Source organism: Heterodontus francisci, unplaced genomic scaffold, assembly GCF_036365525.1.
Source record: "Heterodontus francisci isolate sHetFra1 unplaced genomic scaffold, sHetFra1.hap1 HAP1_SCAFFOLD_72, whole genome shotgun sequence".
Classification (NCBI taxonomy): domain Eukaryota; kingdom Metazoa; phylum Chordata; class Chondrichthyes; order Heterodontiformes; family Heterodontidae; genus Heterodontus; species Heterodontus francisci.
This window is the reverse complement of record NW_027140794.1, coordinates 7,675,853-7,745,267: the sequence shown is the minus strand read 5'-3', so window position 1 is coordinate 7,745,267 and position 69,415 is coordinate 7,675,853.

The window sequence follows — 69,415 nt, the reverse complement described above, 5'->3', positions numbered from 1 at the left end:
TGGGTGTCAGTGTGTGTCTTTGTGACTTGGTGTCAGTGTATGTCTTTGTTACTTGGTGTAAGTGTGTGTCTGTGATACTGGGTATCAGTGTATTTCTTTGTTGCTTGGTGTCAGTGTATGTCTGTGTTACTTGGTGTAAGTGTGTGTCTGTGTATCAGTGTATGTCTTTGTGACTTGGTGTCAGTGTATGTCTTTGTTACTGGGTGTCAGTGTGTGTCTTTGTGACTTGGTGTCAGTGTTTGGCTGTGTTACTGGGAGTCAGTGTTTGTCTGTGTTACTGGGGGTCAGTGTGTGTTTCTAACTGGCTGTCAGTGTGTGTCTGTGTTACTGGGTATCAGTGTATGTCTTTGTTACTTGGTGTCAGTGTATGTTTGTGTTACTTGGTGTAAGTGTATGTCTTTGTTACTTGGTGTAAGTGTGTGTCTGTGTTACTTGGTGTAAGTGTGTGTCAATGTTCCTAGGGAATCATTGTATGTCTTTGTTACTTGGTGTCAGTGTATGTCTGTCTTACTTGGAGAAAGTGTGTGTCTGTGTTACTGGGTATCAGTGTATGTCTTTGTTACTTGGTGTAAGTGTGTGTCTGTGTTACTGGGTATCAGTGTATGTCTTTGTTACTTGGTGTCAGTGTATGTCTGTGTTACTTGGTGTAAGTGTGTGTCTGTGTTACTGGGTATCAGTGTATGTCTTTGTGACTTGGTGTCAGTGTATGTCTTTGTTACTTGGTGTAAGTGTGTGTCTGTGATACTCGGTATCAGTGTATGTCTGTGTTACTTGGTGTAAGTGTGTGTCTGTGTATCAGTGTATGTCTTTGTGACTTGGTGTCAGTGTATGTCTTTGTTACTGGGTGTCAGTGTGTGCCTTTGTGACTTTGTGTCAGTGTTTTTCTGTGTTACTGGGGGTCAGTGTGTGTCTGTGTTACTGGGGGTCAGTGTGTGTTTCTAACTGGCTGTCAGTGTGTGTCTGTGTTACTGGGTATCAGTGTCTGTCTTTGTTACTTGGTGTAAGTGTGTGTCTGTGTTACTGGGTATCAGTGTATGTCTTTGTTACTTGGTGTCAGTGTATGTCTTTGTTACTTGGTGTAAGTGTGTGTCATTGTTACTTGGTGTAAGTGTATGTCTTTGTTACTTGGTGTCAGTGTTTGTCTTTGTTACTTGATGTCAGTGCATGTCTGTGTTAATTGGTGTAAGTGTGTGTCTGTGTTACTGGGTATCAGTGTATGTCTTTGTTACTTGGTGTCAGTGTATGTCTGTTTTTCTTGGTGTTACTGGGTGCTCTGAGGGAATCATTGTATGTCTTTGTTACTTGGTGTAAGTGTGTGTCTGTGTTACTGGGTATCAGTGTATGTCTTTGTTACTTGGTGTCAGTGTATGTCTTTGTTACTTGGTGTCAGTGTTTGTCTTTGTTACTTGATGTCAGTGCATGTCTTTGTTACTTGGTGTCCGTGTGTGTCTGTGTTACTGGGTGTCAGTGCATGTCTTTGTTACTTGGTGTCAGTGTATATCTGTGTTACTTGGTGTAAGTGTTTGTCTTTGTTACTTGGTGTAATTGTATGTCTTTGTTAATTGGTCTCAGTGTATGTCTGTGTTACTTGGTGTAAGTGTATGTCTTTGTTACTTGGTGTAAGTGTGTGTCTGTGTTACTTGGTGTAAGTGTGTGTCTGTGTTCCTAGGTATCAGTGTATGTCTTTGTTACTTGGTGTCTGTGTATGTCTGTGTTACTTGGTGTAAGAGTGTGTCTGTGTTACTGGGTATCAGTGTAGGTCTTTGTTACTTGGTGTCAGTGTGTGTCTGTGTTACTGGGTATCAGTGTATGTCTTTGTGACTTGGTATCAGTGTATGTCTTTGTTACTGGGTGTCAGTGTGTGTCTGTGTTACTGGGTATCAGTGTATGTCTTTGTGACTTGGTATCAGTGTATGTCTTTGTTACTGGGTGTCAGTGTGTTCCTGTGTTACTGGGTATCAGTGTATGTCTTTGTGACTTGGTATCAGTGTATGCCTTTTTTACTGGGTGTCAGTGTGTGTCTGTGTTCCTTGGTATCAGTGTATTTCTTTGTGACTTGGTGTCAGTGTATGTCTTTGATACTGGGTGTCAGTGTGTGTCTTTGTGACTTGGTGTCAGTGTATGTCTTTGTTACTTGGAGTAAGTGTGTGTCTGTGATACTGGGTATCAGTGTATTTCTTTGTTGCTTGGTGTCAGTGTATGTCTGTGTTACTTGGTGTAAGTGTGTGTCTGTGTATCAGTGTATGTCTTTGTGACTTGGTGTCAGTGTATGTCTTTGTTACTGGGTGTCAGTGTGTGTCTTTGTGACTTGGTGTCAGTGTTTGTCTGTGTTACTGGGGGTCAGTGTTTGTCTGTGTTACTGGGGGTCAGTGTGTGTTTCTAACTGGCTGTCAGTGTGTGTCTGTGTTACTGGGTATCAGTGTATGTCTTTGTTACTTGGTGTTAGTGTATGTTTGTGTTACTTGGTCTAAGTGTATGTCTTTGTTACTTGGTGTAAGTGTGTGTCTGTGTTACTTGGTGTAAGTGTGTGTCAATGTTCCTAGGGAATCATTGTATGTCTTTGTTACTTGGTGTCAGTGTATGTCTGCGTTACTTGGAGTAAGTGTGTGTCTGTGTTACTGGGTATCAGTGTATGTCTTTGTTACTTGGTGTCAGTGTATGTCTTTGTTACTTGGTGCCTGTGTATATCTGTGTTACTGGGTGTAAGTGTGTGTCTGTGTTACTTGGTGTAAATGTATGTCTTTGTTACTTGGTGTAAGTGTGTATCTGTGTTACTTGGTGCAAGTGTGTGTCTGTGTACCTGGGTATCAGTGTATGTCTTTGTTACTTGGTGTCAGTGTATGTCTTTGTTACTTGGTGACTGTGTATATCTGTGTTACTTGGTGTAAGTGTGTTTCTATGTTACTTGCTGTAAGTGTGTGTCTTTGTTACTTGGTGTCCGTGTGTGTCTGTGTTACTGGTTGTCAGTGCATGTCTTTGTTACTTGGTGTCAGTGTATATCTGTGTTACTTGGTGTAAGTGTTTGTCTTTGTTACTTGGTGTAATTGTATGTCTTTGGTAATTGGTCTCAGTGTATGTCTATGTTACTTGGTGTAAGTGTATGTCTTTGTTACTTGGTGTAAGTGTGTGTCTGTGTTACTTGGTGTAAGTGTGTGTCTGTGTTCCTAGGTATCAGTGTATGTCTTTGTTACTTGGTGTCTGTGTATGTCTGTGTTACTTGGTGTAAGAGTGTGTCTGTGTTACTGGGTATCAGTGTAGGTCTTTGTTACTTGGTGTCAGTGTGTGTCTGTGTTACTGGGTATCAGTGTATGTCTTTGTGACTTGGTATCAGTGTATGTCTTTGTTACTGGGTGTCAGTGTGTGTCTGTGTTACTTGGTATCAGTGTATGTCTTTGTGACTTGGTATCAGTGTATGTCTTTGTTACTGGGTGTCAGTGTGTTTCTGTGTTACTGGGTGTCAGTGTATGTCTTTGTGACTTGGTATCAGTGTATGCCTTTTTTACTGGGTGTCTGTGTGTGTCTGTGTTCCTGGGTATCAGTGTATTTCTTTGTGACTTGGTGTCAGTGTATGTCTTTGTTACTGGGTGTAAGTGTGTGTCTGTGATACTGGGTATCAGTGTATTTCTTTGTTGCTTGGTGTCAGTGTATGTCTGTGTTACTTGGTGTAAGTGTGTGTCTGTGTATCAGTGTATGTCTTTGTGACTTGGTGTCAGTGTATGTCTTTGTTACTGGGTGTCAGTGTGTGTCTTTGTGACATGGTGTCAGTGTTTGTCTGTGTTACTGGGGGTCAGTGGTTGTCTGTGTTACTGGGGGTCAGTGTGTGTTTCTAACTGGCTGTCAGTGTGTGTCTGTGTTACTGGGTATCAGTGTATGTCTTTGTTACTTGGTGTCAGTGTATGTTTGTATTACTTGGTGTAAGTGTATGTCTTTGTTACTTGGTGTAAGTGTGTGTCTGTGTTACTTGGTGTAAGTGTGTGTCAATGTTCCTAGGGAATCATTGTATGTCTTTGTTACTTGGTGTCAGTGTATGTCTGTGTTACTTGGAGTAAGTGAGTGTCTGTGTTACTGGGTATCAGTGTATGTCTTTGTTACTTGGTGTTAGTGTATGTCTTTGTTACTTGGTGCCTGTGTATATCTGTGTTACTTGGTGTAAGTGTTTGTCTGTGTTACTTGGTGTAAATGTATGTCTTTGTTACTTGGTGTAAGTGTGTGTCTGTGTTACTTGGTGCAAGTGTGTGTCTGTGTACCTGGGTATCAGTGTATGTCTGTGTTACCTGGGCTAAGTGTGTGTCTGTGTTACTGGGTATCAGTGTATGTCTTTGTGACTTGGTATCAGTGTATGCCTTTTTTACTGGGTGTCTGTGTGTGTCTGTGTTCCTGGGTATCAGTGTATTTCTTTGTGACTTGGTGTCAGTGTATGTCTTTGTTACTGGGTGTAAGTGTGTGTCTGTGATACTGGGTATCAGTGTATTTCTTTGTTGCTTGGTGTCAGTGTATGTCTGTGTTACTTGGTGTAAGTGTGTGTCTGTGTATCAGTGTATGTCTTTGTGACTTGGTGTCAGTGTATGTCTTTGTTACTGGGTGTCAGTGTGTGTCTTTGTGACATGGTGTCAGTGTTTGTCTGTGTTACTGGGGGTCAGTGGTTGTCTGTGTTACTGGGGGTCAGTGTGTGTTTCTAACTGGCTGTCAGTGTGTGTCTGTGTTACTGGGTATCAGTGTATGTCTTTGTTACTTGGTGTCAGTGTATGTTTGTATTACTTGGTGTAAGTGTATGTCTTTGTTACTTGGTGTAAGTGTGTGTCTGTGCTACTTGGTGTAAGTGTGTGTCAATGTTCCTAGCGAATCATTGTATGTCTTTGTTACTTGGTGTCAGTGTATGTCTGTGTTACTTGGAGTAAGTGAGTGTCTGTGTTACTGGGTATCAGTGTATGTCTTTGTTACTTGGTGTTAGTGTATGTCTTTGTTACTTGGTGCCTGTGTATATCTGTGTTACTTGGTGTAAGTGTTTGTCTGTGTTACTTGGTGTAAATGTATGTCTTTGTTACTTGGTGTAAGTGTGTGTCTGTGTTACTTGGTGCAAGTGTGTGTCTGTGTACCTGGGTATCAGTGTATGTCTGTGTTACCTGGGCTAAGTGTGTGTCTGTGTTACTGGGTATCAGTGTATGTCTTTGTTACTTGGTGTCAGTGTATGTCTGTGTTACTTGGTGTAAGTGTATGTCTCTGTTACTTGGTGTAAGTGTGTGTCTGTGTTACTTGGTGTAAGTGTGCGTCTGTGTTCCTGGGTATCATTGTATGTCTGTGTTACTTGGTGTAAGTGTGTGTCTGTGTTACTGGGTATCAGTGTATGTCTTTGTTACTTGGTGTCAGTGTATGTCTGTGTTACTTGGTGTAAGTGTATGTCTCTGTTACTTGGTGTAAGTGTGTGTTGGTGTTACTTGGTGTAAGTGTGTGTCTGTGTTACTGGGTATCAGTGTATGTCTTTGTGACTTGGTGTCAGTGTATGTCTTTGTTACTGGGTGTCAGTGTGTGTCTTTGTGAATTGGTGTCAGTGTATGTCTTTGTTACTTGGTGTCAGTGTATGTCAAGATAATTGGTGTAAGTGTATGTCTTTGATACTTGGTGTAATTGTCTGTCTTTGTTACTTAGTGTAAGTGTATGTCTTTGTTACTTGGTGTCAGTGTATGTCTTTGTTACTTGGTGTCATTGTATGTCTGCGTTACTTGGTGTAAGTGTGTGTCTTTGTTACTGGGTATCCGTGTATGTCTTTGTTACTTGGTGTCTGTGTTTGTCTTTGTTACTTGATGTCAGTGTATGTCTGTGTTACTTGGTGTCAGTGTGTGTCTGTGTTACTGGGTATCAGTGTATGTCTTTGTTACTTCGTGTCAGTGTATGTCTGTTTTACTTGGTGTAAGTGTGTGTCTGTGTTACTGGGTGTCAGTGTGTTTCTGTGTTACTTGCTGTAAGTGTGTGTCTTTGTTACTTGGTGTCATTGTATGTCTGCGTTACTAGGTGTAAGTGTGTGTCTTTGTTACTGGGTATCAGTGTATGTCTTTGTTACTTGGTGTCTGTGTTTGTCTTTGTTACTTGATGTCAGTGTATGTCTGTGTTACTTGGTGTAAGTGTGTGTCTGTGTTACTGGGTAACAGTGTATGTCTTTGTTACTTGGTGTCAGTGTGTGTCTTTGTGACTTGATGTCAGTGTATGTCTGTGTTACTTGGTGTAAGTGTGTGTCTGTGTTACTGGGTATCAGTGTATTTCTTTGTTGCTTGGTGTCAGTGTATGTCTGTGTTACTTGGTGTAAGTGTGTGTCTGTGTATCAGTGTATGTCTTTGTGACTTGGTGTCAGTGTATGTCTTTGTTACTGGGTGTCAGTGTGTGTCTTTGTGACTTGGTGTCAGTGTTTGTCTGTGTTACTGGGGGTCAGTGTTTGTCTGTGTTACTGGGGGTCAGTGTGTGTTTCTAACTGGCTGTCAGTGTGTGTCTGTGTTACTGGGTATCAGTGTATGTCTTTGTTACTTGGTGCCTGTGTATATCTGTGTTACTGGGTGTAAGTGTGTGTCTGTGTTACTTGGTGTAAATGTATGTCTTTGTTACTTGGTGTAAGTGTGTATCTGTGTTACTTGGTGCAAGTGTGTGTCTGTGTACCTGGGTATCAGTGTATGTCTTTGTTACTTGGTGTCAGTGTATGTCTTTGTTACTTGGTGCCTGTGTATATCTGTGTTACTTGGTGTAAGTGTGTTTCTATGTTACTTGCTGTAAGTGTGTGTCTTTGTTACTTGGTGTCCGTGTGTGTCTGTGTTACTGGGTGTCAGTGCATGTCTTTGTTACTTGGTGTCAGTGTATATCTGTGTTAGTTGGTGTAAGTGTTTGTCTTTGTTACTTGGTGTAATTGTATGTCTTTGTTAATTGGTCTCAGTGTATGTCTGTGTTACTTGGTGTAAGTGTATGTCTTTGTTACTTGGTGTAAGTGTGTGTCTGTGTTACTTGGTGTAAGTGTGTGTCTGTGTTCCTAGGTATCAGTGTATGTCTTTGTTACTTGGTGTCTGTTTATGTCTGTGTTACTTGGTGTAAGAGTGTGTCTGTGTTACTGGGTATCAGTGTAGGTCTTTGTTACTTGGTGTCAGTGTGTGTCTGTGTTACTGGGTATCAGTGTATGTCTTTGTGACTTGGTATCAGTGTATGTCTTTGTTACAGGGTGTCAGTGTGTGTCTGTGTTACTGGGTATCAGTGTATGTCTTTGTGACTTGGTATCAGTGTATGTCTTTGTTACTGGGTGTCAGTGTGTTTCTGTGTTACTGGGTATCAGTGTATGTCTTTGTGACTTGGTATCAGTGTATGCCTTTTTTACTGGGTGTCAGTGTGTGTCTGTGTTCCTGGGTATCAGTGTATTTCTTTGTGACTTGGTGTCAGTGTATGTCTTTGTTACTGGGTGTCAGTGTGTGTCTTTGTGACTTGGTGTCAGTGTATGTCTTTGTTACTTGGTGTAAGTGTGTGTCTGTGATACTGGGTATCAGTGTATTTCTTTGTTGCTTGGTGTCAGTGTATGTCTGTGTTACTTGGTGTAAGTGTGTGTCTGTGTATCAGTGTATGTCTTTGTGACTTGGTGTCAGTGTATGTCTTTGTTACTGGGTGTCAGTGTGTGTCTTTGTGACTTGGTGTCAGTGTTTGTCTGTGTTACTGGGGGTCAGTGTTTGTCTGTGTTACTGGGGGTCAGTGTGTGTTTCTAACTGGCTGTCAGTGTGTGTCTGTGTTACTGGGTATCAGTGTATGTCTTTGTTACTTGGTGTCAGTGTATGTTTGTATTACTTGGTGTAAGTGTATGTCTTTGTTACTTGGTGTAAGTGTGTGTCTGTGTTACTTGGTGTAAGTGTGTGTCAATGTTCCTAGGGAATCATTGTATGTCTTTGTTACTTGGTGTCAGTGTATGTCTGTGTTACTTGGAGTAAGTGAGTGTCTGTGTTACTGGGTATCAGTGTATGTCTTTGTTACTTGGTGTTAGTGTATGTCTTTGTTACTTGGTGCCTGTGTATATCTGTGTTACTTGGTGTAAGTGTGTGTCTGTGTTACTTGGTGTAAATGTATGTCTTTGTTACTTGGTGTAAGTGTGTGTCTGTTTTACTTGGTGCAAGTGTGTGTCTGTGTACCTGGGTATCAGTGTATGTCTGTGTTACCTGGGCTAAGTGTGTGTCTGTGTTACTGGGTATCAGTGTATGTCTTTGTTACTTGGTGTCAGTGTATGTTTGTATTACTTGGTGTAAGTGTATGTCTTTGTTACTTGGTGTAAGTGTGTGTCTGTGTTACTTGGTGTAAGTGTGTGTCAATGTTCCTAGGGAATCATTGTATGTCTTTGTTACTTGGTGTCAGTGTATGTCTGTGTTACTTGGAGTAAGTGAGTGTCTGTGTTACTGGGTATCAGTGTATGTCTTTGTTACTTGGTGTTAGTGTATGTCTTTGTTACTTGGTGCCTGTGTATATCTGTGTTACCTGGTGTAAGTGTGTGTCTGTGTTACTTGGTGTAAATGTATGTCTTTGTTACTTGGTGTAAGTGTGTGTCTGTGTTACTTGGTGCAAGTGTGTGTCTGTGTACCTGGGTATCAGTGTATGTCTATGTTACCTGGGCTAAGTGTGTGTCTGTGTTACTGGGTATCAGTGTATGTCTTTGTTACTTGGTGTCAGTGTATGTCTGTGTTACTTGGTGTAAGTGTATGTCTCTGTTACTTGGTGTAAGTGTGTGTCTGTGTTACTTGGTGTAAGTGTGCGTCTGTGTTCCTGGGTATCATTGTATGTCTGTGTTACTTGGTGTAAGTGTGTGTCTGTGTTACTGGGTATCAGTGTATGTCTTTGTTACTTGGTGTCAGTGTATGTCTGTGTTACTTGGTGTAAGTGTATGTCTCTGTTACTTGGTGTAAGTGTGTGTTGGTGTTACTTGGTGTAAGTGTGTGTCTGTGTTACTGGGTATCAGTGTATGTCTTTGTGACTTGGTGTCAGTGTATGTCTTTGTTACTGGGTGTCAGTGTGTGTCTTTGTGACTTGGTGTCAGTGTATGTCTTTGTTACTTGGTGTAAGTGTGTGTCTGTGTTACTGGGTATCAGTGTATGTCTTTGTTACTTGGTGTCAGTGTATGTCAAGATAATTGGTGTAAGTGTATGTCTTTGATACTTGGTGTAATTGTCTGTCTTTGTTACTTAGTGTAAGTGTATGTCTTTGTTACTTGGTGTCAGTGTATGTCTTTGTTACTTGGTGTCATTGTATGTCTGCGTTACTTGGTGTAAGTGTGTGTCTTTGTTACTGGGTATCAGTGTATGTCTTTGTTACTTGGTGTCTGTGTTTGTCTTTGTTACTTGATGTCAGTGTATGTCTGTGTTACTTGGTGTCAGTGTGTGTCTGTGTTACTGGGTATCAGTGTATGTCTTTGTTACTTCGTGTCAGTGTATGTCTGTTTTACTTGGTGTAAGTGTGTGTCTGTGTTACTGGGTGTCAGTGTGTTTCTGTGTTACTTGCTGTAAGTGTGTGTCTTTGTTACTTGGTGTCATTGTATGTCTGCGTTACTAGGTGTAAGTGTGTGTCTTTGTTACTGGGTATCAGTGTATGTCTTTGTTACTTGGTGTCTGTGTTTGTCTTTGTTACTTGATGTCAGTGTATGTCTGTGTTACTTGGTGTAAGTGTGTGTCTGTGTTACTGGGTAACAATGTATGTCTTTGTTACTTGGTGTCAGTGTATGTCTGTTAAACTTGGTGTAAGTGTGTGTCTGTGTTACTGGGTGTCAGTGTGTTTCTGTGTTACTTGCTGTAAGTGTGTGTCTTTGTTACTTGGTGTCCGTGTGTGTCTTTGTTACTTGGTGTCAGTGTATATCTGTGTTACTTGGTGTAAGTGTTTGTCTTTGTTACTTGGTGTAATTGTATGTCTTTGTTAATTGGTCTCAGTGTATGTCTGTGTTACTTGGTGTAAGTGTATGTCTTTGTTACTTGGTGTAAGTGTGTGTCTGTGTGACTTGGTGTAAGTGTGTGTCTGTGTTCCTGGGTATCAGTGTATGTCTTGGTTACTTGGTGTCTGTGTATGCCTGTGTTATTTGGTGTAAGTGTGTGTCTGTGTTACTGGGTATCAGTGTATGTCTTTGTCAATTGGTGTCAGTGTGTGTCTGTGTTACTGGGAATCAGTGTATGTCTTCGTGACTTGGTATCAGTGTATGTCTTTGTTACTGGGTGTCAGTGTGTCTCTGTGTTACTGGGTATCAGTGTATGTCTTTGTGACTTGGTATCAGTGTATGTCTTTGTTACTGGGTGTCAGTGTGTTTCTGTGTTACTGGGTATCAGTGTATGTCTTTGTGACTTGGTATCAGTGTATGCCTTTTTTCCTGGGTGTCAGTGTGTGTCTGTGTTCCTGGGTATCAGTGTATTTCTTTGTGACTTGGTGTCAGTGTATGTCTTTGTTACTTGGTGTCTGTGTTTGTCTTTGTTACTTGATGTCAGTGTATGTCTGTGTTACTTGGTGTAAGTGTGTGTCTGTGTTACTGGGTAACAGTGTATGTCTTTGTTACTTGGTGTCAGTGTATGTCTGTTTAACTTGGTGTAAGTGTGTGTCTGTGTTACTGGGTGTCAGTGTGTTTCTGTGTTACTTGCATGTAAGTGTGTGTCTTTGTTACTTGGTGTCCGTGTGTGTCTTTGTTACTTGGTGTCAGTGTATATCTGTGTTACTTGGTGTAAGTGTTTGTCTTTGTTACTTGGTGTAATTGTATGTCGTTGTTAATTGGTCTCAGTGTATGTCTGTGTTACTTGGTGTAAGTGTATGTCTTTGTTACTTGGTGTAAGTGTGTGTCTGTGTGACTTGGTGTAAGTGTGTGTCTGTGTTCCTGGGTATCAGTGTATGTCTTGGTTACTTGGTGTCTGTGTATGCCTGTGTTATTTGGTGTAAGTGTGTGTCTGTGTTACTGGGTATCAGTGTATGTCTTTGTCAATTGGTGTCAGTGTGTGTCTGTGTTACTGGGAATCAGTGTATGTCTTTGTGACTTGGTATCAGTGTATGTCTTTGTTACTGGGTGTCAGTGTGTCTCTGTGTTACTGGGTATCAGTGTATGTCTTTGTGACTTGGTATCAGTGTATGTCTTTGTTACTGGGTGTCAGTGTGAGTCTTTGTGACTTGGTGTCAGTGTATGTCTTTGTTACTTGGTGTAAGTGTGTGTCTGTGATACTGGGTATCAGTGTATTTCTTTGTTACTTGGTGTCAGTCTATGTCTGTGTTACTTGGTGTAAGTGTGTGTCTGTGTATCAGTGTTTGTCTTTGTGACTTGGTGTCAGTGTATGTCTTTGTTACTGGGTGTCAGTGTGTGTCTTTGTGACTTGGCGTCAGTGTTTGTCTGTGTTACTGGGGGTCAGTGTGCGTCTGTGTTACTGGGGGTCTGTGTGTGTTTCTAACTGGCTGTCAGTGTGTGTCTGTGTTACTGGGTATCAGTGTATGTCTTTGTTACTTGGTGTCAGTGTATGTTTGTGTTACTTGGTGTAAGTGTATGTCTTTGTTACTTGGTGTAAGTGTGTGTCTGTGTTACTTGGTGTAAGTGTGTGTCTGTGTTCCTAAGTATCAGTGTATGTCTTTGTTACTTGGTGTCTGTGTATGTCTATGTTACTTGGTGTAAGAGTGTGTCTGTGTTACTGGGTATCAGTGTAGGTCTTTGTTACTTGGTGTCAGTGTGTGTCTGTGATACTGGGTATCAGTGTATTTCTTTGTTACTTGGTGTCAGTGTATGTCTGTGTTACTTGGTGTAAGTGTGTGTCTGTGTATCAGTGTATGTCTTTGTAACTTGGTGTCAGTGTATGTCTTTGTTACTGGGTGTCAGTGTGTGCCTTTGTGACTTTGTGTCAGTGTGTGTCTGTGTTACTGGGGGTCAGTGTGTGTCTGTGTTACTGGGGGTCAGTGTGTGTTTCTAACTGGCTGTGAGTGTGTGTCTGTGTTACTGGGTATCAGTGTCTGTCTTTGTTACTTGGTGTAAGTGTGTGTCTGTGTTACTGGGTATCAGTGTATGTCTTTGTTACTTGGTGTCAGTGTATGTCTTTGTTACTTGGTGTAAGTGTGTGTCTTTGTTACTTGGTGTAAGTGTGTGTCTGTGTTACTGGGTATCAGTGTATGTCTTTGTTACTTGGTGTCAGTGTATGTCTGTTTTACTTGTTGTTACTGGGTGTCAGTGTGTTTCTGTGTTACTTGCTGTAAGTGTGTGTCTTTGTTACTTGGTGTCCGTGTGTGTCTGTGTTACTGGGTGTCAGTGCATGTCTTTGTTACTTGGTGTCAGTGTATATCTGTGTTACTTGGTGTAAGTGTTTGTCTTTGTTACTTGGTGCATTTGTATGACTTTGTTAATTGGTCTCAGTGTATGTCTGTGTTACTTGGTGTAAGTGTATGTCTTTGTTACTTGGTGTAAGTGTGTGTCTGTGTTACTTGCTGTAAGTGTGTGTCTGTGTTCCTAGGTATCAGTGTATGTCTTTGTTACTTGGTGTCTGTGTATGTCTGTGTTACTTGGTGTAAGTGTGTGTCTGTGTTACTGGGTATCAGTGTAGGTCTTTGTTACTTGGTGTCTGTGTGTGTCTGTGTTTCTGGGTATCAGTGTATGTCTTTGTGACTTGGTATCAGTGTATGTCTTTGTTACTGGGTGTCAGTGTGTGTCTGTGTTACTGGGTATCAGTGTATGTCTTTGTGACTTGCTATCAGTATATGTCTTTGTTACTGGGTGTCAGTGTGTTTCTGTGTTACTGGGTATCAGTGTATGTCTTTGTGACTTGGTATCAGTGTATGCCTTTTTTACTGGATGTCAGTGTGTGTCTGTGTTACTGGGTATCAGTGTATGTCTTTGTGACTTGGTGTCAGTGTATGTCTTTGTTACAGGGTGTCAGTGTGTGTCTTTGTGACTTGGTGTCAGTGTATGTCTTTGTTACTTGGTGCAAGTGTGTGTCTGTGATACTGAATATCAGTGTATTTCTTTGTTACTTGGTGTCAGTCTATGTCTGTGTTACTTGGTGTAAGTGTGTGTCTGTGTATCAGTGTTTGTCTTTGTGACTTGGTGTCAGTGTATGTCTTTGTTACTGGGTGTCAGTGTGTGTCTTTGTGACTTGGCGTCAGTGTTTGTCTGTGTTACTGGGGGTCAGTGTGTGTCTGTGTTACTGGGGGTCAGTGCGTGTTTCTAACTGGCTGTCAGTGTGTGTCTGTGTTACTGGGTATCAGTGTATGTCTTTGTTACTTGGTGTCAGTGTATGTTTGTGTTACTTGGTGTAAGTGTATGTCTTTGTTACTTGGTGTAAGTGTGTGTCTGTGTTACTTGGTGTAAGTGTGTGTCTGTGTTCCTAAGTATCAGTGTATGTCTTTGTTACTTGGTGTCTGTGTATGTCTGTGTTACTTGGTGTAAGAGTGTGTCTGTGTTACTGGGTATCAGTGTAGGTCTTTGTTACTTGGTGTCAGTGTGTGTCTGTGTTACTGGGTATCAGTGTATGTCTTTGTGACTTGGTATCAGTGTATGTCTTTGTTACTGGGTGTCAGTGTGTGTCTGTGTTACTGGGTATCAGTGTATGTCTTTGTGACTGGGTATCAGTGTATGTCTTTGTTACTGGGTGTCAGTGTGTTTCTGTGTTACTGGGTATCAGTGTCTGTCTTTGTTACTTGGTGTAAGTGTGTGTCTGTGTTACTGGGTATCAGTGTATGTCTTTGTTACTTGGTGTCAGTGTATGTCTTTGTTACTTGGTGTAAGTGTGTGTCTTTGTTACTTGGTGTAAGTGTGTGTCTGTGTTACTGGGTATCAGTGTATGTCTTTGTTACTTGGTGTCAGTGTATGTCTGTTTTACTTGTTGTTACTGGGTGTCAGTGTGTTTCTGTGTTACTTGCTGTAAGTGTGTTTCTTTGTTACTTGGTGTCCGTGTGTGTCTGTGTTCCTGGGTGTCAGTGCATGTCTTTGTTACTTGGTGTCAGTGTATATCTGTGTTACTTGGTGTAAGTGTTTGTCTTTGTTACTTGGTGCAATTGTATGTCTTTGTTAATTGGTCTCAGTGTATGTCTGTGTTACTTGGTGTAAGTGTATGTCTTTGTTACTTGGTGTAAGTGTGTGTCTGTGTTACTTGGTGTAAGTGTGTGTCTGTGTTGTTAGGTATCAGTGTATGTCTTTGTTACTTGGTGTCTGTGTATGTCTGTGTTACTTGGTGTAAGTGTGTGTCTGTGTTACTGGGTATCAGTGTAGGTCTTTGTTACTTGGTGTCAGTGTGTGTCTGTGTTACTGCGTATCAGTGTATGACTTTGTGACTTGGTATCAGTGTATGTCTTTGTTACTGGGTGTCAGTGTGTGTCTGTGTTACTGGGTATCAGTGTATGTATTTGTGACTTGGTATCAGTGTATGTCTTTTTTACTGGGTGTCAGTGTGTTTCTGTGTTACTGGGTATCAGTGTATGTCTTTGTGACTTGGTATCAGTGTATGCCTTTTTTACTGGGTGTCAGTGTGTGTCTGCGTTCCTGGGTATCAGTGTATTTCTTTGTGACTTGGTGTCAGTGTATGTCTTTGTTACTGGGTGTCAGTGTGTGTCTTTGTGACTTGGTGTCAGTGTATGTCTTTGTTACTTGGTGTAAGTGTGTGTCTGTGATACTGGGTATCAGTGTATTTCTTTGTTACTTGGTGTCAGTGTATGTCTGTGTTACTTGGTGTAAGTGTGTGTCTGTGTATCAGTGTATGTCTTTGTGACTTGGTGTCAGTGTATGTCTTTGTTACTGGGTGTCAGTGTGTGTCTTTGTGACTTGGTGTCAGTGTTTGTCTGTGTTACTGGGGGTCAGTGTGTGTCTGTGTTACTGGGGGTCAGTGTGTGTTTCTAACTGGCTGTCAGTGTGTGTCTGTGTTACTGGGTATCAGTGTATGTCTTTGTCACTTGGTGTCAGTGTATGTTTGTGTTACTTGGTGTAAGTGTATGTCTTTGTTACTTGTTGTAAGTGTGTGTCTGTGTTACTTGGTGTAAGTGTGTGTCTGTGTTCCTAGGTATCAGTGTATGTCTTTGTTACTTTGTGTCTGTGTATGTCTGTGTTACTTGGTGTAAGAGTGTGTCTGTGTTACTGGGTATCAGTGTAGGTCTTTGTTACTTGGTGTCAGTGTGTGTCTGTGTTACTGGGTATTAGTGTATGTCTTTGTGACTTGGTATCAGTGTATGTCTTTGTTACTGGGTGTCAGTGTGTGTCTGTGTTACTGGGTATCAGTGTATGTCTTTGTGACTTGGTATCTGTGTATGTCTTTGTTACTGGGTGTCAGTGTGTTTCTGTGTTACTGGGTATCAGTGTATGTCTTTGTGACTTGGTATCAGTGTATGCCTTTTTACTTGGTGTCAGTGTGTGTCTGTGTTCCTGGGTATCAGTGTATTTCTTTGTGACTTGGTGTCAGTGTATGTCTTTGTTACTGGGTGTCAGTGTGTGTCTTTGTGACCTGGTGTCAGTGTATGTCTTTGTTACTTGGTGTAAGTGTGTGTCTGTGATACTGGGTATCAGTGTATTTCTTTGTTGCTTGGTGTCAGTGTATGTCTGTGTTACTTGGTGTAAGTGTGTGTCTGTGTATCAGTGTATGTCTTTGTGACTTGGTGTCAGTGTATGTCTTTGTTACTGGGTGTCAGTGTGTGTCTTTGTGACTTGGTGTCAGTGTTTGTCTGTGTTACTGGGGGTCAGTGTTTGTCTGTGTTACTGGGGGTCAGTGTGTGTTTCTAACTGGCTGTCAGTGTGTGTCTGTGTTACTGGGTATCAGTGTATGTCTTTGTTACTTGGTGTCAGTGTATGTTTGTGTTACTTGGTGTAAGTGTATGTCTTTGTTACTTGATGTAAGTGTGTGTCTGTGTTACTTGGTGTAAGTGTGTGTCAATGTTCCTAGGGAATCATTGTATGTCTTTGTTACTTGGTGTCAGTGTATGTCTGTGTTACTTGGAGTAAGTGTGTGTCTGTGTTACTGGGTATCAGTGTATGTCTTTGTTACTTGGTGTCAGTGTATGTCTTTGTTACTTGGTGCCTGTGCATATCTGTGTTACTTGGTGTAAGTGTGTGTCTGTGTTACTTGGTGTAAATGTATGTCTTTGTTACTTGGTGTAAGTGTGTGTCTGTGTTACTTGGTGCAAGTGTGTGTCTGTGTACCTGAGAATCAGTGTCTGTCTGTGTTACCTGGGCTAAGTGTGTGTCTGTGTTACTGGGTATCAGTGTATGTCTTTGTTACTTGGTGTCAGTGTATGTCTGTGTTACTTGGTGTAAGTGTATGTCTCTGTTACTTGGTGTAAGTGTGTGTCTGTGTTACTTGGTGTAAGTGTGCGTCTGTGTTCCTGGGTGTCAGTGTATGTCTGTGTTACTTGGTGTAAGTGTGTGTCTGTGTTCCTGGGTATCAGTGTATGTCTTTGTTACTTGGTGTCAGTGTATGTCTGTGTTACTTGGTGTAAGTGTGTGTCTGTGTTACTGGATGTCAGTGTGTGTCTGTGTTACTTGGTGTAAGTGTGTGTCTTTGTTACTTGGTGCCCGTGTGTGTCTGTGTTACTGAGTGTCAGTGTATGTCTTTGTTACTGGGTATCAGTGTCTGACTTTGTTACTTGGTGTAAGTGTGTGTCTGTGTTACTGGGTATCAGTGTATGTCTTTGTTAGTTGGTGTCAGTGTATGTCTGTGTTACTTGGTGTAAGTGTGTGTCTGTGTTACTGGGTATCAGTGTATGTCTTTGTGACTTGGTGTCAGTGTATGTCTTTGTTACTGGGTGTCAGTGTGTGTCTTTGTGACTTGGTGTCAGTGTATGTCTTTGTTACTTGGTGTAAGTGTGTGTCTGTGTTACTGGGTATCAGTGTATGTCTTTGTTACTTGGTGTCAGTGTATGTCAAGATAATTGGTGTAAGTGTATGTCTTTGTTACTTGGTGTAATTGTCTGTCTTTGTTACTTAGTGTAAGTGTATGTCTTTGTTACTTGGTGTCAGTGTATGTCTTTGTTACTTGGTGTCATTGTATATCTGCGTTACTTGGTGTAAGTGTGTGTCTTTGAACTGGGTATCAGTGTATGTCTTTGTTACTTGGTGTCTGTGTTTGTCTTTGTTACTTGATGTCAGTGTATGTCTGTGTTACTTGTTGTAAGTTTGTGTCTGTGTTACTGGGTATCAGTGTATGTCTTTGTTACTTGGTGTCAGTGTATGTCTGTTTTACTTGGTGTAAGTGTGTGTCTGTGTTACTGGGTGTCAGTGTGTTTCTGTGTTACTTGCTGTAAGTGTGTGTCTTTGTTACTTGGTGTCCGTGTGTGTCTTTGTTACTTGGTGTCAGTGTATATCTGTGTTACTTGGTGTAAGTGTTTATCTTTGTTACTTGGTGTAATTGTATGTCTTTGTTAATTGGTCTCAGTGTATGTCTTTGTTACTTGGTGTAAGTGTATGTCTTTGTTACTTTGTGTAAGTGTGTGTCTGTGTGACTTGGTGTAAGTGTGTGTCTGTGTTCCTAGGTATCAGTGTATGTCTTGGTTACTTGGTGTCTGTGTATGTCTGTGTTACTTGGTGTAAGTGTGTGTCTGTGTTACTGGGTATCAGTGTACGTCTTTGTCAATTGGTGTCAGAGTGTGTCTGTGTTACTGGGTATCTGTGTATGTCTTTGTGACTTGGTATCAGTGTAAGCCTTTTTTAGTGGATGTCAGTGTGTGTCTGTGTTCCTGGGTATCAGTGTATTTCTTTGTGACTTGGTGTCAGTGTATGTCTTTGTTACTGGGTGTCAGTGTGAGTCTTTGTGACTTGGTGTCAGTGTATGTCTTTGTTACTTGGTGTAAGTGTGTGTCTGTGTTACTGGGTATCAGTGTATGTCTTTGTTACTTGGTGTCAGTGTATGTCAAGATAATTGGTGTAAGTGTATGTCTTTGTTACTTGGGGTAATTGTCTGTCTTTGTTACTTAGTGTAAGTGTATGTCTTTGTTACTTGGTGTCAGTGTATGTCTTTGTTACTTGGTGTCATTGTATGTCTGCGTTACTAGGTGTAAGTGTGTGTCTTTGTTACTGGGTATCAGTGTATGTCATTGTTACTTGGTGTCTATGTTTGTCTTTGTTACTTGATGTCAGTGTATGTCTGTGTTACTTGGTGTAAGTGTGTGTCTGTGTTACTGGGTATCAGTGTATGTCTTTGTTACTTGGTGTCAGTGTGTTTCTGTGTTACTTGCTGTAAGTGTGTGTCTTTGTTACTTGGTGTCCGTGTGTGTCTTTGTTACTTGGTGTCAGAGTATATCTGTGTTACTTGGTGTAAGTGTTTGTCTTTGTTACTTGGTGTAATTGTATGTCTTTGTTAATTGGTCTCAGTGTATGTCTTTGTTACTTGGTGTAAGTGTATGTCTTTGTTACTTGGTGTAAGTGTGTGTCTGTGTGACTTGGTGTAAGTGTGTGTCTGTGTTCCTAGGTATCACTGTATGTCTTGGTTACTTGGTGTCTGTGTATGTCTTTGTCAATTGGTGTCAGTGTGTGTCTGTGTTACTGGGTATCAGTGTATGTCTTTGTGACTTGGTATCAGTGCATGTCTTTGTTACTGGGTGTCAGTGTGTCTCTGTGTTACTGGGTATCAGTGTATGTCTTTGTGTCTTGGTATCAGTGTATGTCTTTGTTACTGGGTGTCAGTGTGTTTCTGTGTTACTGGGTATCAGTGTATTTCTTTGTGACTTGGTGTCAGTGTATGTCTTTGTTACTGGGTGTCAGTGTGAGTCTTTGTGACTTGGTGTAAGTGTGTGTCTGTGTTACTTGGTGTAAGTGTGTGTCTGTGTATCAGTGTATGTCTTTGTGACTTGGTGTCAGTGTATGTCTTTGTTACTGGGTGTCAGTGTGAGTCTTTGTGACTTGGTATCAGTGTATTTCTTTGTTACTTGGTGTCAGTGTATGTCTGTGTTACTTGGTGTAAGTGTGTGTCTGTGTATCAGTGTATGTCTTTGTGACTTGGTGTCAGTGTATGTCTTTGTTACTGGGTGTCAGTGTGTGCCTTTGTGACTTTGTGTCAGTGTGTGTCTGTGTTACTGGGAGTCAGTGTGTGTCTGTGTTACTGGGGGTCAGTGTGTGTTTCTAACTGGCTGTCAGTGTATGTCTGTGTTACTGGGTATCAGTGTCTGTCTTTGTTACTTGGTGTAAGTGTGTGTCTGTGTTACTGGGTATCAGTGTATGTCTTTGTTACTTGGTGTCAGTGTATGTCTTTGTTACTTGGTGTAAGTGTGTGTCTTTGTTACTTGGTGTAAGTGTGTGTCTGTGTTACTGGGTATCAGTGTATGTCTTTGTTACCTGGTGTCAGTGTATGTCTGTTTTACTTGTTGTTCCTGGGTGTCAGTGTGTTTCTCTGTTACTTGCTGTAAGTGTGTGTCTTTGTTACTTGGTGTCCGTGTGTGTCTGTGTTACTGGGTGTCAGTGCATGTCTTTGTTACTTGGTGTCAGTGTATATCTGTGTTACTTGGTGTAAGTGTTTGTCTTTGTTACTTGGTGTAATTGTATGTCTTTGTTAATTGGTCTCAGTGTATGTCTGTGTTACTTGGTGTAAGTGTATGTCTTTGTTACTTGGTGTAAGTGTGTGTCTGTGTTACTTGGTGTAAGTGTGTGTCTGTGTTCCTAGGTATCAGTGTATGTCTTTGTTACTTGGTGTCTGTGTATGTCTGTGTTACTTGGTGTAAGTGTGTGTCTGTGTTACTGGGTATCAGTGTAGGTCTTTGTTACCTGGTGTCAGTGTGTTTCTGTGTTACTGGGTATCAGTGTATGTCTTTGTGACTTGGTATCAGTGTATGCCTTTTTTACTGGGTGTCAGTGTGTGTCTGTGTTCCTGGGTATCAGTGTATTTCTTTGTGACTTGGTGTCAGTGTATGTCTTTGTTACTGGGTGTCAGTGTGTGTCTTTGTGACTTGGTGTCAGTGTATGTCTTTGTTACTTGGTGTCAGTGTGTGTCTGTGTTCCTGGGTATCAGTGTATTTCTTTGTGACTTGGTGTCAGTGTATGTCTTTGTTACTGGGTGTCAGTGTGAGTCTTTGTGACTTGGTGTCAGTGTATGTCTTTGTTACTTGGTGTAAGTGTGTGTCTGTGTTACTGGGTATCAGTGTATGTCTTTGTTACCTGGTGTCAGTGTATGTCAAGATAATTGGTGTAAGTGTATGTCTTTGTTACTTGGTGTAATTGTCTGTCTTTGTTACTTAGTGTAAGTGTATGTCTTTGTTATTTGGTGTCAGTGTATGTCTTTGTTACTTGGTGTCATTGTATGTCTGCGTTACTAGGTGTAAGTGTGTGTCTTTGTTACTGGGTATCAGTGTATGTCATTGTTACTTGGTGTCTGTGTTTGTCTTTGTTACTTGATGTCAGTGTATGTCTGTGTTACTTGGTGTAAGTGTGTGTCTGTGTTACTGGGTATCAGTGTATGTCTTTGTTACTTGGTGTCAGTGTATGTCTGTTTTACTTGGTGTAACTGTGTGTCTGTGTTACTGGGTGTCAGTGTGTTTCTGTGTTCCTTGCTGTAAGTGTGTGTCTTTGTTACTTGGTGTCCGTGTGTGTCTTTGTTACTTGGTGTCAGTGTATATCTGTGTTACTTGGTGTAAGTGTTTGTCTTTGTTACTTGGTGTAATTGTATGTCTTTGTTAATTGGTCTCAGTGTATGTCTGTGTTACTTGGTGTAAGTGTATGTCTTTGTTACTTGGTGTAAGTGTGTGTCTCTGTGACTTGGTGTAAGTGTGTGTCTGTGTTCCTAGGTATCAGTGTATGTCTTGGTTTCTTGGTGTCTGTGTATGTCTGTGTTACTTGGTGTAAGTGTGTGTCTGTGTTACTGGGTATCAGTGTATGTCTTTGTCAATTGGTGTCAGTGTGTCTCTGTGTTACTGGGTATCAGTGTATGTCTTTGTGACTTGGTATCAGTGCATGTCTTTGTTACTGGGTGTCAGTGTGTCTCTGTGCTACTGGGTATCAGTGTATGTCTTTGTGACTTGGTATCAGTGTATGCCTTTTTTACTGGGTGTCAGTGTGTGTCTGTGTTCCCGGGTATTAGTGTATTTCTTTGTGAGTTGGTGTCAGTGTATGTCTTTTTTACTGGGTGTCAGTGTGAGTCTTTGTGACTTGGTGTCAGTGTATGTCTTTGTTACTTGGTGTAAGTGTGTGTCTGTGATACTGGGTATCAGTGTATTTCTTTGTTACTTGGTGTCAGTGTATGTCTGTGTTACTTGGTGTAAGTGTGTGTCTGTGTATCAGTGTATGTCTTTGTGACTTGGTGTCAGTGTATGTCTTTGTTACTGGGTGTCAGTGTGTGCCTTTGTGACTTTGTGTCAGTGTGTGTCTGTGTTACTGGGGGTCAGTGTTTGTCTGTGTTACTGGGGGTCAGTGTGTGTTTCTAACTGGCTGTCAGTGTGTGTCTGTGTTACTGGGTATCAGTGTCTGTCTTTGTTACTTGGTGTAAGTGTGTGTCTGTGTTACTGGGTATCAGTGTATGTCTTTGTTACTTGGTGTCAGTGTATGTCTTTGTTACTTGGTGTAAGTGTGTGTCTTTGTTACTTGGTGCAAGTGTGTGTCTGTGTTACTGGGTATCAGTGTATGTCTTTGTTACTTGGTGTCAGTGTATGTCTGTTTTACTTGTTGTTACTGGGTGTCAGTGTGTTTCTGTGTTACTGGGTGTCAGTGCATGTCTTTGTTACTTGGTGTCAGTGTATATCTGTGTTACTTGGTGTAAGTGTTTGTCTTTGTTACTTGGTGTAATTGTATGACTTTGTTAATTGGTCTCAGTGTATGTCTTTGTTACTTGGTGTAAGTGTGTGTCTGTGTTACTTGGTGTAAGTGTGTGTCTGTGTTACTGGGTATCAGTGTAGGTCTTTGTTACTTGGTGTCAGTGTGTGTCTGTGTTACTGGGTATCAGTGTATGTCTTTGTGACTTGGTATCAGTGTATGTCTTTGTTACTGGGTGTCAGTGTGTGTCTGTGTTACTGGGTATCAGTGTATTTCTTTGTGGCTTGGTGTCAGTGTATGTCTTTGTTACTGGGTGTCAGTGTGTGTCTTTGTGACTTGGTGTCAGTGTATGTCTTTGTTACTTGGTGTAAGTGTGTGTCTGTGATACTGGGTATCAGTGTATTTCTTTGTTACTTGGTGTCAGTGTATGTCTGTGTTACTTGGTGTAAGTGTGTGTCTGTGTATCAGTGTATGTCTTTGTGACTTGGTGTCAGTGTAAGTCTTTGTTACTGGGTGTCAGTGTGTGTCTTTGTGACTTGGTGTCAGTGTTTGTCTGTGTTACTGGGGGTCAGTGTGTGTCTGTGTTACTGGGGGTCAGTGTGTGTTTCTAACTGGCTGTCAGTGTGTGTCTGTGTTACTGGGTATCAGTGTCTGTCTTTGTTACTTGGTGTCAGTGTATGTTTGTGTTACTTGGTGTAAGTGTATGTCTTTGTTACTTGGTGTAAGTGTGTGTCTGTGTTACTTGGTGTAAGCGTATGTCAATGTTCCTAGGGAATCATTGTATGTCTTTGTTACTTGGTGTCAGTGTATGTCTGTGTTACTTGGAGTAAGTGTGTGTCTGTGTTACTGGGTATCAGTGTATGTCTTTGTTACTTGGTGTCAGTGTATGTCTTTGTTACTTGGTGCCTGTGTATATCTGTGTTACTTGGTGTAAGTGTGTGTCTGTGTTACTTGGTGTAAATGTATTTCTTTGTTACTTGGTGTAAGTGTGTGTCTGTGTTACTTGGTGCAAGTGTGTGTCTCTGTTCCTGGGTATCAGTGTCTGTCTGTGTTACCTGGGCTAAGTGTGTGTCTGTGTTACTGGGTATCAGTGTATGTCTTTGTTACTTGGTGTCAGTGTATGTCTGTGTTACTTGGTGTAAGTGTATGTCTCTGTTACTTGGTGTAAGTGTGTGTCTGTGTTACTTGGTGTAAGTGTGCGTCTGTGTTCCTGGGTATCAGTGTATGTCTGTGTTTCTTGGTGTAAGTGTGTGCCTGTGTTACTTGGTGTAAGTGTGTGTCGATGTTACTGAGTGTCAGTGTGTGTCTGTGTTACTTGGTGCCCGTGTGTGTCTGTGTTACTGAGTGTAAGTGTATGAATTTGTTACTGGGTGTCAGTGTATGTCGTTGTTACTTGGTGTAAGTGTGTGTCTGTGTTACTGGGTATCAGTGTATGTCTTTGTTACTTGGTGTCAGTGTATGTCTGTGTTACTTGGTGTAAATGTGTGTGTGTGTTACTGGGTATCAGTGTATGTCTTTGTGACTTGGTATCAGTGTATGCCTTTTTTACTGGGTGTCAGTGTGTGTCTGTGTTCCCGGGTATCAGTGTATATCTTTGTGACTTGGTGTCAGTGTATGTCTTTGTTACTGGGTGTCAGTGTGAGTCTTTGTGACTTGGTGTCAGTGTATGTCTTTGTTACTTGGTGTAAGTGTGTGTCTGTGATACTGGGTATCAGTGTATTTCTTTGTTACTTGGTGTCAGTGTATGTCTGTGTTACTTGGTGTAAGTGTGTGTCTGTGTATCAGTGTATGTCTTTGTGACTTGGTGTCAGTGTATGTCTTTGTTACTGGGTGTCAATGTGTGCCTTTGCGACTTTGTGTCAGTGTGTGTCTGTGTTACTGGGGGTCAGTGTGTGTCTTTGTTACTGGGGGTCAGTGTGTGTTTCTAACTGGCTGTCAGTGTGTGTCTGTGTTACTGGGTATCAGTGTCTGTCTTTGTTACTTGGTGTAAGTGTGTGTCTGTGTTACTGGGTATCAGTGTATGTCTTTGTTACTTGGTGTCAGTGTATGTCTTTGTTACTTGGTGTAAGTGTGTGTCTTTGTTACTTGGTGTAAGTGTGTGTCTGTGTTACTGGGTATCAGTGTATGTCTTTGTTACTTGGTGTCAGTGTATGTCTGTTTTACTTGTTGTTACTGGGTGTCAGTGTGTTTCTGTGTTACTTGCTGTAAGTGTGTGTCTTTGTTACTTGGTGTCCGTGTGTGTCTGTGTTACTGGGTGTCAGTGCATGTCTTTGTTACTTGGTGTCAGTGTATATCTGTGTTACTTGGTGTAAGTGTTTGTCTTTGTTACTTGGTGTAATTGTATGTCTTTGTTAATTGGTCTCAGTGTATGTCTGTGTTACTTGGTGTAAGTGTATGTCTTTGTTACTTGGTGTAAGTGTGTGTCTGTGTTACTTGGTGTAAGTGTGTGTCTGTGTTCCTAGGTATCAGTGTATGTCTTTGTTACTTGGTGTCTGTGTATGTCTGTGTTACTTGGTGTAAGTGTGTGTCTGTGTTACTGGGTATCAGTGTAGGTCTTTGTTACTTGGTGTCAGTGTGTGTCTGTGTTACTGGGTATCAGTGTATGTCTTTGTGACTTGGTATCAGTGTATGTCTTTGTTACTGGGTGTCAGTGTGTGTCTGTGTTACTGGGTATCAGTGTATGTCTTTGTGACTTGGTATCAGTGTATGTCTTTGTTACTGGGTGTCAGTGTGTTTCTGTGTTACTGGGTATCAGTGTATGTCTTTGTGACTTGGTATCAGTGTATGCCTTTTATACTGGGTGTCAGTGTGTGTCTCTGTTCCTGGGTATCAGTGTATTTCTTTGTGACTTGGTGTCAGTGTATGTCTTTGTTACTGGGTGTCAGTGTGTGTCTTTGTGACTTGGTGTCAGTGTATGTCTTTGTTACTTGGTGTAAGTGTGTGTCTGTGATACTGGGTATCAGTGTATTTCTTTGTTACTTGGTGTCAGTGTATGTCTGTGTTACTTGGTGTAAGTGTGTGTCTGTGTATCAGTGTATGTCTTTGTGACTTGGTGTCAGTGTATGTCTTTGTTACTGGGTGTCAGTGTGTGTCTTTGTGACTTGGTGTCAGTGTTTGTCTGTGTTACTGGGGGTCAGTGTGTGTCTGTGTTACTGGGGGTCAGTGTGTGTTTCTAACTGGCTGTCAGTGTGTGTCTGTGTTACTGGGTATCAGTGTCTGTCTTTGTTACTTGGTGTCAGTGTATGTTTGTGTTACTTGGTGTAAGTGTATGTCTTTGTTACTTGGTGTAAGTGTGTGTCTGTGTTACTTGGTGTAAGTGTATGTCAATGTTCCTAGGGAATCATTGTATGTCTTTGTTACTTGGTGTCAGTGTATGTCTGTGTTACTTGGAGTAAGTGTGTGTCTGTGTTACTGGGTATCAGTGTATGTCTTTGTTACTTGGTGTCAGTGTATGTCTTTGTTACTTGGTGCCTGTGTATATCTGTGTTACTTGGTTTAAGTGTGTGTCTGTGTTACTTGGTGTAAATGTATTTCTTTGTTACTTGGTGTAAGTGTGTGTCTGTGTTACTTGGTGCAAGTGTGTGTCTGTGTTCCTGGGTATCAGTGTCTGTCTGTGTTACCTGGGCTAAGTGTGTGTCTGTGTTACTGGGTATCAGTGTATGTCTTTGTTACTTGGTGTCAGTGTATGTCTGTGTTACTTGGTGTAAGTGTATGTCTCTGTTACTTGGTGTAAGTGTGTGTCTGTGTTACTTGGTGTAAGTGTGCGTCTGTGTTCCTGGGTATCAGTGTATGTCTGTGTTTCTTGGTGTAAGTGTGTGTCTGTGTTACTTGGTGTAAGTGTGTGTCGATGTTACTGAGTGTCAGTGTGTGTCTGTGTTACTTGGTGCCCGTGTGTGTCTGTGTTACTGAGTGTAAGTGTATGACTTTGTTACTGGGTGTCAGTGTATGTCGTTGTTACTTGGTGTAAGTGTGTGTCTGTGTTACTGGGTATCAGTGTATGTCTTTGTTACTTGGTGTCAGTGTATGTCTGTGTTACTTGGTGTAAATGTGTGTCTGTGTTACTGGGTATCAGTGTATGTCTTTGTGACTTGGTGTCAGTGTATGTCTTTGTTACTGGGTGTCAGTGTGTGTCTTTGTGACTTGGTGTCAGTGTATGTCTTTGTTACTTGGTGTAAGTGTGTGTCTGTGTTACTGGGTATCAGTGTATGTCTTTGTTACTTGGTGTCAGTGTATGTCTTTGTTACTTGGTGTAATTGTCTGTCTTTGTTACTTAGTGTAAGTGTATGTCTTTGTTACTTGGTGTCAGTGTATGTCTTTGTTACTTGGTTTCATTGTATGTCTGCGTTACTTGGTGTAAGTGTGTGTCTTTGTTACTTGGTGTAAGTGCATGCCTTTGTTACTTGGTGTCAGTGCATGTCTTCGTTACTTGGTGTCAGTGTGTGTCCGTGTTACTGGGTATCAGTGTATGTCTTTGTGACTTGGTATCATTGCATGTCTTTGTTACCTGGTGTCAGAGTGTTTCTGTGTTACTGGGAATCAGTGTATGTCTTTGTGACTTGGTATCAGTGGATGTCTTTGTTACTGGGTGTCAGTGTGTGTATGTGTTCCTGGGTATCAGTGTATGTCTTTGTGACTTGGTATCAGTGTATGTCTTTGTTACTGGGTGTCAGTGTGTTTCTGTGTTACTGGGTATCAGTGTATTTCTTTCTGACTTGGTGTCAGTGTATGTCTTTGTTACTGGGTGTCAGTGTGAGTCTTTGTGACTTGGTGTCAGTGTATGTCTTTGTTACTTGGTGTAAGTGTGTGTCTGTGTTACTGGGTATCAGTGTCTGTCTTTGTTACTTGGTGTAAGTGTGTGTCTGTGTTACTGGGTATCAATGTATGTCTTTGTTACTTGGTGTCAGTGTATGTCTTTGTTACTTGGTGTAAGTGTGTGTCTTTGTTACTTGGTGTAAGTGTGTGTCTGTGTTACTGGGTATCAGTGTATGTCTTTGTTACTTGGTGTCTGTGTATGTCTGTTTTACTTGTTGTTACTGGGTGTCAGTGTGTTTCTGTGTTACTTGCTGTAAGTGTGTGTCTTTGTTACTTGGTGTCCGTGTGTGTCTGTGTTACTGGGTGTCAGTGCATGTCTTTGTTACTTGGTGTCAGTGTATATCTGTGTTACTTGGTGTAAGTGTTTGTCTTTGTTACTTGGTGTAATTGTATGTCTTTGTTAATTGGTCTCAGTGTATGTCTGTGTTACTTGGTGTAAGTGTATGTCTTTGTTACTTGGTGTAAGTTTGTGTCTGTGTTACTTGGTGTAAGTGTGTGTCTGTGTTACTGGGTATCAGTGTAGGTCTTTGTTACTTGGTGTCAGTGTGTGTCTGTGTTACTGGGTATCAGTGTATGTCTTTGTGACTTGGTATCAGTGTATGTCTTTGTTACTGGGTGTCAGTGTGTGTCTGTGTTACTGGGTATCAGTGTATGTCTTTGTGACTTGGTATCAGTGTATGTCTTTGTTACTGGGTGTCAGTGTGTTTCTGTGTTACTGGGTATCAGTGTATGTCTTTGTGACTTGGTATCAGTGTATGCCTTTTTTACTGGGTGTCAGTGTGTGTCTGTGTTCCTGGGTATCAGTGTATTTCTTTGTGACTTGGTGTCAGTGTATGTCTTTGTTACTGGGTGTCAGTGTGTGTCTTTGTGACTTGGTGTCAGTGTATGTCTTTGTTACTTGGTGTAAGTGTGTGTCTGTGATACTGGGTATCAGTGTATTTCTTTGTTACTTGGTGTCAGTGTATGTCTGTGTTACTTGGTGTAAGTGTGTGTCTGTGTATCAGTGTATGTCTTTGTGACTTGGTGTCAGTGTATGTCTTTGTAACTGGGTGTCAGTGTGTGTCTTTGTGACTTGGTGTCAGTGTTTGTCTGTGTTACTGGGGGTCAGTGTGTGTCTGTGTTACTGGGGGTCAGTGTGTGTTTCTAACTGGCTGTCAGTGTGTGTCTGTGTTACTGGGTATCAGTGTATGTCTTTGTTACTTGGTGTCAGTGTATGTTTGTGTTACTTGGTGTAAGTGTATGTCTTTGTTACTTGGTGTAAGTGTGTGTCTGTGTTACTTGGTGTAAGTGTATGTCAATGTTCCTAGGGAATCATTGTATGTCTTTGTTACTTGGTGTCAGTGTATGTCTGTGTTACTTGGAGTAAGTGTGTGTCTGTGTTACTGGGTATCAGTGTATGTCTTTGTTACTTGGTGTCAGTGTATGTCTTTGTTACTTGGTGCCTGTGTATATCTGTGTTACTTGGTTTAAGTGTGTGTCTGTGTTACTTGGTGTAAATGTATTTCTTTGTTACTTGGTGTAAGTGTGTGTCTGTGTTACTTGGTGCAAGTGTGTGTCTGTGTTCCTGGGTATCAGTGTCTGTCTGTGTTACCTGGGCTAAGTGTGTGTCTGTGTTACTGGGTATCAGTGTATGTCTTTGTTACTTGGTGTCAGTGTATGTCTGTGTTACTTGGTGTAAGTGTATGTCTCTGTTACTTGGTGTAAGTGTGTGTCTGTGTTACTTGGTGTAAGTGTGCGTCTGTGTTCCTGGGTATCAGTGTATGTCTGTGTTTCTTGGTGTAAGTGTGTGTCTGTGTTACTTGGTGTAAGTGTGTGTCGATGTTACTGAGTGTCAGTGTGTGTCTGTGTTACTTGGTGCCCGTGTGTGTCTGTGTTACTGAGTGTAAGTGTATGACTTTGTTACTGGGTGTCAGTGTATGTCGTTGTTACTTGGTGTAAGTGTGTGTCTGTGTTACTGGGTATCAGTGTATGTCTTTGTTACTTGGTGTCAGTGTATGTCTGTGTTACTTGGTGTAAATGTGTGTCTGTGTTACTGGGTATCAGTGTATGTCTTTGTGACTTGGTGTCAGTGTATGTCTTTGTTACTGGGTGTCAGTGTGTGTCTTTGTGACTTGGTGTCAGTGTATGTCTTTGTTACTTGGTGTAAGTGTGTGTCTGTGTTACTGGGTATCAGTGTATGTCTTTGTTACTTGGTGTCAGTGTATGTCTTTGTTACTTGGTGTAATTGTCTGTCTTTGTTACTTAGTGTAAGTGTATGTCTTTGTTACTTGGTGTCAGTGTATGTCTTTGTTACTTGGTTTCATTGTATGTCTGCGTTACTTGGTGTAAGTGTGTGTCTTTGTTACTTGGTGTAAGTGCATGCCTTTGTTACTTGGTGTCAGTGCATGTCTTCGTTACTTGGTGTCAGTGTGTGTCCGTGTTACTGGGTATCAGTGTATGTCTTTGTGACTTGGTATCATTGCATGTCTTTGTTACCTGGTGTCAGAGTGTTTCTGTGTTACTGGGAATCAGTGTATGTCTTTGTGACTTGGTATCAGTGGATGTCTTTGTTACTGGGTGTCAGTGTGTGTATGTGTTCCTGGGTATCAGTGTATGTCTTTGTGACTTGGTATCAGTGTATGTCTTTGTTACTGGGTGTCAGTGTGTTTCTGTGTTACTGGGTATCAGTGTATTTCTTTCTGACTTGGTGTCAGTGTATGTCTTTGTTACTGGGTGTCAGTGTGAGTCTTTGTGACTTGGTGTCAGTGTATGTCTTTGTTACTTGGTGTAAGTGTGTGTCTGTGTTACTGGGTATCAGTGTCTGTCTTTGTTACTTGGTGTAAGTGTGTGTCTGTGTTACTGGGTATCAATGTATGTCTTTGTTACTTGGTGTCAGTGTATGTCTTTGTTACTTGGTGTAAGTGTGTGTCTTTGTTACTTGGTGTAAGTGTGTGTCTGTGTTACTGGGTATCAGTGTATGTCTTTGTTACTTGGTGTCTGTGTATGTCTGTTTTACTTGTTGTTACTGGGTGTCAGTGTGTTTCTGTGTTACTTGCTGTAAGTGTGTGTCTTTGTTACTTGGTGTCCGTGTGTGTCTGTGTTACTGGGTGTCAGTGCATGTCTTTGTTACTTGGTGTCAGTGTATATCTGTGTTACTTGGTGTAAGTGTTTGTCTTTGTTACTTGGTGTAATTGTATGTCTTTGTTAATTGGTCTCAGTGTATGTCTGTGTTACTTGGTGTAAGTGTATGTCTTTGTTACTTGGTGTAAGTTTGTGTCTGTGTTACTTGGTGTAAGTGTGTGTCTGTGTTACTGGGTATCAGTGTAGGTCTTTGTTACTTGGTGTCAGTGTGTGTCTGTGTTACTGGGTATCAGTGTATGTCTTTGTGACTTGGTATCAGTGTATGTCTTTGTTACTGGGTGTCAGTGTGTGTCTGTGTTACTGGGTATCAGTGTATGTCTTTGTGACTTGGTATCAGTGTATGTCTTTGTTACTGGGTGTCAGTGTGTTTCTGTGTTACTGGGTATCAGTGTATGTCTTTGTGACTTGGTATCAGTGTATGCCTTTTTTACTGGGTGTCAGTGTGTGTCTGTGTTCCTGGGTATCAGTGTATTTCTTTGTGACTTGGTGTCAGTGTATGTCTTTGTTACTGGGTGTCAGTGTGTGTCTTTGTGACTTGGTGTCAGTGTATGTCTTTGTTACTTGGTGTAAGTGTGTGTCTGTGATACTGGGTATCAGTGTATTTCTTTGTTACTTGGTGTCAGTGTATGTCTGTGTTACTTGGTGTAAGTGTGTGTCTGTGTATCAGTGTATGTCTTTGTGACTTGGTGTCAGTGTATGTCTTTGTAACTGGGTGTCAGTGTGTGTCTTTGTGACTTGGTGTCAGTGTTTGTCTGTGTTACTGGGGGTCAGTGTGTGTCTGTGTTACTGGGGGTCAGTGTGTGTTTCTAACTGGCTGTCAGTGTGTGTCTGTGTTACTGGGTATCAGTGTATGTCTTTGTTACTTGGTGTCAGTGTATGTTTGTGTTACTTGGTGTAAGTGTATGTCTTTGTTACTTGGTGTAAGTGTGTGTCTGTGTTACTTGGTGTAAGTGTATGTCAATGTTCCTAGGGAATCATTGTATGTCTTTGTTACCTGGTGTCAGTGTATGTCTGTGTTACTTGGAGTAAGTGTGTGTCTGTGTTACTGGGTATCAGTGTATGTCTTTGTTACTTGGTGTCAGTGTATGTCTTTGTTACTTGGTGCCTGTGTATATCTGTGTTACTTGGTGTAAGTGTGTGTCTGTGTTACTTGGTGTAAATGTATTTCTTTGTTACTTGGTGTAAGTGTGTGTCTGTGTTACTTGGTGCAAGTGTGTGTCTGTGTTCCTGGGTATCAGTGTATGTCTGTGTTACTTGGTGTCAGTGTATGTCTGTGTTACTTGGTGTAAGTGTATGTCTCTGTTACTTGGTGTAAGTGTGTGTCTGTTTTACTTGGTGTAAGTGTGCGTCTGTGTTCCTGGGTATCAGTGTATGTCTGTGTTTCTTGGTGTAAGTGTGTGTCTGTGATACTGGGTATCAGTGTATGTCTTTGTTACTTGGTGTCAGTGTATGTCTGTGTTACTTGGTGTAAGTGTGTATCGATGTTACTGAGTGTCAGTGTGTGTCTGTGTTACTTGGTGCCCATGTGTGTCTGTGTTACTGAGTGTAAGTGTATGTCTTTGTTACTCGGTGTCAGTGTATGTCGTTGTTACTTGGTGTAAGTGTGTGTCTGTGTTACTGGGTATCAGTGTATGTCTTTGTTACTTGGTGTCAGTGTATGTCTGTGTTACTAGGTGTAAGTGTGTGTCTGTGTTCCTGGGTATCAGTGTATGTCTTTGTGACTTGGTGTCAGTGTATGTCTTTGTTACTGGGTGTCAGTGTGTGTCTTTGTGACTTGGTGTCAGTGTATGTCTTTGTTACTTGGTGTAAGTGTGTGTCTGTGTTACTGGGTATCAGTGTATGTCTTTGTTACTTGGTGTAATTGTCTGTCTTAGTTACTTAGTGTAAGTGTATGTCTTTGTTACTTGATGTCAGTGTATGTCTTTGTTACTTGGTGTCATTGTATGTCTGCGTTACTTGGTGTAAGTGTGTGACTTTGTTACTTGGTGTAAGTGCATGCCTTTGTTACTTGGTGTCAGTGCATGTCTTCGTTACTTGGTGTCAGTGTGTGTCCGTGTTACTGGGTATCAGTGTATGTCTTTGTGACTTGGTATCATTGTATTACTTTGTTACCTGGTGTCAGAGTGTTTCTGTGTTACTGGGAATCAGTGTATGTCTTTGTGACTTGGTATCAGTGGATGTCTTTGTTACTGGGTGTCAGTGTGTGTCTGTGTTCCTGGGTATCAGTGTATGTCTTTGTGACTTGGTATCAGTGTATGTCTTTGTTACTGGGTGTCAGTGTGTTTCTGTGTTACTGGGTATCAGTGTATGTCTTTGTGACTTGGTATCAGTGTATGCCTTTTTTACTGGGTGTCAGTGTGTGTCTGTGTTCCTGGGTATCAGTGTATTTCTTTGTGACTTGGTGTCAGTGTATATCTTTGTTACTGGGTGTCAGTGTGAGTCTTTGTGACTTGGTGTCAGTGTATGTCTTTGTTACTTGGTGTAAGTGTGTGTCTGTGATACTGGGTATCAGTGTATTTCTTTGTTACTTGGTGTCAGTGTATGTCTGTGTTACTTGGTGTAAGTGTGTGTCTGTGTATCAGTGTATGTCTTTGTGACTTGGTGTCAGTGTATGTCTTTGTTACTGGGTGTCAGTGTGTGCCTTTGTGACTTTGTGTCAGTGTGTGTCTGTGTTACTGGGGGTCAGTGTGTGTCTGTGTTACTGGCGGTCAGTGTGTGTTTCTAACTGGCTGTCAGTGTGTGTCTGTGTTACTGGGTATCAGTGTCTGTCTTTGTTACTTGGTGTAAGTGTGTGTCTGTGTTACTGGGTATCAGTGTATGTCTTTGTTACTTGGTGTCAGTGTATGTCTTTGTTACTTGGTGTAAGTGTGTGTCTGTGTTACTGGGTATCAGTGTATGTCTTTGTTACTTGGTGTCAGTGTATGTCTGTTTTACTTGTTGTTACTGGGTGTCAGTGTGTTTCTGTGTTACTTGCTGTAAGTGTGTGTCTTTGTTACTTGGTGTCCGTGTGTGTCTGTGTTACTGGGTGTCAGTGCATGTCTTTGTTACTTGGTGTCAGTGTATATCTGTGTTACTTGGTGTAAGTGTTTGTCTTTGTTACTTGGTGTAATTGTATGTCTTTGTTAATTGGTCTCAGTGTATGTCTGTGTTACTTGGTGTCAGTGTATGTCTTTGTTACTTGGTGTAAGTGTGTGTCTGTGTTACTTGGTGTAAGTGTTTGTCTTTGTTACTTGGTGTAATTGTATGTCTTTGTTAATTGGTCTCAGTGTATGTCTTTGTTACTTGGTGTCAGTGTATATCTGTGTTGCTTGGTGTAAGTGTTTGTCTTTGTTACTTGGTGTAATTGTATGTCTTTGTTAATTGGTCTCAGTGTATGTCTGTGTTACTTGGTGTCAGTGTATTTCTTTGTTACTTGGTGTCAGTGTATGTCTGTGTTACTTCGTGTAAGTGTGTGTCTGTCTATCAGTGTATGTCTTTGTGACTTGGTGTCAGTGTATGTCTTTGTTACTGGGTGTCAGTGTGTGTCTTTGTGACTTGGTGTCAGTTTTTGTCTGTGTTACTGGGGGTCAGTGTGTGTCTGTGTTACTGGGGGTCAGTGTGTGTTTCTAACTGTCTGTCAGTGTGTGTCTGTGTTACTGGGTATCAGTGTATGTCTTTGTTACTTGGTGTCAGTGTATGTTTGTGTTACTTGGTGTAAGTGTATGTCTTTGTTACTTGGTGTAAGTGTGTGTCTGTGTTACTTGGTGTAAGTGTATGTCAATGTTCCTAGGGAATCATTGTATGTCTTTGTTACTTGGTGTCAGTGTATGTCTGTGTTACTTGGAGTAAGTGTGTGTCTGTGTTACTGGGTATCAGTGTATGTCTTTGTTACTTGGTGTCAGTGTATGTCTTTGTTACTTGGTGCCTGTGTATATCTGTGTTACTTGGTGTAAGTGTGTGTCTGTGTTACTTGGTGTAAATGTATTTCTTTGTTACTTGGTGTAAGTGTGTGTCTGTGTTACTTGGTGCAAGTGTGTGTCTGTGTTCCTGGGTATCAGTGTATGTCTGTGTTAAATGGGCTAAGTGTGTGTCTGTGTTACTGGGTATCAGTGTATGTCTTTGTTACTTGGTGTCAGTGTATGTCTGTGTTACTTGGTGTAAGTGTATGTCTCTGTTAATTGGTAAGTGTGTGTCTGTGTTACTGGGTATCAGTGTATGTCTTTGTTACTTGGTGTCAGTGTATGTCTGTGTTACTTGGTGTAAGTGTGTGTCGATGTTACTGAGTGTCAGTGTGTGTCTGTGTTACTTGGTGTAAGTGTGCGTCTGTGTTCCGGGGTATCAGTGTATGTCTGTGTTTCTTGGTGTAAGTGTGTGTCTGTGTTACTGGGTATCAGTGTATGTCTTTGTTACTTGGTGTCAGTGTATGTCTGTGTTACTTGGTGTAAGTGTGTGTCGATGTTACTGAGTGTCAGTGTGTGTCTGTGTTACTTGGTGCCCGTGTGTGTCTGTGTTACTGAGTGTAAGTGTATGTCTTTGTTACTTGGTGTCAGTGTATGTCGTTGTTACTTGGTGTAAGTGTGTGTCTGTGTTACTGGGTATCAGTGTATGTCTTTGTTACTTGGTGTCAGTGTATGTCTGTGTTACTTGGTGTAAGTGTGTGTCTGTGTTACTGGGTATCAGTGTATGTCTTTGTGACTTGGTGTCAGTGTATGTCTTTGTTACTGGGTGTCAGTGTGTGTCTTTGTGACTTGGTGTCAGTGTATGTCTTTGTTACTTGGTGTAAGTGTGTGTCTGTGTTACTGGGTATCAGTGTATGTCTTTGTTACTTGGTGTCAGTGTATGTCTTTGTTACTTGGTGTAATTGTCTGTCTTTGTTACTTAGTGTAAGTGTATGTCTTTGTTACTTGGTGTCAGTGTATGTCTTTGTTACTTGGTGTCATTGTATGTCTGCGTTACTTGGTGTAAGTGTGTGTCTTTGTTACTTGGTGTAAGTGCATGCCTTTGTTACTTGGTGTCAGTGCATGTCTTCGTTACTTGGTGTCAGTGTGTGTCCGTGTTACTGGGTATCAGTGTATGTCTTTGTGACTTGGTATCATTGTATGTCTTTGTTACCTGGTGTCAGAGTGTTTCTGTGTTACTGGGAATCAGTGTATGTCTTTGTGACTTGGTATCAGTGGATGTCTTTGTTACTGGGTGTCAGTGTGTGTCTGTGTTCCTGGGTATCAGTGTATGTCTTTGTGAAATGGTGTCAGTGTATGTCTTTGTTACTAGGCGTCATTGTGTGTCTGTGTTACTGGGTATCAGTGTATGTCTTTGTGACTTGGTATCACTGTATGTCTTTGTTACTGGGTGTCAGTGTATGTCTTTGTTACTGGGTGTAAGTGTGTGAGTGTGTGACTGGGTATCAGTGTCTGTCTTTGTTACTTGGTGTAAGTGTGTGTCTGTGTTACTGGGTATCAGTGTATGTCTTTGTTACTTGGTGTCAGTGTATGTCTTTGTTACTTGGTGTAAGTGTGTGTCTTTGTTATTTGGTGTAAGTGTGTGTCTTTGTTACTTGGTGTCAGTGTATGTCTTTGATACTTGGTGTAAGTGTGTGTCTGTGTTACTTGGTGTAAGTGTGTGTCTTTGTTCCTGTGTATCAGTGTATGTCATTGTTACTTGGTGTCAGTGTATGTCTATGTTACTTGGTGTAAGTGTGTGTCTGTGTTACTGGGTATCAGTGTATGTCTTTGTTACTTTGTGTCAGAGTATGTCTGTGTTAATTGCTGTAAGTGTGTGTCTGTGTTACTGGGTGTCAGTGTGTGTCTGTGTTACTTGGTGCAAGTCTGTGTCTTTGTTACTTGGTGTTCGTGTGTGTCTGCGTTACTGGGTGTCATTGTATGTCTTTGTTACTGGGTATCAGTGTATGTCTTTGTCACTTGGTTTCAGTGTATGTCTTTGTTACTGGGTGTCAGTGTGAGTCTTTGTGACTTGGTGTCAGTGTATGTCTTTGTTACTTGGTGTAAGTGTGTGTCTGTGTTACTGGGTGTCAGTGTATGTCTTTGTTACTTGGTGTAAGTGTGTGTCTTTGTTACTTGGTGTCAGTGTATGTCTGTGTTACTTGGTGTAAGTGTGTGTCTTTGTTACTTGGTGTCGTGTGTGTCTGTGTTACTGGGTGTCAGTGCATGTCTTTGTTACTTGGTGTCAGTGTATATCTGTGTTAATTGGTGTCAGTGTGTGTCTTTGTTACTTGGTGTAAGTGTGTGTCTGAGTTACTGGGTGTAAGTGTGTGTCTGAGTTACTGGGTGTCAGTGTGTGTCTGTGTTACTTGATGTAAGTGTGTGTCTTTGTTACTTGGTGTCAGTGCATGTCTGTGTTGCTTGGTGTAAGTGTGTGTCTGAGTTACTGGGTGTCAGTGTGTGTCTGTGTTACTTGGTGTAAGTGTGTGTCTTTGTTACTTGTTGTCCGTGTGTCTCCGTGTTACTGGGTGTCAGTGTATGTCTTTGTTACTGGGTGTCTATGTATGTCTTTGTTACTTGGTGTAAGTGTATGTCTGTGTTACTTGGTGTCAGTGTATGTCTTTGTTACTTGGTGTAAGTGTATGTCTGTGTTACTTGGTGTCAGTGTATGTCTTTGTCACTTGGTGTAAGTGTGTGTCTGTGTTACTTGGTGTAATTGTGTGTCTGTGTTCCTGTGCATCAGTGTATGTCTTTGTCACTTGATGTCAGTGTATGTCTGTGTTACTTGGTGTAAGTGTGTGTCTGTGTTACTTGGTATCAGTGTATGTCTTTGTTACTTGGTGTCAGTGTATGTCTGTGTTACTTGGTGTAAGTGTGTGTCTGTGTTACTGGGTGTCAGTGTGTGTCTGTGTTACTGGGTTTCATTGTGTGTCTGTGTTACTTGCTGTAAGTGTGTGTCTTTGTTACTTGGTGTCCGTGTGTGTCAGTGTTACTGGGTGTCAGTGCTTGTCTTTGTTACTTGGTGTCAGTGTATATCAGTGTTACTTGGTGTAAGTGTTTGTCTTTGTTACTTGGTGTAATTGTATGTCTTTGTTACTGGGTGTTAGTGTGTGTCTTTGTGACTTGGTGTCAGTGTATGTCTTTGTTACTTGGTGTAAGTGTGTGTCTGTGTTACTGGGTATCATTGTATGTCTTTGTTACTTGGTGTCAGTGTATGTCTGTGTTACTTGGTGTAAGTGTGTGTCTGTGTTACTGGGTATCATTGTATGTCTTTGTTACTTGGTGTCAGTGTATGTCTGTGTTACTTGGTGTAAGTGTGTGTCTTTGTTACTTGGTGTAAGTGTATATCTTTGTTACTTGGTGTCTGTGTATGTCTTTGTAACTTGGTGTCAGTGTGTGTCTATGTTACTGGGTATCAGTGTAAGTCTTTGTGACTTGGTATCAGTGTATGTCTTTGTTACTGGGTGTCAGTGTGTGTCTGTGTTACTGGATATCAGTGTATGTCTTTGTTACTGGGTGTCAGTGTGTGTCTGTGTTACTTGGTGCAAGTCTGTGTCTTTGTTACTTGGTGGAAGTGTGTGTCTGTGTTACTGGGTGTCAGTGTATGTCTGTGTTATTTGGTGTAAGTTTGTGGCTGTGTTACTGGGTATCAGTGTATGTCTTTGTGACTTGGCGTCAGTGAATGACTTTGTTCCTGGGTGTCAGTGTGTGTCTTTGTGACTTGTTGTCAGTGTATGTCTTTGTTACTTGGTGTAAGTGTGTGTCTGTGTTACTGGGTATCAGTGTATGTCTGTGTTATTTGGTGTCAGTGTGTCTGTTTTACTTGGTATCAGTGTATGTCGTTGTGACTTGGTGTCAGTGTATGTCTTTGCTACTTGGTGTAATTGTCTGTCTTTGTTACTTGGTGTACTTGTATGTCTTTGTTACTTGGTGTCAGTCTATGTCTTTGTAACTTGGTGTCAGTGTGTATCTGTGTTACTGGGTATCAGTGTGTGTCTTTGTGACTTGGTATCAGTGTATGTCTTTGTGACTTGGTGTCAGTGTTTGTCTTTGTTACTGGGCGTCAGTGTGTGTCTGTGTTAGTTGGTGTCACTTTATGTCTTTGTTACTTGGTGTCAGTGTGTGTCTGTGTTACTGGGTATCAGTGTATGTCTTTGTGACTTGGTATCAGTGTATGTCTTTGTTACTAGGTGTCAGTGTGTCTCTTTGTTACTTGGTGTCAGTGTATGTCTGTGTTACTTGGTGTAGGTGTGTGTCTTTGTTACTTGGTGTAATTGTATTTCTTTGTTACTTGGTGTCAGTGTCTGTCAAAATACTTGGTGTAAGTGTATGCCTTTGTTACTTCGTGTAATTGTCTGTCTTTGTTACTTCGTGTAAGTGTATGTCTTTGTTACTTGGTGTCAGTGTATGTCTTTGTTACTTGGTGTCAGTGTATGTCTGTGTTACTGGGTATCAGTGTATGTCTTTGTGACTTGGTAACAGTGTATGTCTTTGTGACTTGGTGTCAGTGTATGTCTGTGTTACTTGGTGGAAGTGTGTGTCTTTGTGACTTGGTGTCAGTGTATGTCTTTGTTACTTGGTGTAAGTGTGTGTCTGTTTTACTGGGTATCAGTGTATGTCTGTGTTACTTGCTGTAAGTGTGTCTGTTTTACTGGGTATCAGTGTATGTCTTTGTGACTTGGTGACAGTGTATGTCTTTGTTACTGGGTGTCAGTGTGTGTCTTTGTGACTTGGTATCAGTGTATGTCTTTATTACTGGGTGTCAGTGTGTGTCTGTGTTCCTGGGTATCAGTGTATGTCCTTGTGACAAGGTGTCAGTGTATGTCTTTGTTACTGGGTGTCAGTGTCTGTCTTTGTGACTTGATGTCAGTGTATGTCTTTGTTACTTGGTGTAAGTGTGTGTCTGTGATACTGGGTATCAGTGTATGTCTTTGTTACTTGGTGTCAGTGTATGTCTTTGTTAATGGGTGTCAGTGTGTGTCTTTGTGACTTGGTGTCAGTGTATGTCTGTGTTACTGGGGGTCAGTGTGTGTCTGTGTTACTGGGGGTCAGTGTGTGTTTCTAAATGGGTGTCGGTGTGTGTCTGTGTTACTGGGTATCAGTGTATGTCTTTGTTACTTGGTGTCAGTGTATGTTTGTGTTACTTGGTGTAAGTGTATGTCTCTGTTACTTGGTGTAAGTGTGTGTTGGTGTTACTTGGTGTATGTGTGTGTCTGTGTTCCTGGGTATCATTGTATGTCTTTGTTACTTGGTGTCTGTGTATGTCTGTGTTACTTGGTGTCAGTGTGTGTCTGTGTTACTGGGTGTCAGTGTAAGTCTTTATTACTGGGTGTCAGTGTATGTCTTTGTTACTTGGTGTAAGTGTGTGTCTGTGTTACTGGGTATCAGTGTATGTCTTTGTTACTTGGTGTCAGTGTTTGTCTGTGTTACTTGGAGTAAGTGTGTGTCTGTGTTACTTTGTATCAGTGTCTGTCTTTGTGACTTGGTGTCAGTGTATGTCTTTGTTACTGGGTGTCAGTGTGTGTCTTTGTGACTTGGTGTCAGTGTATGTCTTTGTTACTTGGTGGAAGTGTGTGTCTGTTTTACTTGGTATCAGTGTATGTCTGTGTTACTTGGTGTCAGTGTGTGTCTGTGTTCCTGGGTATCAGTGTATGTCCTTGTGACTTGGTGTCAGTGTATGTCTTTGTTACTGGGTTTCAGTGTCTGTCTTTGTGACTTGATGTCAGTGTATATCTTTGTTACTTGGTGTAAGTGTGTGTCTGTGATACTGGGTATCAGTGTATGTCTTTGTTACTTGGTGTCAGTGTATGTCTTTGTTAATGGGTGTCAGTGTGTGTCTTTGTGACTTGGTGTCAGTGTATGTCTGTGTTACTGGGGGTCAGTGTGTGTCTGTGATATGGGGGGTCAGTGTGTGTTTCTAAATGGGTGTCGGTGTGTGTCTGTGTTACTGGGTATCAGTGTATGTCTTTGTTACTTGGTGTCAGTGTATGTTTGTGTTACTTGGTGTAAGTGTATGTCTCTGTTACTTGGTGTAAGTGTGTGTTGGTGTTACTTGGTGTATGTGTGTGTCTGTGTTCCTGGGTATCATTGTATGTCTTTGTTACTTGGTGTCAGTGTATGTCTGTGTTACTTGGTGTCAGTGTGTCTGTTTTACTTGGCATCAGTGTATGTCGTTGTGACTTGGTGTCAGTGCATGTCTTTGCTACTTGGTGTAATTGTCTGTCTTTGTTACTTGGTGTAATTGTATGTCTTTGTTACTTGGTGTCAGTGCATGTCTTTGTTACTTGGTGTCAGTGTGCGTCTGTGTTACTGGGTATCAGTGTATGTCTTTGTGACTTGGTGTCAGTGTATGTCTTTGTTACTTGGTGTAATTGTCTGTCTTTGTTACTTGGTGAAAGTGTAAGTCTTTGTTACTTGGTGTCAGTGCATGTCTTTGTTACTTGGTGTCAGTGTGTGTCTGTGTTACTGGGTGTCAGTGTGTGTCTTTGTGACTTGGTATCAGTGTATGTCTTTGTGACTTGGTGTCAGTGTTTGTCTTTGTTACTGGGCGTCAGTGTGTGTCTGTGTTAGTTGGTGTCACTGTATGTCTTTGTTACTTGGTGTCAGTGTGTGTCTGTGTTACTGGGTATCAGTGTATGTCTTTGTGACTTGGTATCAGTGTATGTCTTTGTTACTGGGTGTCAGTGTGTCTCTTTGTGACTTGGTGCCAGTGTATGTCTGTGTTACTTGGTGTAAGTGTATGTCTTTGTTACTTGGTGTAATTGTATTTCTTTGTTACTTGGTGTCAGTGTCTGTCAAAATACTTGGTGTAAGTGTATGCCTTTGTTACTTGGTGTAATTGTCTGTCTTTGTTACTTCGTGTAAGTGTATGTCTTTGTTACTTGGTGTCAGTGTATGTCTTTGTTACTTGGTGTCAGTGTATGTCTGTGTTACTGGGTATCAGTGTATGTCTTTGTGACTTGGTAACAGTGTATGTCTTTGTGACTTGGTGTCAGTGTATGTCAGTGTTACTTGGTGTAAGTGTGTGTCTTTGTGACTTGGTGTCAGTGTATGTCTTTGTTACTTGGTGTAAGTTTGTGTCTGTTCTACTGGGTATCAGTGTATGTCTGTGTTACTTGGTGTAAGTGTGTCTGTTTTCCTGGGTATCAGTGTATGTCTTTGTGACTTGGTGACAGTGTATGTCTTTGTTACTGGGTGTCAGTGTGTGTCTTTGTGACTTGGTATCAGTGTATGTCTTTATTACTGGGTGTCAGTGTGTGTCTGTGTTCCTGGGTATCAGTGTATGTCCTTGTGACTTGGTGTCAGTGTATGTCTTTGTTACTGGGTGTCAGTGTCTGTCTTTGTGACTTGATGTCATTGTATGTCTTTGTTACTTGGTGTAAATGTGTGTCTGTGATACTGGGTATCAGTGTATGTCTTTGTTACTTGGTGTCAGTGTATGTCTTTGTTAATGGGTGTCAGTGTGTGTCTTTGTGACTTGGTGTCAGTGTATGTCTGTGTTACTTGGTGTAAGTGTATGTCTCTGTTACTTGGTGTAAGTGTGTGTTGGTGTTACTTGGTGTATGTGTGTGTCTGTGTTACTGGGTATCAGTGTATGTCTTTGTGACTTGGTAACAGTGTATGTCTTTGTGACTTGGTGTCAGTGTATGTCAGTGTTACTTGGTGTAAGTGTGTGTCTTTGTGACTTGCTGTCAGTGTATGTCTTTGTTACTTGGTGTAAGTGTGTGTCTGTTCTACTGGGTATCAGTGTATGTCTGTGTTACTTGGTGTAAGTGTGTCTGTTTTACTGGGTATCAGTGTATGTCTTTGTGACTTGGTGACAGTATATGTCTTTGTTACTGGGTGTCAGTGTGTGTCTTGGTGACTTGGTATCAGTGTATGTCTTTATAACTGGGTGTCAGTGTGTGTCTGTGTTCCTGGGTATCAGTGTATGTCCTTGTGACTTGGTGTCAGTGTATGTCTTTGTTACTGGGTGTCAGTGTCTGTGTTTGTGACTTGATGTCAGTGGATGTCTTTGTTACTTGATGTAAATGTGTGTCTGTGATACTGGGTATCAGTGTATGTCTTTGTTACTTGGTGTCAGTGTATGTCTTTGTTAATGGGTGTCAGTGTGTGTCTTTGTGACTTGGTGTCAGTGTATGTCTGTGTTACTGGGGGCCAGTGTGTGTCTGTGTTACTGGGGGTCAGTGTATGTCTTTGTTACTTGGTGTCAGTGTATGTCTGTGTTACTTGGTGTAAGTGTATGTCTCTGTTACTTGGTGTAAGTGTGTGTTGGTGTTACTTGGTGTATGTGTGTGTCTGTGTTCCTGGGTATCATTGTATGTCTTTGTTACTTGGTGTCAGTGTATGTCTGTGTTACTTGGTGTCAGTGTGTGTCTTTGTTACTGGGTGTCAGTGTAAGTCTTTATTACTGGGTGTCAGTGTATGTCTTTGTTACTTGGTGTAAGTGTGTGTCGGTGTTACTGGGTATCAGTGTATGTCTTTGTTACTTGGTGTCAGTGTTTGTCTGTGTTACTTGGAGTAAGTGTGTGTCTGTGTTACTTTGTATCAGTGTCTGTCTGTGTTACTTGGTGTAAGTGTGTCTGTTTTACTGGGTATCAGTGTATGTCTTTGTGACTTGGTGACAGTGTATGTCTTTGTTACTGGGTGTCAGTGTGTGTCTTTGTGACTTGGTATCAGTGTATGTCTTTATTACTGGGTGTCAGTGTGTGTCTGTGTTCCTGGGTATCAGTGTATGTCCTTGTGACTTGGTGTCAGTGTATGTCTTTGTTACTGGGTGTCAGTGTCTGTCTTTGTGACTTGATGTCAGTGTATGTCTTTGTTACTTGGTGTAAGTGTGTGTCTGTGATACTGGGTATCAGTGTATGTCTTTGTTACTTGGTGTCAGTGTATGTCTTTGTTAATGGGTGTCAGTGTGTGTCTTTGTGACTTGGTGTCAGTGTATGTCTGTGTTACTGGGGGTCAGTGTGTGTCTGTGTTACTGGGGGTCAGTGTGTGTTTCTAAATGGGTGTTGGTGTGTGTCTGTGTTACTGGGTATCAGTGTATGTCTTTGTTACTTGGTGTCAGTGTATGTCTGTGTTACTTGGTGTAAGTGTATGTCTCTGTTACTTGGTGTCAGTGTAAGTCTTTATTACTGGGTGTCAGTGTATGTCTTTGTTACTTGGTGTAAGTGTGTGTCGGTGTTACTGGGTATCAGTGTATGTCTTTGTTACTTGGTGTCAGTGTTTGTCTGTGTTACTTGGTGTCAGTGTGTGTCTGTGTTGCTGGGTGTCAGTGTAAGTCTTTATTACTGGGTGTCAGTGTATGTCTTTGTTACTTGGTGTAAGTGTGTGTCGGTGTTACTGGGTATCAGTGTATGTCTTTGTTACTTGGTGTCAGTGTTTGTCTGTGTTACTTGGAGTAAGTGTGTGTCTGTGTTACTTTGTATCAGTGTCTGTCTTTGTGACTTGGTGTCAGTGTATGTCTTTGTTACTGGGTGTCAGTCTGTGTCTTTGTTACTTGGTGTCTGTGTATGTCTTTGTTACTTGGTGTCAGTGTGTGGCTGTGTTACTGGGTATCAGAGGATGTATTTGTGACTTGGTATCAGTGTATGTTTGTGTTACTTGGTGTAAGTGTATGTTTGTGTTACTTGGTGTAAGTGTATGTCTCTGTTACTTGGTGTAAGTGTGTGTTGGTGTTACTTGGTGTATGTGTGTGTCTGTTTTCCTGGGTATCATTGTATGTCTTTGTTACTTGGTGTCAGTGTATGTCTGTGTTACTTGGTGTCAGTGTGTGTCTGTGTTACTGGGTGTCAGTGTATGTCTTTATTACTGGGTGTCAGTGTCTGTCTTTGTTACTTGGTGTAAGTGTGTGTCTGTGTTACTGGGTATCAGTGTATGTCTTTGTTACTTGGTGTCAGTGTTTGTCTGTGTTACTTGGTGTAAGTGTGTGTCTGTGTTACTTTGTATCAGTGTATGTCTTTGTGACTTGGTGTCAGTGTAAGTCTTTGTTACTGGGTGTCAGAGTGTGTCTTTGTGACTTGGTGTCAGTGTATGTCTTTGTTACTTGGTGTAAGTGTGTGTCTGTTTTACTGGGTATCAGTGTATGTCTGTGTTACTTGGTGTAATTGTGTCTGTTTTACTGGGTATCAGTGTGTGTCTTTGTGACTTGGTGACAGTGTATGTCTTTGTTACTTGGTGTAAGTGTATGTCTTTGTTACTTGGTGTCAGTGTATGTCTTTGTTACTTGGTGTCAGTGTATGTCTTTGTTACTTGGTGTCAGTGTGTGTCTGTGTTACAGGGTATCAGTGTATGTCTTTGTGACTTGGTATCAGTGGATGTCTTTGTGACTTGTTGTCAGTGTATGTCTTTGTGACTGGGTATCAGTGTATGTCTTTATTACTGGGTGTCAGTGTGTGTCTGTGTTCCTGGGTATCAGTGTATGTCTTTGTGACTTGGTGTCAGTGTTTGTCTTTGTTACTGGGTTTCAGTGTCTGTCTTTGTGACCTGGTGTCAGTGTATGTCTTTGTTACTTGGTGTAAGTGTGTGTCTGTGATACTGGGTATCAGTGTATGTCTTTGTTACTTGGTGTCAGTGTATGTCATTGTTCCTGGGTGTCAGTGTGTGTCTTTGTGACTTGGTGTCAGTGTCTGTCTGTGTTACTGGGGGTCAGTGTGTGTCTGTGTTACTGGGGGTCAGTGTGTGTTTCTAAATGGGTGTCGGTGTGTGTCTGTGTTATTGGGTATCAGTGTATGTCTTTGTTACTTGGTGTCAGTGTATGTTTGTGTTACTTGGTGTAAGTGTATGTCTTTGTTACTTGGTGTAAGTGTGTGTTGGTGTTACTTGGTGTATGTGTGTGTCTGTGTTACTGGGTATCAGTGTATGTCTTTGTTACTTGGTGTCAGTGTATGTCTGTGTTACTTGTTGTAATTGTGTGCCTGTGTTACTGGGTGTAATTGTGCGTCTTTGTTACTTGGTGTCCGTGTGTGTCTGTGTTACTGGGTGTCAGTGCATGTCTTTGTTACTTAGTGCCAGTGTATATCTGTGTTACTTGGTGTCAGTGTATGTCTGTGTTACTTGGTGTATGTGTATGTCTTTGTTACTTGGTGTAAGTGTGTGTCTGTGTTACTTGGTGTAAGTGTGTGTCTGTGTTCCTGGGTATCAGTGTATGTCTGTGTTACTTGGTGTAAGTGTGTGTTTGTGTTACTGGGTATCAGTGTATGTCTTTGTTACTTGGTATAAGTGTATATCTTTGTTAATTGGTGTCAGTGTATGTCTGTATTACTTGGTGTAATTGTGTGTCTATGTTGCTGGGTGTCAGTGTGTGTCTGTGTTACTTGGTGTATGTCTGTGTCTTTGTCACTTGGTGTCCGTGTGTGTCAGTGCTACTGGGTGTCAGTGTATGTCTTTGTGATTGGGTGTCAGTGTATGTCTTTGTTACTTGGTGTAAGTGTGTGTCTGTGTTACTGGGTGTCAGTGTATGTCTGTGTTACTTGGTGTAAGTTTTTGTCTGTGTTACTGGGTATCAGTGTATGTTTTTGTGACTTGGTGTCAGTGTATGTCTTTGTTACTGGGTGTCAGTGTGTGTCTTTGTGACTTGGTGTCAGTGTATGTCTTTGTTACTTGGTGTAAGTGTGTGTCTGTGTTACTGGTTATCAGTGTATGTCTTTGTTACTTGGTGTCAGTGTGTGTCTGTGTTACTGGGTTTCAGTGTGTCTCCGTGTTACTTGGTTTACGTCTGTGTCTTTGTTACTTGGTGTCTGTGTATGTCTGTGTTACTGGGGTTCCGTGTGTGTCTGTGCTACTGGGGGACAGTGTGTGTTTCTAAATGGGTGTCGGTGTGTGTCTGTGTTACTGGGTAACAGTGTATGACTTTGTTACTTGGTGTCAGTGTATGTCTGTGTTACTTGGTGTAAGTGTGTGTCTGTGTTACTGGGTGTCAGTGTGTGTCTGTGTTACTTGGTGTAAGTGTGTGTCTTTGTTACTTGGTGTCCGTGTGTGTCTGTGTTACTGGGTGTCAGTGCATGTCTTTGTTACTTGGTCCCAGTGTCTATCTGTGTTACTTGGTGTCAGTGTATGTCTGTGTTACTTGGTGTAAGTGGATGTCTTTGTTACTTGGTGAAAGGGTGTGTCTGTGTTCCTGGGTATCAGTGTATGTCTGTTTTACTTGGTGTAAGTGTGTGTCTGTGTTACTGGGTATCAGTGGATGTCTTTGTTACTGGGTATCTGTGTATGTCTTTGTTAATTGGTGTCAGTGTATGTCTGTGTTACTTGGTGTATGTCTGTGTCTGTGTTACTGGGTATCAGTGTATGTCTTTGTGACTTGGTGTAAGTGTATGTCTTTGTTACTTGGTGAAAGGGTGTGTCTGTGTTCCTGGGTATCAGTGTATGTCTGTGTTACTTGGTGTAAGTTTGTGTCTGTGTTACTGGGTATCAGTGTATGTCTTTGTGACTTGGTGTCAGTGTATGTCTTTGTTACTGGGTGTCACTGTGTGTCTTTGTGACTTGGTGTCAGTGTATGTCTTTGTTACTTGATGTAAGTGTGTGTCTGTGTTACTGGGTATCAGTGTATGTCTTTGATACTTGGTGTCAGTGTATGTCTGTGTTACTTAGTGCAAGGGTGTGTCTGTGTTACTGGGTGTCAGTGTGTCTCTGTGTTACTTGGTGTAAGTCTGTGTCTTTGTTACTTGGTGTCTGTGTTTGTCTTTGTTACTTGGTGTCAGTGTGTGGCTGTGTTACTAGGTATCAGAGTATGTATTTGTGACTTGGTATCAGTGTATGTTTGTGTTACTTGGTGTAAGTGTATGTTTGTGTTACTTGGTGTAAGTGTATGTCTCTGTTACTTGGTGTCAGTGTGTTTTGGTGTTACTTGGTGTATGTGTGTGTCTGTGTTCCTGGGTATCATTGTATGTCTTTGTTACTTGGTGTCAGTGTATGTCTGTGTTACTTGGTGTCAGTGTGTGTCTGTGTTACTGGGTGTCAGTGTATGTCTTTATTACTGGGTGTCAGTGTCTGTCTTTGTTACTTGGTGTAAGTGTGTGTCTGTGTTACTGGGTATCAGTGTATGTCTTTGTTACTTGGTGTCAGTGTTTGTCTGTGTTACTTGGTGTAAGTGTGTGTCTGTGTTACTTTGTATCAGTGTATGTCTTTGTGACTTGGTGTCAGTGTAAGTCTTTGAACTGGGTGTCAGTGTGTGTCTTTGTGACTTGGTGTCAGTGTATGTCTTTGTTACTTGGTGTAAGTGTGTGTCTGTTTTACTGGGTATCAGTGTATGTCTGTGTTACTTGGTGTAATTGTGTCTGTTTTACTGGGTATCAGTGTGTGTCTTTGTGACTTGGTGACAGTGTATGTCTTTGTTACTTGGTGTAAGTGTATGTCTTTGTTACTTGGTGTCAGTGTATGTCTTTGTTACTTGGTGTCAGTGTATGTCTTTGTTACTTGGTGTCAGTGTGTGTCTGTGTTACAGGGTATCAGTGTATGTCTTTGTGACTTGGTATCAGTGGATGTCTTTGTGACGAGTTGTCAGTGTCTGTCTTTGTTACTGGGTGTCAGTGTGTGTCTGTGTTACTTGGTGTCAGTGTATGTCTTTGTGACTTGGTGTCAGTGTATGTCTTTGTTACTGGGTGTCACTGTGTGTCTTTGTGACTTGGTGTCAGTGTATGTCTTTGTTACTTGATGTAAGTGTGTGTCTGTGTTACTGGGTATCAGTGTATGTCTTTGCTACTTGGTGTCAGTGTATGTCTGTGTTACTTAGTGCAAGTGTGTGTCTGTGTTACTGGGTGTCAGTGTGTCTCTGTGTTACTTGGTGTAAGTCTGTGTCTTTGTTACTTGGTGTCTGTGTTTGTCTTTGTTACTTGGTGTCAGTGTGTGGCTGTGTTACTGGGTATCAGAGTATGTATTTGTGACTTGGTATCAGTGTATGTTTGTGTTACTTGGTGTAAGTGTATGTTTGTGTTACTTGGTGTAAGTGTATGTCTCTGTTACTTGGTGTCAGTGTGTGTTGGTGTTACTTGGTGCATGTGTGTGTCTGTGTTCCTGGGTATCATTGTATGTCTTTGTTACTTGGTGTCAGTGTATGTCTGTGTTACTTGGTGTCAGTGTGTGTCTGTGTTACTGGGTGTCAGTGTATGTCTTTATTACTGGGCGTCAGTGTCTGTCTTTGTTACTTGGTGTAAGTGTGTGTCTGTGTTACTGGGTATCAGTGTATGTCTTTGTTACTTGGTGTCAGTGTTTGTCTGTGTTACTTGGTGTAAGTGTGTGTCTGTGTTACTTTGTATCAGTGTATGTCTTTGTGACTTGGTGTCAGTGTAAGTCTTTGTTACTGGGTGTCAGTGTGTGTCTTTGTGACTTGGTGTCAGTGCATGTCTTTGTTACTTGGTGTAAGTGTGTGTCTGTTTTACTGGGTATCAGTGTATGTCTGTGTTACTTGGTGTAATTGTGTCTGTTTTACTGGGTATCATTGTGTGTCTTTGTGACTTGGTGACAGTGTATGTCTTTGTTACTTGGTGTAAGTGTATGTCTTTGTTACTTGGTGTCAGTGTATGTCTTTGTTACTTGGTGTCAGTGTATGTCTTTGTTACTTGGTGTCAGTGTGTGTCTGTGTTACAGGGTATCAGTGTATGTCTTTGTGACTTGGTATCAGTGGATGTCTTTGTGACTTGTTGTCAGTGTCTGTCTTTGTTACTGGGTGTCAGTGTGTGTCTGTGTTACTTGGTGTCAGTGTATGTCTTTGTGACTTGGTATCAGTGTATGTCTTTATTACTGGGTGTCAGTGTGTGTCTGTGTTCCTGGGTATCAGTGTATGTCTTTGTGACTTGGTGTCAGTGTTTGTCTTTGTTACTGGGTTTCAGTGTCTGTCTTTGTGACTTGGTGTCAGTGTATGTCTTTGTTACTTGGTGTAAGTGTGTGTCTGTGATACTGGGTATCAGTGTATGTCTTTGTGACTTGGTGTCAGTGTATGTCTGTGTTACTGGGGGTCAGTGTGTGTCTGTGTTACTGGGGGTCAGTGTGTGTTTCTAAATGGGTGTCGGTGTGTGTCTGTGTTATTGGGTATCAGTGTATGTCTTTGTTACTTGGTGTCAGTGTATGTTTGTGTTACTTGGTGTAAGTGTATGTCTTTGTTACTTGGTGTAAGTGTGTGTTGGTGTTACTTGGTGTATGTGTGTGTCTGTGTTACTGGGTATCAGTGCATGTCTTTGTTACTTGGTGTCAGTGTATGTCTGTGTTACTTGTTGTAATTGTGTGCCTGTGTTACTGGGTGTAATTGTGTGTCTTTGTTACTTGGTGTCCGTGTGTGTCTGTGTTACTGGGTGTCAGTGCATGTCTTTGTTACTTAGTGCCAGTGTATATCTGTGTTACTTGGTGTCAGTGTATGTCTGTGTCACTTGGTGTATGTGTATGTCTTTGTTACTTGGTGTAAGTGTGTGTCTGTGTTACTTGGTGTAAGTGTGTGTCTGTGTTCCTGTGTATCAGTGTATGTTTGTGTTACTTGGTGTAAGTGTGTGTTTGTGTTACTGGGTATCAGTGTATGTCTTTGTTACTTGGTATCAGTGTATATCTTTGTTAATTGGTGTCAGTGTATGTCTGTATTACTTGGTGTAATTGTGTGTCTATGTTACTGGGTGTCAGTGTGTGTCTGTGTTACTTGGTGTATGTCTGTGTCTTTGTCACTTGGTGTCCGTGTGTGTCAGTGCTACTGGGTGTCAGTGTATGTCTTTGTGATTGGGTGTCAGTGTATGTCTTTGTTACTTGGTGTAAGTGTGTGTCTGTGTTACTGGGTGTCAGTGTATGTCTGTGTTACTTGGTGTAAGTTTGTGTCTGTGTTACTGGGTATCAGTGTATGTTTTTGTGACTTGGTGTCAGTGTATGTCTTTGTTACTGGGTGTCAGTGTGTGTCTTTGTGACTTGGAGTCAGTGTATGTCTTTGTTACTTGGTGTAAGTGTGTGTCTGTGTTACTGGTTATCAGTGTATGTCTTTATTACTTGGTGTAAGTGTGTGTCTGTGTTACTGGGTTTCAGTGTGTCTCTGTGTTACTTGGTGTAAGTCTGTGTCTTTGTTACTTGGTTTCTGTGTATGTCTGTGTTACTGGGGTTCCGTGTGTCTGTGCTACTGGGGGACAGTGTGTGTTTCTAAATGGGTGTCGGTGTGTGTCTGTGTTACTGGGTAACAGTGTATGTCTTTGTTACTTGGTGTCAGTGTATGTCTTTGTTACTTGGTGTCAGTGTATGTTTGTGTTACTTGGTGTAAGTGTATGTCTTTGTTACTTGGTGTAAATGTGTGTTGGTGTTACTTGGTGTATGTGTGTGTCTGTGTTACTGGGTATCAGTGCATGTCTTTGTTACTTGGTGTCAGTGTATGTCTGTGTTACTTGTTGTAATTGTGTGCCTGTGTTACTTGGTGTAAGTGTATGTCTTTGTTACTTGGTGTAAGTGTGTGTTGGTGTTACTTGGTGTATGTGTGTGTCTGTGTTACTGGGTGTCAGTGCATGTCTTTGTTACTTAGTGCCAGTGTATATCTGTGTTACTTGGTGTCAGTGTATGTCTGTGTTACTTGGTGTATGTGTATGTCTTTGTTACTTGGTGTATGTGTGTGTCTGTGTTACTTGGTGTAAGTGTGTGTCTGTGTTCCTGTGTATCAGTGTATGTTTGTGTTACTTGGTGTAAGTGTGTGTTTGTGTTACTGGGTATCAGTGTATGTCTTTGTTACTTGGTATCAGTGTATATCTTTGTTAATTGGTGTCAGTGTATGTCTGTATTACTTGGTGTAATTGTGTGTCTATGTTACTGGGTGTCAGTGTGTGTCTGTGTTACTTGGTGTATGTCTGTGTCTTTGTCACTTGGTGTCCGTGTGTGTCAGTGCTACTGGGTGTCAGTGTATGTCTTTGTGATTGGGTGTCAGTGTATGTCTTTGTTACTTGGTGTAAGTGTGTGTCTGTGTTACTGGGTGTCAGTGTATGTCTGTGTTACTTGGTGTAAGTTTGTGTCTGTGTTACTGGGTATCAGTGTATGTTTTTGTGACTTGGTGTCAGTGTATGTCTTTGTTACTGGGTGTCAGTGTGTGTCTTTGTGACTTGGTGTCAGTGTATGTCTTTGTTACTTGGTGTAAGTGTGTGTCTGTGTTACTGGTTATCAGTGTATGTCTTTATTACTTGGTGTAAGTGTGTGTCTGTGTTACTGGGTTTCAGTGTGTCTCTGTGTTACTTGGTGTAAGTCTGTGTCTTTGTTACTTGGTTTCTGTGTATGTCTGTGTTACTGGGGTTCCGTGTGTCTGTGCTACTGGGGGACAGTGTGTGTTTCTAAATGGGTGTCGGTGTGTGTCTGTGTTACTGGGTAACAGTGTATGTCTCTGTTACTTGGTGTCAGTGTATGTCTGTGTTACTTGGTGTAAGTGTGTGTCTGTGTTACTGGGTGTCAGTGTGTGTCTGTGTTACTTGGTGTAAGTGTGTGTCTTTGTTACTTGGTGTCCGTGTGTGTCTGTGTTACTGGGTGTCAGTGCATGTCTTTGTTACTTGGTCCCAGTGTCTATCTGTGTTACTTGGTGTCAGTGTATGTCTGTGTTACTTGGTGTAAGTGTATGTCTTTGTTACTTGGTGAAAGGGTGTGTCTGTGTTCCTGGGTATCAGTGTATGTCTGTGTTACTTGGTGTAAGTTTGTGTCTGTGTTACTGGGTATCAGTGTATGTCTTTGTGACTTGCTGTCAGTGTATGTCTTTGTTACTGGGTGTCATTGTGTGTCTTTGTGACTTGGTGTCAGTGTAGGTCTTTGTTACTTGATGTAAGTGTGTGTCTGTGTTACTGGGTATCAGTGTATGTCTTTGCTACTTGGTGTCAGTGTATGTCTGTGTTACTTAGTGCAAGTGTGTGTCTGTGTTACTGGGTGTCAGTGTGTCTCTGTGTTACTTGGTGTAAGTCTGTGTCTTTGTTACTTGGTGTCTGTGTATGTCTTTGTTACTTGGTGTCAGTGTGTGGCTGTGTTACTGGGTATCAGAGTATGTATTTGTGACTTGGTATCAGTGTATGTCTTTGTTACTGGGTGTCAGTGTGTCTCTTTGTGACTTGGTGCCAGTGTATGTCTGTTTCACTTGGTGTAGGTGTGTGTCTTTGTTACTTGGTGTAATTGTATGTCTTTGTGACTTTGTGCCAGTGTATGTCTGTGTTACTTGGTGTCGGTGTATGTCTTTGTTACTTTGTGCAATTGTATGTCTTTGTTACTGGGTGTCAATGTGTCTCTTTGTGACTTGGTTCCAGTGCATGTCTGTGTTACTTGGTTTAAGTGTGTGTCTGTGTTACTTGGTGTAAGTGTGTGTCTGTGTTACTTGATGTCAGTGTATGTCTGTGTTACTTGGTGTAAGTGTGTGTCTGTGTTACTGGGTGTAAGTGTTTGTCTTTGTTCCTTGGTGACCGTGTGTGTCTGTGTTACTGGGTGTCAGTGTATGTCTTTGTTACCGGGTGTCAGTGTATGTCTTTGTTACTTGGTGTAAGTGTGTGTCTGTGTTACTGGGTATCAGTGTCTGTCTTTGTTACTTTGTGTAAGTGTGTGTCTGTGTTTCTGGGTTTCAGTGTATGTCTTTGTTACTTGGTGTCAATGTATGTCTGTGTTACTTGGTGTAAGTGTGTGTCTGTCTTACTTTGTATCAGTGTATGACTTTGTGACTTGGTGTCAATGTTTGTCTTTGTTACTGTGTGTCAGTGTGTGTCTTTGTGACTTGGTGTAAGTGTGTGTCTGTGTTACTGGGTATCAGTGTCTGTCTTTGTTACTTGGTGTAAGTGTGTGTCTGTGTTACTGGGTATCAGTGTATGTCTTTGTTACTTGGTGTCAGTGTATGTCTGTGTTACTTGTTGTAAATGTGTTTCTGTGTTACTTGGTGTAAGTGTGTGCCTGTGTTACTGCGTATCAGTGTCTGTCTTTGTTACTTGGTGTAAGTGTGTGTCTGTGTTACTGGATATCAGTGTATGTCTTTGTTACTTGGTGTCAGTGCATGTCTGTGTTACTTGGTGTAAGTGTGCGTCTGTGTTTCTTTGTATCAGTGTATGTCTTTGTGACTTGGTGTCAGTGTATGTCTTTGTTACTGGGTGTCAGTGTGTGTCTTTGTGACTTATTGTCAGTGTATGTCTTTGTTACTTGGTGTAAGTGTGTGTCTATGTTACTGGGTATCAGTGTATGTCTTTGTTACTTGGTGTAAGTGTGTCTGTTTTACTGGGTGTCAGTGTGTGTCTTTGTGACTTGGTGTCAGTGTATGTCTTTGTTACTTGGTGTAAGTGTGTGCCTGTGTTACTGGGTATCAGTGTATGTCTTTGTTAGTTGGTGTCAGTGCATGTCAAAATACTTGGTGCAAGTGTATGTCTTTGTTACTTGGTGTCAGTGTATGTCTTTGTTACTTGGTGTAAGTGTGTGTCTGTGTTACTGGGTATCAGTGTATGTCTTTGTGACTTGGTGTCAGTGTATGTCTTTGTTACTTGGTGTAATTGTCTGTTTTTGTTACTTGGTGTAAGTGTATGTCTTTGTTACTTGGTGTCAGTGTATGTCTTTGTTACTTGGTGTCAGTGTATGTCTTTGTTACTTGGTGTCAGTGTGTGTCTGTGTTACAGGGTATCAGTGTATGTCTTTGTGACTTGGTATCAGTGTGTGTCTGTTACTTGGTGTCAGTGTATGTCTTTGTTACTTGGTGTAATTGTCTGTCTTTGTTACTTGGTGTAAGTGTATGTCTTTGTTACTTGGTGTCAGTGTATGTCTTTGTTACTTGGTGTCAGTGTGTGTCTGTGTTACAGGGTATCAGTGTATGTCTTTGTGACTTGGTATCAGTGTGTGTCTGTGTTACTTGGTGTCAGTGTATGTCTTTGTGACTTGGTATCAGTTTATGTCTTTATTACCGGGTGTCAGTGTGTGTCTGTGTTCCTGGGTATCAGTGTACGTCTTTGTGACTTGGTGTCAGTGTATGTCTTTGTTACTGGGTGTCAGTGTGTGTCTTTGTGACTTGGTGTCAGTGTATGTCTTTGTTACTTGGTCTAAGTGTGTGTCTGTGATACTGGATATCAGTGTATGTCTTTGTTACTTGTTGTCAGTTTATGTCTTTGTTACTGGTTGTCAGTGTGTGTCTTTGTGACATGGTGTCAGTGTATGTCTGTGTTACTGGGGGTCAGTGTGTGTCTGTGTTACTGGGGGTCAGTGTGTGTTTCTAATTGGGTGTTGGTTTACGTCTGTGTTACTGGGTATCAGTGTATGTCTTTGTTGCTTGGTGTCAGTGTATATCTGTGTTACTTGGTGTAAGTGTTTGTCTTTGTTACTTGGTGTAAGTGTGTGTTGGTGTTACTTTGTGTATGTGTGTGTCTGTGTTCCTGGGTATCATTATATGTCTTTGTTACTTGTTGTCCGTGTTTCTGTTTTACTGGGAGTCAGTGTGTCTCTGTGTTACTTGGTGTAAGTCTGTGTCTTTGTTCCTTGGTGTCAGTGCATGTCTTCGTTACTTGGTGTCAGTATGTGTCTGTGTTACTGGGTATCAGTGTATGTCTTTGTGACTTGGTATCAGTGTATGTCTTTGTTACTGGGTGTCAGTGTGTCTCTTTGTGACTTGGTGCCAGTGTATGTCTGTGTTACTTGGTGTAGGTGTGTGTCTTTGTTACTTGGTGCAATTGTATGTCTTTGTTACTTGGTGTCAGTGTATGTCTGTGTTCCTGGGTATCAGTGTCTGTCTGTGTTACTTGGTGTAAGTGTGTGTCTGTGTTACTGGGTGTCAGTGTGTGCCTGTGTTACTTGGTGTAAGTGTGTGTCTTTGTTACTTGCTGTCCGTGTGTGTCTGTGTTACTGGGTGTCAGTGTAATTCTTTGTTCCTCGGTGTCAGTGTATGTCTTTGTTACTTGGTGTAAGTGTGTGTCTGTGTTACTGGGTATCAGTGTCTGTCTTTGTTACTTGGTGTAAGTGTGTGTCTGTGTTAATTGGTGTAAATGTGTTTCTGTGTTACTTGGTGTAAGTGTGTGTCTGTGTTACTGGGTATCAGTGTCTGCCTTTGTTACTTGGTCTAAGTGTGTGTCTGTATTACTGGGTATCAGTGTGTGTCTGTGTTACTTGGTGTAAGTGTGTCTGTTTTACTGGGTGTCAGTGTGTGTCTTTGTGACTTGGTGTCAGTTTATGTCTTTGTTACTTGGTGTAAGTGCGTGCCTGTGTTACTGGGTATCAGTGTATGTCTTTGTTAGTTGGTGTCAGTGTATGTCAAAATACTTGGTGTAAGTGTATGTCTTTGCGACTTGGTGTCATTGTATGTCTTTGTGACTTGGTGTCAGTGTATGTCTTTGTTACTTGGTGTCAGTGTGTGTCTGTGTTACAGGGTATCAGTGTATGTCTTTGTGACTTGGTATCAGTGTATGTCTTTGTGACTTGGTGTCAGTGTATGTCTTTGTTACTGGGTGTCAGTGTGTGTCTGTGTTACTTGGTGTCAGTGTATGTCTTTGTGACTTGGTATCAGTGTATGTCTTTATTACTGGGTGTCAGTGTGTGTCTGTGTTCATGGGTATCAGTGTATGTCTTTGTGACTTGGTGTCAGTGTATGTCTTTGTTACTGGGTGTCAGTGTGTGTCTTTGTGACTTGGTGTCAGTGTATGTCTTTGTTACTTGGTGTAACTGTGTGTCTGTGATACTGGGTGTCAGTGTATGCCTTTGTTACTGGGTGTCAGTGTATGTCTTTGTTACTTGGTGTAAGTGTGTGTCTGTGTTACTGGGTATCAGTGTCTGTCTTTGTTACTTGGTGTAAGTGTGTGTCTTTGTGACTTTGTGTCAGTGTATGTCTGTGTTACTGGGGTTCAGTGTGTGTCTGTGTTACTGGGGGTCAGTGTGTGTTTCTAAATGGGTGTCGGTGTGTGTCTGTGTTACTGGGTATCAATGTATGTCTTTGTTACTTGGTGTCAGTGTATGTCTGTGTTACTTGGTGTAAGTGTTTGTCTTAGTTACTTGGTGTAAGTGTGTGTTGGTGTTACTTGGTGGATGTGCCTGTCTGTGTTACTGGGTATCAGTGTATGTCTTTGTTACTTGGTGTCAGTGTATGTCTGTGTTACTTGGTGTAAGTGTGTGTCTGTGTTAATGTGTGTCAGTGGGTGTCTTTGTTACTTGGTGTCCGTGTCTGTCTGTGTTACTGGGTGTCAGTGCATGTCTTTGTTACTTGGTGCCAGTGTATATCTGTGTTACTTGGTGTCAGTGTATGTCTGTGTTACTTGGCGTAAGTGTATGTCTTTCTAACTTGGTGTAAGTGTGTGTCTGTGTTACTTGGTGTAAGGGTGTGTCTGTGTTCCTGGATATCAGTGCATGTCTGTGTTACTTGGTGTAAGTGTGTGTCTGTGTTACTGGGTATCAGTGTATGTCTTTGTTACTGGGTATCAGTGTATGTCTTTGTTACTTGGTGTCAGTGTATGTCTGTGTTACTTGGTGTAAGTGTGTGTCTATGTTACTGGGTGTCAGTGTGTGTCTGTGTTACTTGGTGTATGTCTGTGTCTTTGTCACTTGGTGTCCGTGTGTGCCTGTGCTACTGGGTGTCAGTGTATGTCTTTGTGATTGGGTGTCAGTGTATGTCTTTGTTACTTGGTGTAAGTGTGTGTCTGTGTTACTGGGTGTCAGTGTATGTCTGTGTTACTTGGTGAAAGTTTGTGTCTGTGTTACTGGGTATCAGTGTATGTCTTTGTGACTTTGTGTCAGTGTATGTCTTTGTTACTGGGTGTCAGTGTGTGTCTTTGTGACTTGGTGTCAGTGTATGTCTTTGTTACTTGGTGTAAGGGTGTGTCTGTGTCACTGGGTATCAGTGTATGTCTTTGTTACTTGGTATCAGTGTATGATTGTGTTACTTGGTGTAAGTGTGTGTCTGTGTTACTGGGTGTCAGTGTGTCTCTGTGTTAATTGGTGAAAGTCTGTGATTTTGTTACTTGGTGTCTGTGTATGTCTTTGTTTCTTGGTGTCAGTGTGTGTCTGTGTTACTGGGTGTCAGTGTATGTCTTTGTGACTTGGTATCCGTGTGTGTCTTTGTTACTGGGTGTCAGTGTGTCTGTTTGTGACTTGGAGCCAGTGTATGTCTGTGTTACTTGGTGTAGGTGTGTCTCTTTGTTATTTGGTGTAATTGTATGTCTTTGTTACTTGGTGTCAGTGTATGTCTGTGTTACTTGGTGTAAGTGTATGTCTGTGTTACTGGGTATCAGTGTCTGCCTTTGTTACTTGGTCTAAGTGTGTGTCTGTGTTACTTGGTGTAAGTGTGTGTCTGTGTTACTGGGTATCAGTGTCTGCCTTTGTTACTTGGTGTAAGTGTGTGTCTGTATTACTGGGTATCAGTGTATGTCTGTGTTACTTGGTGTAAGTGTGTCTGTTTTACTGGGTGTCAGTGTATGTCTTTGTTAGTTGGTGTCAGTGTATGTCAAAAAACTTGGTGTAAGTGTATGTATTTGTTACTTGGTGTAATTGTCTGTCTTTGTTACTAGGTGTAAGTGTATGTCTTTGTTACTTGGTGTCAGTGTATGTCTTTGTTACTTGGTGTCAGTGTATGTCTTTGCGACTTGGTGTCAGTGTATGTCTTTGTGACTTGGTGACAGTGTATGTCTTTGTTACTTGGTGTCAGTGTGTGTCTGTGTTACAGGGTATCAGTGTATGTCTTTGTGACTTGGTGTCAGTGTATGTCTTTGTTACTGGGTGTCAGTGTGTGTCTGTGTTACCTGGTGTCAGTGTATGTCTTTGTTACTTGGTGTCAGTGTATGTCTTTGTTACTTGGTGTCAGTGTATGTCTTTGCGACTTGGTGTCAGTGTATGTCTTTGTGACTTGGTGTCAGTGTATGTCTTTGTTACTTGGTGTCAGTGTGTGTCTGTGTTACAGGGTATCAGTGTATGTCTTTGTGACTTGGTGTCAGTGTATGTCTTTGTTACTGGGTGTCAGTGTGTGTCTGTGTTACTTGGTGTCAGTGTATGTCTTTGTGAATTGGTATCAGTGTATGTCTTTATTACTGGGTGTCAGTGTGTGTCTGTGTTCATGGGTATCAGTGTATGTCTTTGTGAAATGGTGTCAGTGTATGTCTTTGTTACTGGGTGTCAGTGTGTGTCTTTGTGACTTGGTGTCAGTGTATGTCTTTGTTACTTGGTGTAACTGTGTGTCTGTGATACTGGGTGTCAGTGTATGTCTTTGTTACTGGGTGTCAGTGTATGTCTTTGTTACTTGGTGAGTGTGTGTCTGTGTTACTGGGTATCAGTGTCTGTCTTTGTTACTTGGTGTAAGTGTGTGTCTTTGTGACTTGGTGTCAGTGTATGTCTGTGTTACTGGGGTTCAGTGTGTGTCTGTGTTACTGGGGGTCAGTGTGTGTTTCTAAATGGGTGTCGGTGTGTGTCTGTGTTAGAGGGTATCAGTGTATGTCTTTGTTACTTGGTGTCAGTCTATGTCTGTTTTACTTGGTGTAAGTGTTTGTCTTAGTTACTTGGTGTAAGTGTGTGTTGGTGTTACTTGGTGGATGTGTGTGTCTGTGTTACTGGGTATCAGTGTATGTCTTTGTTACTTGGTGTCAGTGTATGTCTGTGTTACTTGGTGTAAGTGTGTGTCTGTGTTAATGTGTGTCAGTGGGTGTCTTTGTTACTTGGTGTCCGTGTCTGTCTGTGTTACTGGGTGTCAGTGCATGTCTTTGTTACTTGGTGCCAGTGTATATCTGTGTTACTTGGTGTCAGTGTATGTCTGTGTTACTTGGTGTAAGTGTATGTCTTTCTAACTTGGTGTAAGTGTGTGTCTGTGTTACTTGGTGTAAGGGTGTGTCTGTGTTCCTGGGTATCAGTGCATGTCTGTGTTACTTGGTGTAAGTGTGTGTCTGTATTACTGGGTATCAGTGTATGTCTTTGTTACTGGGTATCAGTGTATGTCTTTGTTAATTGGTGTCAGTGTATGTCTGTGTTACTTGGTGTAAGTGTGTGTCTATGTTACTGGGTGTCAGTGTGTGTCTGTGTTACTTGGTGTCTGTGTATGTCTTTGTCACTTGGTGTCCGTGTGTGCCTGTGCTACTGGGTGTCAGTGTATGTCTTTGTGATTGGGTGTCAGTGTATGTCTTTGTTACTTGGTGTAAGTGTGTGTCTGTGTTACTGGGTGTCAGTGTATGTCTGTGTTACTTGGTGTAAGTTTGTGTCTGTGTTACTGGGTATCAGTGCATGTCTTTGTGACTTTGTGTCAGTGTATGTCTTTGTTACTGGGTGTCAGTGTGTGTCTTTGTGACTTGGTGTCAGTGTATGTCTTTGTTACTTGGTGTAAGTGTGTGTCTGTGTTACTGGGTATCAGTGTATGTCTTTGTTACTTGGTATCAGTGTATGCTTGTGTTACTTGGTGTAAGTGTGTGTCAGTGTTACTGGGTGTCAGTGTGTCTCTGTGTTACTTGGTGTAAGTCTGTGATTTTGTTACTTGGTGTCTGTGTATGTCTTTGTTTCTTGGTGTCAGTGTGTGTCTGTGTTACTGGGTGTCAGTGTATGTCTTTGTGACTTGGTATCAGTGTGTGTCTTTGTTACTGGGTGTCAGTGTGTCTGTTTGTGACTTGGTGCCAGTGTATGTCTGTGTTACTTGGTGTAGGTGTGTGTCTTTGTTATTTGGTGTAATTGTATGTCTTTGTTACTTGGTGTCAGTGTATGTCTGTGTTACCTGGTGTAAGTGTATGTCTTTGCTACTTGGTGTAAGTGTGTGTCTGAGTTACTTGGTGTAAGTGTGTGTCTGTGTTCCTGGGTCTAAGTGTCTGTCTGTGTTACTTGGTGTAAGTGTGTGTCTGTGTTACTAGGTATCAGTGTATGTCTTTGTTACTTGATGTCAGTGTATTTCTGTGTTACTTGGTGTAAGTGTGTGTCTGTGTTACTGGGTGTCAGTGTGTCTCTGTGTTACTTGGTGTAAGTCTGTGTCTTTGTTACTTGGTGTCTTTGTATGTCTTTGTTTCTTGGTGTCAGTGTGTGTCTGTGTTACTGGGTATCAGTGTCTGTCTTTGTTACTTGGTGTAAGTGTGTGTCTGTGTTACTGGGTATCAGTGTATGTCTTTGTTACTTGGTGTCAGTGTATGTCTGTGTTACTTGGTGTAAGTGTGTGTCTGTGTTACTTTGTATCAGTGTATGTCTTTGTGACTTGGTGTGAGTGTATGTCTTTGTTACTGGGTGTCAGTGTGTGTCTTTGTGACTTGGTGTCATTGTATGTCTTTGTTACTTGGTGTAAGTGTGTGTCTGTGTTACTGGGTATCAGTGTATGTCTGTGTTACTTGGTGTAAGTGTGTGTCTGTGTTACTGGGTATCAGTGTATGTCTTTGTTACTGGGTATCAGTGTGATTCCGTGTTGCTGGGTGTATGTGTCTGTCTTTGTAACTTGGTGTCCGTGTGTGTCTGTGTTACTGGGTGTCAGTGTATGTCTTTGTTACTTGGTGTCAGTGTATGGCTGTGTTACTTGGTTTCAGTGTGTTTGTTTGTGTTAATGGTTGTCAGTGTGTGTCTGTGTCACTTGGTGTAAGTGTCTGTCTTTGTAACTTGGTGTAAGTGTGTGTCTGTGTTACTGGGTGTCAGTGTATGTCTTTGTTACTTGGTGTCAGTGTATGTCTTTGTTACTTGGTGTAAGTGTGTGTCTGTGTTGCTGGGTATCATTGTCTGTCTTTGTGACTTGGTGTTAGTGTATGTCTTTGTTACAGGGTTTAAGTGTATGTCTTTGTTACTTGGTGTCTGTGTGTGTCTGTGTTACTGGGCATCAGTGTATGTCTTTGTGACTTGGTATCAGTTTATGTCTGTGTTACTTGGTGTCAGTGTGTTTGTTTGTGTTACTGGGTGTCAGTGTGTGTCTGTGACACTAGGTGTCAGTATTTAGTTTAGTTCAGTGATGCAGCACTTAAACAGGCCCTTCGGCCCACCGAGTCTGTAAAGACAATCAACCACCCATTTATACTAATCCTGCACTAATCCCGTATTCCTATCACATCCCCACCTGTCCCTATATATTTCCCTACCACCGACCTGAACGAGGGGCAATTTATGATGGCCAATTAACCTATCAACCTGCAAGTCTTTGGCATGTGGGAGGAAACCGGAGCACCCGGAGGAAACTCACGCAGACATTGGGAGAACTTGCAAACTCTGCACAGGCAGTACCCGGAATCGAACCCGGGTCCCTGGAGCTGTGAGGCTGCGGTACTAACCATTGCGCCAATGTGCCCCCCCACCCCCCCCCCCCCCCCCAGTGTGTGCCTGTGTTACTGGATACCAGTGCATGTCATTGTAACTCGGTGTCAGTGTAAGTCTGTGTTACTTGGTGCATGTGTGTGTCTGTGTTACTGGGTTTCAGTGTGTGTCTGTGTAACTGGGTATCAGTGTGTGTCTGTGATGCTTGGTGTAAGTGTGTGTCTTTGTTACTTGGTGTCGGTGTGTTTCTGTGTTCCTGGGTGTCAGTGTATGTCTTTGTTAGTTGGTGTAAGTGTGTGTCTGTGTTACTGGGTGTCAGTGCATGTCTTTGTTGCTTGGTGTCAGTGTCTGTCTGTGTTACTTGGTGAAAGTGTGTGTCTTTGTTATTTGGTGTAAGTGTATGTCTTTGTTACTTGGTGTCAGTGTATGTCTTTGTTACTGGGAGTCAGTGTGTGTCTTTGTGACTTGGTGTCAGTGTATGTCTTTGTTACTTGGTGTAAGTGTGTGCCTGTGTTACTGGGTGTCAGTGTGTTTCTTTGTGTCTTGGTGTCATTATATGTCTTTGTTACTTGGTGTAAGTGTGTGTCTGTGTTACTGGGTATCAGTGTATGTCTTTGTTACTTGGGGTCAGTGTATGTCAAAATACTTGGTGTAAGTGTATGTCTTTGTCACATGGTGAAATTGTCTGTCTTTGTTACTTGGTGTCAGTGTATGTCTGTGTTACTTGGTTTAAGTGTGTGTCTTTGTTACATGGTGTAAGTGTATATCTTTGTTACTTGGTGTCAGTGTATGCCTTTGTTACTTGGTGTCAGTGTGTGTCTGTGTTACTGGGCATCAGTGTATGTCTTGGTGACTGGGTATCTGTGTTTGTCTGTGTTACTTGGTGCCAGTGTGTTTGTTTGTGTTACTTGGTGTCAGTGTGTGTTTGTGTTACTTGGTGTAAGTGTGTGTCTTTGTTACTTGGTTTCCGTGTGTGTCTGTCTAACTGGGTGTCAGTGTATGTCTTTGTTACTGGGTGTCAGTGTATGTCTTTGTTACTTGGTGTAAGTGTGTGTCTGTGTTGCTGGGTATCAGTGTCTGCCTTTGTTACTGGGTTTATGTGTGTGTCTGTGTTACTGGGTATCAGTGCATGTCTTTGTTACTTGGTGTCAGTGTATGTCTGTGTTACTTGGTGTAAGTGTGTGTCTGTGTTACTTGGTGCATGTGTGTGTCTGTGTTACTGGGTGTCAGTGTGTGTCTGTGATACTTGGTGTAATTGTGTGTCTTTGTTACTTGGTGTCGGTGTGTTTCTGTGTTACTGGTTTCAGTGTATGTCTTTGTTATTTGGTGTAAGTGTGTGTCTGTGTTACTGGATGTCAGTGTGTGTCTTTCTGTTTTGGTGTCAGTGTATGTCTTTGTTACTTGGAGTAAGTGTGTGAATGTGTTACTGGGTATCAGTGTATGTCTTTGTTACTTGGTGTCAGTGCATGTTAAAATGCTTGGTGTAAGTGTATGTCTTTGTTACTTGGTGTAATTGTCTCTCCTTGTTACTTGTTGTCAGTGTATGTCTGTGTTACTTGGTGTAAGTGTGTATCTTTGTTAGTTGGTGTAAGTGTATGTCTTTGTTACTTGGTGTCAGTGTATGTCTTTGTTACTGTGAGTCAGTGTGTGTCTTTGTGACTTGGTGTCAGTGTATGTCTTTGTTACTTGGTGTCAGTGTGTGTCTGTGTTACTGGGTATCAGTGTATGTCTTTGTTACTTGGGGTCAGTGTTTGTCTTTGTTACTTGGTGTCAGTGTGTGTCTTTGTTACATGGTGTAAGTATATGTCTTTGTTGCTTGGTGTCAGTGTATTTCTTTGTTACTTGGTGTCAGTGTGTGTCTGTGTTACTGTGCATCAGTGTATGTCTTTGTGACTTGGTATCTGTGTTTGTCTGTGTTACTTGGTGTCAGTGTGTGTGTTTGTGTTACTTGGTGTCAGTGTGTGTCTGTGTTACTTGGTGTAAGTGTATGTCTTTGTCACTTGGTGCAATTGTCTGTCTTTGTTACTTGGTGTCAGTGTATGTCTGTGTTACTTGGTTGAAGTGTGTGTCTTTGTTACATGGTGTAAGTATATGTCTTTGTTACTTGGTGTCAGTGCATGTCTTTGTTACTTGGTGTCAGTGTGTGTCTGTGTTAATGGGCATCAGTGTATGTCTTTGTGACTAGGTATCTGTGTTTGTCTGTGTTACTTGGTGTCAGTGTGTTTGTTTGTGTTACTTGGTGTCAGTGTGTGTCTGTGTTACTTGGTGGATGTGTGTGTCTTTGTTACATGGTGTCCGTGTGTGTCCGTGTTACTGGGTGTCAGTGTATGTCTTTGTTACTGGGTGTCAGTGTATGTCTTTGTTACTTGGTGTTGCTGGGTATCAGTGTCTGCCTTTGTTACTGGGTTTATGTGTGTGTCTGTGTTACTGGGTATCAGTGCATGTCTTTGTTACTTGGTGTCAGTGTATGTCTGTGTTACTTGGTGTAAGTGTGTGTCTGTGTTACTGGGTATCAGTGTATGTCTTTGTGACTTGGTGTAAGTGTATGTCTTTGTTACTGATTGTAAGTGTATGTCTTTGTTACTTGTTGTCAGTGTGTGTCTGTGTTACTGGGCATCAGTGTATGTCTTTGTGACTTGGTATCAGTGTATGTCTGTGTTACTTGGTGTCAGTGTGTTTGTTTGTGTTACTGGGTGTCAGTGTGTTTCTGTGTTACTTGGTGTAAGTGTGTGTCTGTGTTACTGGGTATCAGTGTATGTCTTTGTGACTTGGTGTAATTGTATCTCTTTGTTACTGGGTGTAAGAGTATGTCTTTGTTACTTGGTGTCAGTGTGTGCCTTTGTTACTTGGTGTCAGTGTGTTTGTTTGTGTTACTGGGTGTCAGTGTGTTTCTGTGTTACTTGGTGTAAGTGTGTGTCTTTGTTACTTGGTGTCCGTGTTTGTCTGTGTTACTGGGTGTCAGTGTATGTCTTTGTTACTGGGTGTCAGTGTATGTCTTTGTTACTTGGTGTAAGTGTGTATCTCTGTTACTGGGTATCAGTGTCTGTCTTTGTTACTTGGTGTAAGTGTGTGTCTGTGTTACTGGGTATCAGTGCATGTCTTTGTTACTTAGTGTCAGTGTATGTCTGTGTTTCTTGGTGTAAGTGTGTGCCTGTGTAACTGGGTATCAGTGTATGTCTTTGTTACTTGGTGTCAGTGTATGTCTGTGTTACTTGGTGCAAGTGTGTGTCTGTGTTACTGTGTTTCAGTGTGTGTCTGTGATACTTGGTGTAAGTGTGTGTCTTTGTTACTTGGTGTCGGTGTGTTTCTGTGTTACTGGGTGTCAGTGTATGTCTTTGTTACTTGATGTAAGTGTGTGTCTGTGTTACTGGGTATCAGTGTGTGTCTTTGTGTCTTGGTGTCAGTGTATGTCTTTGTTACTTGGAGTAAGTGTGTGACTGTGTTGCTGGGTATCAGTGCATGTCTTTGTTACTTTGTGTCAGTGTATGTCAACATGCTTGGTGTAAGTGTATGTCTTTGTTACTTGGTGTAATTGTCTGTCTTTGTTACTTGGTGTCAGTGTATGTCTGTGTTACTTGGTGTAAGTGTGTGTCTTTGTTATTTGGTGTAAGTGTATGTCTTTGTTACTTGGTGTCAGTGTATGTCTTTGTTACTGGGATTCAGTGTGTGTCTTTGTGTCTTGGTGTCAGTGTTTGTCTTTGTTACTTGGTGTAAGTGTGTGTCTGTGTTACTGGGTGTCAGAGTGCTTCTTTGTGTCTTGGTGTCAGTGTATCTCTTTGTTACTTGGTGTAAGTGTGTGCCTGTGTTACTGGGTATCAGTGTATGTTTTTGTTACTTGGGGTCAGTGTATGTCAAAATACTTGGTGTAAGGGTATGTCTTTGTCACTTGGTGCAATTGTCTGTCTTTGTTACTTGGTGTCATTGTATGTCTTTGTAACTTGGTTTAAGTGTGTGTCTTTGTTACATGGTGTAAGTGTATGTCTTTGTTACTTGGTGTCAGTGTATGTCTTTGTTACTTGGTGTCAGTGTGTGTCTGTGTTACTAGGCATCAGTGTATGTCTTTGTGACTTGGAATCTGTGTTTGTCTGTGTTACTTGGTGTCAGTGTGTTTGTTTGTGTTACTTGGTGTCAGTGTGTGTCTGTGTTACTTGGTGTAAGTGTGTGTTTTTGTTACTTGGTTTCCGTGTGTGTCTGTCTAACTGGGTGTCAGTGTATGTCTTTGTTACTGGGTGTCAGTGTATGTCTTTATTACTTGGTGTAAGTGTGTGTCTGTGTTGCTGGGTATCAGTGTCTGCCTTTGTTACTGGGTTTATGTGTGTGTCAGTGTTACTGGGTATCAGTGCATGTCTTTGTTACTTGGTGTCAGTGCATGTCTGTGTAACTGGGTGTCAGTGTGTGTCTGTGATATTTGGTGTAAGTGTGTGTCTTTGTTACTTGGTGTCGGTGTGTTTCTGTGTTACTGGGTGTCAGTGTATGTCTTTGTTATTTGGTGTAAGTGTGTGTCTGTGTTACTGGGTGTCAGTGTGTGTCTTTGTGTTTTGGTGTCAGTGTATGTCTTTGTTACTTGGAGTAAGTGTGTGACTGTGTTACTGGGTATCAGTGTATGTCTTTGTTACTTGGTGTTAGTGTATGACAAAATGCTTGGTGTAAGTGTATGTCTTTGTTACTTGGTGTAATTGTCTGTCTTTGTTACTTGGTGTCAGTGTATGTCTGTGTTACTTGGTGTCAGTGCATGTCTTTGTTACTTGGGGTCAGTGTATATCTGTGTTACTTGGTGTAAGTGTGTGTCTTTGTTACTTGGTGTAATTGTATGTCTTTGTTACTTGGTGTCAGTGTATGTCTGTGTTACTTGGTGTAAGTGTATATCTTTGTTACTGGGTGTAATTGTGTGTCTGTGTTACTGGGTATCAGTGCATGTCTTTGTTTCTTGGTGTCAGTGTATGTCTGTGTTTCTTGGTGTAAGTGTGTGCCTCTGTAACTGGGTGTCAGTGTATGTCTTTGTTACTTGGTGTCAGTGTATGTCAAAATACTTGGTGTAAGTGTATGTCTTTGTTACTTGGTGTAATTGTCTGTCTTTGTTACTTGGTGTCAGTGTATGTCTGTGTTACTTGGTGTAAGTGTGCGTCTTTGTTACTTGGTGTCGGTGTGTGTCTGTGTTACTGGGTGTCATTGTATGTCGTTGTTACTTGGTGTAAGTGTGTGTCTGTGTTACTGGGTGTCAGTGTGTGTCTTTGTGTCTTTGTGTCAGTGTATGTCTTTGTTACTTGGAGTAAGTGTGTGTCTGTGTAACTGGGTGTCAGTGCATGTGTTTGTTACTTGGTGTCAGTGTATGTCAAAATACTTGGTGTAAGTGTATGTCTTTGTTACTTGGTGTAATTGTCTGTCTTTGTTACTTGGTGTCAGTGTATGTCTGTGTTACTTGGTGTAAGTGTGTGTCTGTGTTACTGGGTTTCAGTGTGTGTCTGTGTTACTTGGTGTAAGTGTGCGTCTTTGTTACTTGGTGTCGGTGTGTGTCTGTGTTACTGGGTGTCAGTGTATGTCGTTGTTACTTGGTGTAAGTGTGTGTCTGTGTTACTGGGTGTCAATTGTGTGTCCTTGTGTCTTGGTGTCAGTGTATGTCTTTGTTACTTGGAGTAAGTGTGTGTCTGTGTAACTGGGTGTCAGTGCATGTGTTTGTTACTTGGTGTCAGTGTATGTCTGTGTTACTTGGTGTAAGTGTTTGTCTTTGTTATGTGGTGTAAGTGTATGTCTTTGTCACTTGGTGTCAGTGTATGTCTTTGTTACTGGTAGTCAGCGTGTGTCTTTGTGTCTTGCTGTCAGTCTCTGTCTGTGTTACTTGGTGTAAGTGTGTGTCTTTGTTACTTGGTGTCCGTGTGTGTCTGTGTTACTGGGTGTCAGTGTATGTCTGTGTTACTGGGTGTCAGTGTATGTCTTTGTTACATGGTGTAAGTGTGTGTCTGTGTTGCTGGGTAACAGTGTCTGTCTTTGTTACTTGGTGTAAGTGTGTGTCTGTGTTACTGGGTATCAGTGCATGTCTTTGTTACTTGGTGTCAGTGTATGTCTGTGTAACCTGTTGTAAGTGTGTGTCGGTGTTACTGGCATATCAGTGTATGTCTTTGTGACTTGGTGTAAGTGTATGTCTTTGTTACTGGGTGTAAGTGTATGTCTTTGTTACTTGGTGTCAGTGTGTGTCTGTGTTACTGGGTTTCAGTGTGTGTCTGTGTTACTTGGTGTAAGTGTGCGTCTTTGTTACTTGGTGTCCGTGTGTGTCTGTGTACTGGGCATCAGTGTATGTCCTTGTGACTTGGTATCAGTGTATGTCTGTGTTACTTGGTGTCAGTGTGTTTGTTTGTGTTACCTGGTGTCAGTGTGTTTCTGTGTTACTTGGTGTAAGTGTTTGTCTTTGTTACTTGGTGTCCGTGTGTGTCTGTGTTACTGGGAGTCAGTGTATGTCTTTGTTACTTGGTGTAAGTGTGTGTCTGTGTTACTGGGTATCAGTGTCTGTCTTTGTTACTTGGTGTCAGTGTATGTCTGTGTTACTTGGTGTAAGTGTGTGTCTGTGTTACTGGGTATCAGTGTATGTCTTTGTTACTTGGTGTCAGTGTATGTCAAAATACTTGGTGTAAGTGTATGTCTTTGTTACTTGGTGTAATTGTCTGTCTTTGTTACTGGGTGTCTGAGTATGTCTTGGTTGCTGGGTGTCAGTGTATGTCTTTGTTACTTGTTGTAAGTGTGTGTCTGTGTTACTGGGTATCAGTGTCTGTCTTTGTTACTTGGTGTCAGTGTATGTCTGTGTTACTTGGTGTAAGTGTGTGTCTGTGTTACTGGGTATCAGTGTATGTCTTTGTGACTTGGTGTCAGTGTATGTCTTTGTTACTGGGAGTCAGTGTGTGTCTTTGTGACTTGGTGTCAGTGTATGTCTTTGTTGCTTGGTGTAATTGTCTGTCTTTGTTACTTGGTGTCAGTGTATGTCAAAATACTTGGTGTAAGTGTATGTCTTTGTTACTTGGTGTAATTGTCTGTCTTTGTTACTTGGTGTCAGAGTATGTCTGTGTTACTTGGTGTCAGTGTATGTCTGTGTTACTTGTTGTAAGTGTGTGTCTGTGTTACTGGGTGTCAGTGTGTGTCTGTGTTACTTGGTGTTAGTCTGTGTCTTTGTTACTTGGTGTCCGTGTGTGTCTGCGTTACTGGGTGTCAGAGTATGTCTTTGTTACTGGGTGTCAGTGTATGTCTTTGTTACTTGGTGTAAGTCTGTGTCTGTGTTACTGGGTATCAGTGTCTGTGTTTGTTACTTGGTGTAAGTGTGTGTCTGTGTTACTGGGTAACTGTGCATGACTTTGCTACTTGGTGTCAGTGTATGTCTGTGTAACTTGGTGTAAGTGTGTGTCTGTGTTGCTGGGGGGTCAGTGTGTGTTTCTATCTGGGTGTCAGTGTGTTTGTTACTGGCTGTAAGTGTGTGTCTGTGTTACTGGGTATCAGTGTTTGTCTTTGTTACTTGGTGTAAGTGTCTGTCTTTGTTACTTGGTGTCAGTGTATGTGTTTGTGACTTGGTGTCAGTGTATGTCTTTGTTACTGGGTGTCAGTGTATGTCTTTCTGACTTGGTGTAAGTGTGTGTCTGTGTTACTGGGTACCAGTGTATGCCTTTGTTACTTCGTGTCAGTGTATGTCTTTGTTACTTGGTGTAAGTGTATGTCTTTGTTACTTGGTGTAAGTGTGTGTCTTTGTTACTTGGTGTCAGTGTATGTCTTTGTTACTTGGTGTAAGTGTGTGTCTTTGTTACTTGGTGTCAGTGTGTGTCTTTGTTCCTGGGTGTCAGTGTATGTCTTTGTTAATTGGTGTCAGTGTGTGTCTGTTTTACTGTGTGTCAGTGTGTTTGTTTGTTTTGCTGTGTGTCAGTGCCTATCTGAGTTACTTGGTGTAAGTGTTTGTCTTTGTTACTTGGTGTCCGTGTGTGTCTGTGTTACTGGGTGTCAGTGTATGTCTTTGTTACTGGGTGTCAGTGTATGTCTTTGTTACTTGCTGTAAGTGTGTGTCTGTGTTACTGGGTGTCAGTGTATGTCTTTGTTACTGTGTATCAGTTTGTGTCTGTGACTCTAGGTGTCAGTATTTAGTTTAGTTTAGAGATGCAGCACTGAAACAGGCCCTTCGGCCCACCGAGTCTGTGCCGACCATCAACCACCCATTTATACTAATCCTACACTTATCCCGTATTCCTTTCAACAACTTTGCTTCCAATTTCTACCCTTCTCTCACCTTTACATGGTCCATCTCTGACACTTCCCTTCCCTTCCTCGACTTCTCTGTCTCCATCTCTGGGGATAGGTTGTCTACCAATATCCATTAGAAGCCCACTGACTCCCACAGCTACCTCGACTACAGTTCTTCACAACCTACCTCCTGTAAGGACTCCATTCCATTCTCCCAGTTTCTCCGTCTCCGACGCATCTGCTCTGATGATGCTACCTTCCATGACGGTTATTCTGATGTGACCTCCTTTTTCCTCAACCGAGGATTTCCCCCCACTGTGGTTGACAGGGCCCTCAACCGTGTCCGACCCACTCCTCGCACCTCTACGCTCACCCCTTCCCCTCCCTCCCAGAACCGTGACAGGGTTCCCCTTGTGCTCTCTTTTCATCCCTCCAGCCTACATATCCAAAGGATCATCCTCCGCAATTTTCGCCACCTCCAGCGTGATGCCACTACCAGTCGCATCTTCCCCTCCCTTCCCCTGTCAGTATTCCGAAGGGATCGTTCCCTCCGCGACACCCTGGTCCACTCCTCCATTTATACGAATCCTACACGAATCCC